At 38.1% G+C, this 72,089-nt stretch overlaps 2 protein-coding genes and 1 pseudogene across 5 annotated transcripts in view; 1 reads left to right on the top strand and 2 right to left on the bottom strand.

Moving 5' to 3' along the window:
• Nucleotides 1-7,118, bottom strand: part of LOC149835146 (cold-regulated 413 plasma membrane protein 2-like) — a 9,930-nt gene extending 2,812 nt beyond the window's left edge. Inside the window, exons 1-3 of the mRNA XM_090011729.1 lie at nucleotides 6,820-7,118; nucleotides 5,893-6,000; nucleotides 5,742-5,812 (exon numbers count right to left, since the gene is read on the bottom strand). Coding sequence (XP_089867855.1) covers nucleotides 5,742-5,812; nucleotides 5,893-6,000; nucleotides 6,820-6,986 — 346 coding nt within the window. The 5' untranslated portion in view covers nucleotides 6,987-7,118. The remainder of the gene's footprint in view (nucleotides 1-5,741; nucleotides 5,813-5,892; nucleotides 6,001-6,819) is intronic.
• Nucleotides 7,119-22,070: 14,952 nt separating this feature from the next.
• LOC149835145 (octanoyltransferase LIP2p, chloroplastic-like) lies at nucleotides 22,071-41,916 on the top strand. 3 transcript variants are annotated; one of them, XM_090011727.1, is made up of 7 exons: nucleotides 22,071-22,613; nucleotides 24,264-24,327; nucleotides 24,425-24,494; nucleotides 38,888-39,059; nucleotides 40,614-40,878; nucleotides 41,376-41,523; nucleotides 41,615-41,916. In XM_090011727.1, exons 4-7 carry the CDS (start codon nucleotides 38,899-38,901, stop codon nucleotides 41,896-41,898), a joined length of 858 nt encoding a protein of 285 aa, XP_089867853.1. In that variant the 5' UTR covers nucleotides 22,071-22,613; nucleotides 24,264-24,327; nucleotides 24,425-24,494; nucleotides 38,888-38,898; the 3' UTR covers nucleotides 41,899-41,916. The 3 variants fall into 3 exon arrangements, with proteins under 3 accessions (XP_089867853.1, XP_089867854.1, XP_089867852.1); XM_090011728.1 differs by having other exon boundaries at nucleotides 24,264-24,494; nucleotides 41,376-41,519; nucleotides 41,615-41,751; XM_090011726.1 differs by lacking the exons at nucleotides 24,264-24,327; nucleotides 24,425-24,494.
• A 24,864-nt stretch (nucleotides 41,917-66,780) lies between these two features.
• On the bottom strand, nucleotides 66,781-70,085 carry LOC149835144 (BTB/POZ domain-containing protein At5g66560-like; annotated as a pseudogene). The gene is made up of 4 exons (XR_016432600.1): nucleotides 69,918-70,085; nucleotides 69,737-69,806; nucleotides 68,395-69,646; nucleotides 66,781-67,520 (listed from the first exon to the last, which is right to left on the bottom strand). The product of XR_016432600.1 is annotated as a BTB/POZ domain-containing protein At5g66560-like (transcript).
• Nucleotides 70,086-72,089: the final 2,004 nt, after the last annotated feature.

Genomic DNA, 72,089 nt, shown 5'->3' with positions numbered 1-72,089 from the left:
ATTACATATGAGATATTATATGAGATTACATATTTTAACACTCCTCCTCAAACTTACGATTGGATAACTGAAAGTTTGCCTAAGAGAAAGTGAAACCTAGGAGCAGCGAGAGGCTTGGTGAAAAAATCGGCCAGCTGATATTCTGAAGCAACATAGGGAAGATTGATGGTGCCACGCAAAAATTCCTCTCGAACATAATGGCAATCCATTTCTATATGCTTGGTGCGTTCATGAAATGTCCGATTGCTTGCAATATAGATAGCTCTTGTTGTCACAACACAGATTTGATGTTTTTGGACTTTCAACTCCCATATCGGAAAGTAGACGTCGAAGCCAGACTAATTCCATAGTAGTTGCAGCCATTGCCTTATATTCAGCTTCAGTTGATGAGAGAGAGACCTTTTGTTGTTTCTTACATCGCCAAGACACCAAGGATTCTCCCAAAAAGACACAAAAACCTGTAGTTGAGTGGCGGTCATTTGGATCACCACCCCAATCTGCATCAGTATAAGCAAGCAATTTTAAGTTAGAGAAAGCGGATAAAAATAATCCTCGAGAAATAGAATTTTTGATATATCTAATAATACGCAAAACTGCTCCCATATGAACAGAAGTTGGAGCATGTTGAAATTGACTGGTTGTATGGACCGCATGTGTAATGTCAGGTCTTGTGATAGATAGATACGATAGAGCCCCAACAAGTTGCCTATACGGAGTCGGATTCTCGAGTGGCTCTCCATCATCAATCTTCATTTTGACATTCACAATCTCAGGAGTATCAACATGTCTTTCATCTGAAATACCTGACCGGGCAACAATATCTAATACAAACTTAGATTGAGTTAGCAAGTAACCTCTAGGTGAGTAGGCAACTTCTATACCAAGAAAATATTTCAAAAAACCCAAATCACTCATTTCAAAATGTGTTTTGAGAAATTTTTTAATATCATAAACTCCCTGTTTATCACTTCCAGTGATGATCATGTCGTCAACATAGAGTAGAAGGATGATAATACCTGCATCAGAATTCTTAACAAACAAAGTTGTGTCAGTAAGACAAAATCAAAAACCAAAATCAAGCATAATCTTACTAAACTTATCATACCAAGCTTTTGGAGCTTGTTTGAGACCATATAAAGCCTTGTTTAGGCGAAGTGTTTTCCCTTTAGGTATATTCATTCCTGGTGGTGGGTCCATGTATACTTCTTCAGCTAAAGTTCCATTTAGAAAAGCATTTTTAACATTCATTTGAAAGATATGCCATCTTTTTATTGATGCAAGAGCTATTAGGATTCTAACAGTGGTCATTCTAGCTACTGGGGCAAAGGTCTCTTCATAGTCTATTCCATATTCTTGGGAATAGCCTTTTGCCACCAACCGGACCTTGAATCTTTCAAGAGTGCCATCACTCTTGGTTTTCACCTTGTACACCCAGCGACAACCAATAGGTTTCTTGTTGTTTGGAGGATGGTCTTGAATGGTCCAAGTATTTGCTTTTTCTAAGGCTTCTAATTTGACTTCCATAGCCTTGACCCATTCTGGTTGATCCTTGGCTATATCATAACTGGCAGGTTCTTCATAGGAATAAATTAGAGCAATAAAGGCTTGATGTTTTGGTGAAAAAGACTGATATGACACAAACTTTGCAGGAACCCTCGAGATCCTAGTGGATTTTCTAAATGAAGAGGCAAATTCATGTTCCCTTGTGTATTTATCCAGAGCACACTGTCTTTCTAAATTTCCTCGTCTAGAGTATTGAATACAATCTTGACTATTTCTATGAGGATCAGAATCAATCACATCCATCTGATTATCTAGATCAATTTCTCTTTCACTATCCTTTGGAACTAGATCCAACAAGAAGGAATACTCATCTATTTCAGTAGAATTTTTGTTTTCAAAAAAACTTTCATTTTCTAAAAAGGATACATTTCTTGAAACGTATAACTTGTTGTTTTTAGGGTCAAAACATTTGTATCCTTTTTTATTATTTGCATATCCTAAAAAAGTACAGAGTATAGCACGGGGAGAGAATTTATCATTCTTATCTGTAAAAACAAAGCACTTGCACCCAAACACCCTCAGTCTAGAATAATCAGGTTTTTGTTTATAAAGCTTTTCAGTAGGAGAAATATTCTTTATTGAGGATGAGGGCATCCTATTAATAAGATACACAGCAGTTAAAATAGCTTCGGCCCAAAAAACTTTAGGAACTTGATGTGTGATAAGTAGTGTTCTAGTTGTTTCTATAATGTGTCTATGTTTTCTCTCAGCTAACCCATTTTGTTGAGGGGTATAAGGACAAGATTTTTGGTGTGAAATTCCATGTGAGTTCAAATATTCTTTAAATTCAGTTGATAAAAATTCTCCTCCTGAATCAGTGCGAAATATTAAAATATCATTCTTAAATTGATTTTTGACCATATTATGAAATATTTGAAAAAAAGAGAACACTTCAAATTTGTGTTTGAGAAAGTAAATCCAGGTATATTGTGTAAAGTCATCCACGAAAATTACATAGTATAAAAACCCACCTTTTGACGTAACTGGTGCAGGACCCCAAACATCAGAGTGAATTAATTCAAGTGGTCGAGTGGAGACAAAAGTTCTTTCTTGAAATGCTAGTCGTTTCATTTTTCCAAGAATACATTTTTCACAAGTGAAAGTTTCAAAATTACAATTTTTTTCCATGTTTGGAAAGTACTGAAGCTTGGATATACAAGGGTGACCAAATTTTTGGTGTAAAAGATTTAAGCCTACTTTTTGAACATTGCAGCATAATGTTTTCTTGGGTAATTCCAAAAAATCCATGTAATATAAGCCTCCTTCTCTATGGCCTTCCCCAATCAGCTTCCCTGACTGGTGATCCTGTACTTGACAATCATGAGAAGAGAAGGAAACATTACACCCATGATCAGTTAATTGAGAAACAGATAAGAGATTTAGATTAAGTTTGGGGATATATCTAATCTTTGGAACACAAAATCCTTTTGAGTTTTGAGAGTTATTTTCGAAATTTCCTATTCCTTTTATCTCAAGGGATGTTCCATCCGCAGTAAAAACACTCGATCCACTTGAGTCATAACAATGCGACAATAATTTTAAATTTGGTGTCATGTGAAAAGAAGCACCAGAGTCAAGAAGCCATAGGGGTTAAACTGGATCGGAGGTGCCAACAGAAGAGATCGCAACTCCAACTGAGGGAGAAGTTCCTTTAAGAAGAGGTTGTAGAGCCTCCACCAGCTGAGACAGGGACATGTTTCCAATGGATGTCTCATTTGATTCTTTTGATTCAACAACAGCTACCTTCTTCTCATAAGATTTTTTCAACTTTGGACAGTAAGTTTTAACATGTCCGGGTTCATGACAGTAATAACAAATAACTTTTCTCCTTTCAAAATCGCCTCCTTGCCTTTCATTGTTTATTCTCCCAATATGTGGAGGTTTGTATGTTAGAATGTGATTACCTGGTCTAGATACAGCTAAAACTGTATCATCATCGCTTTTGTCGACTCGTTTCTTAAGTCTATTTTCTTCCATACTTAGCTCTTCAATGGTATCTTCAATAGAGGGAACATTTCCCCGATGTAGAAGAGCGGACTTGGTTGATTCAAATTCGGGTCTCAACCCATTTATAAATTGAAAAAAATGTTCCGCATTTACTTGATTTTGGCGAAGCTCAATGTCTTGTGGACAATGCCACTTTGGTTCAAGAAGAGCCAACTCTTCCCATAGTTCGGATAAGCTATTGTAGTATTCTCTAATACTTCTCTCTCCTTGAACCATATTCCGAACCTTTTCTTGTAAGTTACATATATGAGCATTATCTTTAAGAGAATACATTCTCTTAAGATATTCCCACGCATCATTAGCATGTTCAAATTTTGCGAGACTTGAACACTTCTTTATGTCTACACTAGAAATTAGCCAAGACATGATCTTGGCGTGATCCATTCTCCATTCTTTCCATTCCTTTTCATATGTGGAGATGGCCTTAGTTTTTTCCACCTCCGAAAGAGGTACTTCTCTTCCACCTTCTTCTTTAGTGAGCGTTAGTTTAGGTTCCTTATTGGTTCCATCAACTAAGCCACATAGACCCTTTCCCCAAATAAGATGTTTCATGATTGAAGCCCATGTTACATAGTTTGAATCGTTGAGTTTTATGGACTTAATGGTGACATTATCATTGTCATCCATTTTACAAGCTTGGGAATGAGAGGGGAAGAAGAAAAGCAAGTGGGAAGAGGAATATTTTAACCACAAAGATCGAAAATAAGTAGCCTTCCACGCCCTTCAAGGCTACACACGAGCACTCCTTCAAAGAGACTTCACTTTCTTGAAGAGTAGTTGCATGACACGCTTCCCAATACATGTCCACCGACCTTGCTCTGATACCATGTAAGAAAGTGAAAAATACGCTACAACAAATGTCTCTCAACAAGTTCTCACAAATATACCATAAGAACCACAAAGGTTCACAAAGAGAACTTAAGAATACACACAACCCGAAACGGGTATAAAAATGAAAAATAAACAATTTTATTGATTTGAGATAAAAACCCAAAACAAGAGTAAGTCTTTACAAGGGGAATAGCCCCATATTTATAGAGAGGTAGAAAGAAGCCTTAAGAGAGCTGTTGGACTCTCCAACGGCTCTAATAGAGCTGTTGGGGAGTCCAACAGCTCTTTTTGGATTTACCTTTTTGACTTGGTCAAAAAGGTACCTTTTTGACTTGGTCAAAAAGGTACCTTTTTTACTAGTCAAAAAGGTAAAGGCCAAATCAGTCCAATGATGGACTGGTTTGGCTAATTCTAGTTGTATTTTAACTAGAATTAATTAAACGAAAAATCCTAACTAGAAAGGAGATAAAACATTAGATGTCTATGAGATTACATATGAGATATTATATGAGATTACATATTTTAACAGCTATAACATTTGACTATTGCATGTTGCAAAAATGTTGTCTATGTCATGGTACTATCCAAATGTAGAATCGGAGAAACATATCTCCACATTATTCTTGGAACCCAATGATGAATCAGCTAAATATGCTGATAAAGAATGAAAGAACTGAATGAATCAAAACTGTCAAATTTAGGAATACAACCTGCACATAAAGCATGAATGAAAAGGGAAAAGGGAAAGGATTAATAATGAAAATTGCCATAAGAGATTCTACAAAAACCATAAGAAACTTCACAGGTTTGTATTGTACGAATGAGGAGAATCATAATGGACCCTTTCATAAGGGTTCCTCCTTAGATCTGAAAACTAAAAACGGATGCTTTCTTCTTTTCCTTGGTAATGCATTAAACAAGGAGAAACAAGTCAAAACATTTTCTACAGTAAGAAAATATCCATTACGCCAAAGTCAAAGAAGCTCAGTGTCTAAATTCCCATTTTCCCAATTGCCATAATGGATAAAGACAAAACTAGGCGGACGGAAACAATGAAAATACTAACAATAGAAATTTTAAACCTCTCTACAGATGAAGATGGCAGTCTGACAGAACTTAAATAAAACAAACATATGAAGATCAACCACCATAACCTCTCTACAGATGAGGATGGCAGAACTTAAATAAAACAAACATATGAAGATCAACTACCATATCTGCTGACTGGATGGTCCATCTACATTTTCCGATAAAAGATTGCTGATTTTCTTCAAGACACATTGTGATGAAATTTATGCATTCAATTATTAACCGCATCAGATAAGCAAAGCAATCGTCACCTGGGAAATGTCGTGGAAAGAATAGACGCAGTATAACAGCAATGAAGGCTACCCATCTTCCAAACTGTCCTCTGTACCAATAAATACATGCATTATGATGGTAAAGTGGCAATTCAAAGAACCAAAGATCACAGAGAAGAACAGTCGCCACCTAAGAATGGAGAACAAGACTGATGGAAGCGAAAAGAAGATATATGGAACCAAAAGCGACGTGAGCATATTAGTCCTCCAATTTGTCCGATCCAATATCAGCAAATATCTGAAAAAAAATCAAAATAAGTTCAAATTCATCGCTTCATTTAAACTAATTAAGCAGCTCGAGAAAGCCAATTTTTCATGTAGCATTATTTCATGATTCATGCAACACTAAACTAGGACGAAGAACTTCATAGCAACAGCTTTACGTCTACAAATAAGATTTTACCAAAACGTACAACTTAGTATGCATAAGATTGAAATCACATCATGTGACTATAAATTTTAATAAGAATTAAGATACCTTATAACAAAAAAAGAAAAAAATAACGAACTATCAACATGATTTTTCAAGTTTTAACATTCACTCAACTCTCAAGTAATTGGTTATTTGTAAAAGGAAAGTGGAGGAGGGGAGAACCAACAGTAATCTCTGCCAAGAATCTCAGAAAAAAAAGAGAAAATAGCCAATTCAACTATTAAAACGCATGATTTAATCTTGAACGAAAACTTCAAAAGAAAAGCTCTTTCACCACTAATTCTGCCCCAACTAAACCAAAATCTGCATGCAATATCCACCCATTTAATCGGTTTCAAATTCTAACAGAAAATTAATCAGTTCTAACAAAAAGCATTCGAATTTGCCACTTCAAATAACATCCCTAATCTTCAAAAACCACAAATTACCAACCAAATCATCGATACCATTTAAAAACGCAAGATGGAAGAAATTATTTCCCAAAAGAGAAAAAAGAAATTCGCCTAGGAAACCAGAACACCCACTGTCAGAAGATCACAAACACCCCAATTGGAACCTACTTCAAATAGCGCCTCCTGTATACGACATAGACACCCAAGAATAGCTTTAGAGGAAACAACTCACATTGCGGCGATGGTAGCGATCCATTTGAGGATAGCCGTTCCGATTCCGAGGCTCCCGAGAGAAACTGCGTCGCCCGCCAGCTTCCGAGCTGCCATCATCAACTCTCTCAGATCAGAGTCGATCAGCTCGCCGTCCACCCGATCCGTTTTCATCTTCAGGAACTCCATCCTCCCCGTCTTCCCTCCACCCAAGAAAAACGACTCCCCACCAAAACAATCAAAGTGGAAAAGAACGAAGAGAGAGAGAGATCGGTTGTGTAGCCAGCTGCGTAGAAAAAACCAGAGAAGATGCGACGCAGTAAGACGTGGGTGGCGGATGATCTCTCCGATTATTTTATAAGCTGTTTGACCGACACATGTCAACTAGTGTGGATTCAGCTTTTTCTGGGTACTGGGTAGGTGTTAGAGTAATAAATTATTTTTTTTAAATACAAGGAGAAACAGATGCCGTCCAACTTTAGCTGATAGTCTGCCAGTTGCGGAGCCCAAAAGCATCTAGAAGACAGCCATGTGCCATGTGATAACCCCTGATCTTGGCTCCAGCCGCACTGATTCTGCCTGCCGATCGATCACTGTCCTAACAACATAAAATTCTGTAAGCTTTGAACTAAATTACTGTGTTTCAGTAGTGAAAAGATCAGGTGCAATATAATTGCACAAATATTTGTGCATTATGTCAGGTGTGAAACCCAAGACCTAATGGAGGGCATCGTGTGCTTAATGCACAAATTTTTGTGCAATCATATTGCACTCGATAGGCAGTCGTTTCAGTATTGGTTGCAAACATGAGAAGCAGGTTTTCAGACGTGTATGTTGTTTGACTTCAACCTGGCGAGTTCTTGAGTGCAAACCTGCATAGTGTTCTCTGTTTTCTAGGGTGCATCTGACTCAGCTCAGTGGTTTTTAAAACATGCAGTAGTCCCAGTAATTCTCATGGAGTTCGCAATTGTTATGAGCAGCACTTTTTCTATTTCCTGATATAAATCCTTGTCTCAAAAGGACGGGTTTGCCAGCATTTTGAAAAAACAAGAGTTTTCTTGTTTTAGTTTTCAAAAAATTTATTTGAAACAGAGTTTTTGCTAGCTGTGGCTTACCCTTACTAAGTTGCTTAATAGTTATCATTTTACAAAGCAAAGCATAATAACTTCGAAATTTAAGAGTTCTGTGCACTTGTACCCATCCTTTTTTTGTAGTGGTATTGAATGAGGGATATTGCATCACCTCATGTCAGAAGCAACTTTTTGTATATAATTGAATCAATTTTAGAAAGCAGTTATAATACCATTTGGGTAGGGGCAAGGCTTGGCTGCGGTGCGTGTACGACTAATCTTTTAAAATTAATGAAAGGATAAAACAAATTTAGAATTCTTGAAACGTGTCAGAATTTTTTTTTTAGTTTTTTATCAGTAAGCTAGGCAAGACCCCTTCCAGATTACATCATATTCATTACAATTATAACGAAGAAACTGAAGGAAACCAACATGGGAATAACACGAATGGCCCCATTTGAAGTCTCTAATGTTATAGGGAATAACACCACCTCTGCTTTCTTCCCACTTAAGACTCTTTGACAACGTTTGTGGATCCCAAATTTTTAAAAATAAAAAAGGGTTTTTACAAGAAAAATTTTAGGAAAGGAGTTCAAAAATTGGATTCCAATTTGAGAATTCTTGAGTTCATTCTGCAAGGTTGCATCGCACCAAGAGCTTAAAATCTTCATTTGTGGGTCTTCAGCTTGCGAATGCACATGTCTTGTACATGGATTCTAAAAAAAAGCGAGTTTGGTAGTGTGGGCTACCAAAACTTGTAAAAAAGTAAAAACAAATACAATATTTGAAGGTTAAAAAATTTGGTACTTATAAAATAAATGAAATAAATCAAATCTCACATTTGGCATAGGCCCTTGAAAGGCTGATTGAAGTTGTTTATAATGAGAGTGATGGCATATGACTATTTGATTGGGTCCTTCATGATCTTCACCTATTTATGAAATCTTGATGATCCTCATCCTTTTTCTGCTTAAGATTGTAGAGTTGACTGATCATCAGCAGGACATTCATCTTGAATCAAAATTGTTCAATGAACAAGTTTATAAGGGTCTCGAACTGTCATATATGATGAACATTCAAGATAGAAAATCAATACAAAGCTTCACCCTCAAGGCTCCTCAAGAACCATCAAATTAGTTCTTGGTCATTCTTTAGACAATCAAAACATGCTTTCAAGAACAAGGTAATGTGAGACTAAGGATTCTTGGTTTCATTGAACTTAACAAACTTACAGGAGGTGAGACCCAAAGGCTTGGTATCTTGACTCAAAACAAAGTCTTGGATCTTGTAATGTATCATTTCTCTCTTAGTTTCTTTCATTTATCGGGTTACATTTCTCAACTCTTTCTCTAGATTTCAGACTCGCTCCTCATACTTGTTAGAGTAGGATAACACAATTTTGATCGTCGAGACCACTATCTCTGAAATATTGATGGATTGGACCTTTCTAACAGGCACACTCTGACTCTTCTGTATATGAGCATCTTTATAGCTCCTTAACTTGGCTTCATTTTCTAAGAATTTCTGTTGTATTCTCTGCATTAATATCCTTAGAGCAATATTGAAATTTTTTACTTCTTCCAAAATAGACCCTCCTCAGAGTTCTTTGGCTACCCCTTTGCCCTTATCTGGTTCCTCATATTGGACATCATCTTTTTCTTCTTTGCCATCTAATTCCTTCAAATAGGACTGGTTGAAGGAATCTCATCCAGACAAAAGGATTGCTACCACTTTCTAAAGTGAGCTTCACAACTCTCGGATGCCTCTAAGTTTCTTTTCAGTATTTCTAGCTAGATTTTGGGTCATAGACTCAGGTCAATCATGCAGGTCAAAGTTCTAAGGATCTTATCTTGACTAAGACGTGATCAGGTTTTTAAGAGGATTCATAGAATTCTTTTTTTAAACTATGGTTTAGGATCTATTAACAAACAATAGTCCACACCAATCACACAACACATAAATTAAGTTTTTGAAAATCAGGCTTCCTAGGTCTTCTCGAGTGTTTCATGAATACGTGAGGTTACTTCAAATGAGATCTAATAGGTGAAGGTTTCTTCTTACTTGACTTTTCGCTATATACCTGAGCTATGTCTTGTGGTACATGAGAACGAGTTTCTGGTCTCCTTGGTCCACCACTGATATACTGAAGTTGATGGCTTTTGGTACTAGTGAGGGGATCAGAAGATCCAAATATAGGATAAGATGAGAGAGTTTGAAAAACCAAGCAAAAAAATAATGGCTCTATAATCAAAGTCCTAAGAAAATAAGGATAAAACAAAAGAGAGAAAAGGCAAAGCAAAGAAGGTCTCACACAAAATGCAATCCTAACTTGTTGAAGGTTAATAATTTTGTCTAAAAAACTATGTCATGAAATTTCTCCAACAAGGGTTTTTAAGTTTATATTTTCTAATGCTAAAATAGCTAAATAAACAATTATTCTACCCAGGGTATCACTACAACAAAACAGCGGATTAGCGATGACCTAAATCCACCGCTAATTCGATGTTAATCTATCACTAACCAGGTTAGTGACAGATTAGCTTCGGATTAGCGACGGATATCTTTCATCACAATTTTTTCGACGCTAATAAGCGACGGCATATATCTGTCGCCCATTCCGTCGCTAAGTAGCGGCAGACTGTATCTGTCGCCCATTCCGTCGCTAAATTTTGACGGAATAACGAATGACAAAATTTATCGCTAGTCCGTCTTCAATAAACGGCGGCTTCGATTTGGCGTCGGGTTTATAGCCGTTGCTTACTAATTAGCGACGTATATATCCATCGCAAAAAAAAAGAAAAAAAAATTTAAAAAAATATTTGAAAAGTAAATATCGAGAAAAAATTTATCGTGATACAATTTATATCTCCTCTACAATTTATATTTTATGTGAATAAAAAATGAAGTACACAACAAAATACATATAAAAGGAAACTAAAACAATTAATTGATTCACTTTAAAATTCACAAGTTCTAATTATTTACAATTCAACATTTACATTTTTGAAACAAAAAGAAGGTAGAACAAATTCAACACATAAATCTAATCATCGCCAAGATTTTTTGCATCCTCTTGTTCAGTGTCTCGATCTGTCCCTTCAGCTCCACTACGCTGATTATCGCCATCAACCTACACGAGAAAAGAAATGTCAGTATTGATAAACAAAATATACTGAAATATAGCTTACTCTATATGTGATTCTATCATGCGTATATGTGTTCTAAGGCAGTAAAAAAACTTTATACAAGATTCTATCATGCTCATATGTGTTCTAAAGCAGTAAAAAAAGTTCATATGTGATTCTATCATGCTCATATGTGTTATAAGGCAGTAAAAAAACTGTATATGTGATTCTACCATGCTTATATGTGCACTAAGGCAGTCAAAAAGTTGTATATATGATTCTACCATGCTCATATGTGTTCTAAGGCAAACAAAAAACTGTATATGTGATTTTATCATGCTCATGTGTACTCTAATGCAGTAAAAAAACTTTATATGTGATTCTACTATGCTCGTATGTGCTTTAAGGCAGTAAAAAAATTATATATGTGATTCTACCATGCTCATATGTGTTCTAAGGCAGGCAAAAAACTTTATATGTGATTTTATCATGCTCATATGTACTCTAAGGTAGTAAAAAAACTGTATATGTGATTCTACTATGCTCATATGTGCTCTAAGACAGTAAAAAAACTGTATATGTGATTCTACCATGCTCATATGTGTTCTAAGGCAAGCAAAAAACTATATATGTGATTTTATCATGCTCATATGTACTCTATGGCAGTAAAAAAACTGTATATGTGATTCTACTATGCTCATATGTGCTGTAAGGCAGTAAAAAAACTGTATATGTGATTCTATCATGGTTATATGTGTTATAAGGCAGTAAAAAACTTTATATGTGATTCTATCATGCTCATATGTGCTCTAAGGCAGTAAAAAAATTGTATATGTGATTCTATCATGCTAATATGTGTTCTAAGGCAGTAAAATAATTGTATACATGATTATATCATGCTCATATGTGTTATAAAGTAGTAAAAAAACTTTATATGTGATTCTATCATGCTCATATGTGTTCTAAGATAGTAAAAAAATTGTATATGTGATTCTATCATGCTTATATGTGTTATAAGGTAGTAAAAAAACTTTATATGTGATTCTATCATGCTCATGTGTGCTCTAAAGCAGTAAAATAACTATATATGTGATTCTATCATGCTAATATGTGTTCTAAGATAGTAAAATAACTTTATACATGATTCTATCATGCTCATATGTGTTATAAAGTAGTAAAAAAACTTCATATGTGATTCTATCATGCTCATATGTATTCTAAGGCACTAAAAAAATTGTATACCTGTCGGGCACCGGAGCTCATGTTGAATGCAGACGAAGTTCTTCTGTCCTGAAAAAAGTTGCACAACTCATTACGGACAATGTTGGGAATAGCTTCATCTAAAAAGTACTGTATTTTATCCTCAAGACGCTGACAGACACCATCCCAAGACATAGTAGGGTTATTTGGACGTTGAGAGTTGATGCTGGCGGGAGAACTTTGTGGGCCCGGGCTGCAAGAGGCAACGACTAGTGTGGTGTTCATGTGACTCCCAAACCCGAACACACGACCCTTTTTGGGTTCACCGGTTGCAGTCACCCATGTTGTAGGATCAAAAGGCGGATGCTGAGTGTAACATGTTGGAATGTGAGGTTTAAAGTACATAAATAAAAAATTTGAAATCTCTTCTAAAGTGTACGCCTCACAAATAGAGTCTTTTACTCTTGCTTTATTACGAACCTTTTTTTTTGAGGTCAAACATGCATCTGTAAAAAATATACATTTCAAATTTGAAATATCTGTCATTGAAGAGACAAATATAAGAAAACATATACCTTTCAAATGGGTACATCCACCGATATTGCACAAGACCACCAACCCTTAGTTCATATGGCAAATGTATAATCAAATGTTCCATAACATCGAAAAATGTTGGCGGAAAAATCTTTTCTAGCAGACAAACAATAGTGATGACAGAGTCCTCGAGATTCTTTACATCAGATACTGCGACTTCCGATGGGCACAATGTTCTAAAAAATCTGCTCAACTCAGACAATACCCCCCATATAGGTTTGTCTAACATATCATGGAATGCTAGGGGTATCAATCATTGCATAAAGATATGACAATCATGGCTCTTCAACCCATATAACTGTCTATCGTCAATCTTCACAGCACGAGCAATGTTAGAGACATATCCATCTGGAAATCTCAACTGCCTCAACCATTGACATACCTGCTTTATTTGATCAGGTCCAAGCACGTACCTTTCCTTTGGTTTCAGTACTTTGCCATTATACTCTTTGAGTTCCAATTCTGGTCTTTTACATATTACTTTTAAATCTATACGGGCCTTCGGATTATCCTTTGTTTTCCCTTTAACATTCATTATTGTATTGAACACATTATCAAACATATTTTTCTCCACATGCATTACATCCAAATTATGTCTTATCAATAGGGTTGGCCAATATGGTAGTTCCCAAAAAATAGATTTCTTTGTCCAATTGTGATTCTTCCCAAATCCAAGGAAGGGCGTCGAACTACGGGCATCTGTTAATATATCTGGAAAGTATCGCAATCTTCTTAAAATCTCTATGCCAGACAATCTTGTGGCTGGACCTTCCATTTCAGTTGTGTCTGCTCGAAACGCATTCCTTTGTCATCGTAACGAATGGTCGCTGGGTAGAAATCAACGATGACACTCAAACCAGCAAGGCTTCCTTCCATGTGTCAATCTAAAAGTTTTTGTATCCTCCATGCAGTACGGACATGCCAACCTCCCATATGTGCTCTAACCAGATAACATACCATATGCAGGGAAGTCACTCATTGTCCATAGAACAACGGCCTTCATATTGAAATTTTATTTTTTTTGAGCATCATACGTGGTAACACCGTCATCCCACAGTACTTTTAGTTCATCAATCAATTGCCTTAAATATACATCAAGATTTTGGTCAGGTGAGGTCGGACCAGGGATCAACAGAGACAAGAAAAGATTTGGATGTTTCATACACAAGCTTGGTGGAAGGTTGTATGGATTTACAAATACTGGCCAGCATGAGCATGGAGTTGATCTACCACCAAATGGATTAAATTCATCTATACATAGACCAAGTCTAACATTTCTCACCTGCATTGTGAAGTTCTGATGAGTACGATCAAAGTGCTTCCAAGCTTCGGCGTCAATAGGATGTGTGATCTTGTCTTCATCATGTCAAACTTTATTTGCATGCCATATCATGTGTTTAGCTGTTCTTAAAGACATATACAATCGTTGCAATCTAGGAGTGATAGGAAAGTAGCGGAGCGACTTGTATGCAACTTCTTTTGATCTCGTGTTACCATTGCCTCTTGTCTTTGGCTTGAACCGAGGATGCCCACATGATGGGCATGATATGTTGTTTTTCTGATCCTTGAAATACAACATGCAGTGATTTGGACAAGCATCTATCTTTTTATACCCCATACCTAGAGCGTTGACTATAACCTTCACACGATAGAAATTTTATGGCAATTTCTCATCTTTGGGCAACATACTCTTCACAATCATGCACAAACGGTCAAAACATGATTGACTCAAATTCTACTCGGACTTCAAATTCATTAGTTGAAGAACTTCAGACAAGATAGTGTGACTCTCACAACCGTTCCAAAGTGGTTCATCAACATCTCTAAGTAAATCATAAAATCTACTAGCTGCATCGTTTGGTGATTCTTCATCTATTGCAGTTCTTACATCACTAGGACCCATAGCAGAACCAAGTTCTGTTCCTGCGGCATCAAATATCAAATCCATATATGGATTATCGTGCACCACATTCACCCGTGCATCAAAATTGTTTCTAAATTCTTTTCCATGAAACGTCCAATTCTGATAATCACTCACAAAACCCTTCTTATATAAGTGATGTCTAACGCCATGAGGTTCTACAAATCAATTATTCTTACAAATCTTGCAGGGACACCTAATCCGACCTGTGGGATCCACTGTACTGACACTTGCAGTTGCAAATTCAATAAAACTTTCAACACCATCCATATATTCGTGCGATAACTCATTGTCAACTACCCTACGGTACATCCATTCACGGTTTGCAGTCATTTTGTCGTATGATGTTACAAAATGTATCCTAACCAATTAAAAGAGAACCATTCAGAATGCTATGATGAAGAAAATATCAAATTTATCATGCAATATATGATGTCATACAATCACAAGAATTATGATGCATGCATTGATAACTTAATATTTTCATGTGCAAAACTATTCATAACAGGATGCATTAATTTGAAGCATACTTTCATTATACAATTTCACATGGAAGTCATAATTAAATTGAAATTAACTACATGTAAGCATGGATATAATCACATCAAATATTGCAATACATGGAAATCATGCATATAAAAAAAATGTCAAACATGTACCTGCAGCAAACACACTTCAATATCTCGCTAACTACTACCATGCCTAGCATGAAATCCGTACTCCAAAAATAAGAACACTTCTATTCTCGTATATTAAAATCATGATCAGCATGATCTCCAAACTCCAACAAAGCAGTCCTAGATATCAACAACTAAGTGAGTGTGTGAACAGTAAAGTTTTGCATCCAATAAATTAAATAACATGTGAAGTGCTTGCATCACTTACTCACCATGGGTATTTACCCGATTTGCATTGTTTTTGTCAATTACTTACCACGGGTGGCAGAGCACAAGCGAGATACGTTGAGAAATCTGCAAGAGAAATTGTGTTAAAATGAAATCACACTGTGTTAAACTGAAGACACTCCAGAGGCAGTGATCGTCTCCCGAAGCGGCAGGCAGAGCATGATGACGTGGTTTAGGAACCCGACGAGCGTCGGGTTCCTGAACCATGACCTGTTGCCCCCTGTCGGAAAAAAAAAGAGGCTAGAAGGGCTACCACCTGCCGCAAAAAAAAAGAGAGGCAAGGTTGCCCCCCTCCCCCCCTACCAGAGGATCACGGGGGCGACCCCCTGCCCAAATAAAAAAATGAGGTAGGAGGCGACCTCCTGGCGGAGAAAACAAACGAGGCAGGGGTCGCCCCACTGCCGAAAAAAAAAGAGGCACGGGGGCGACCCCTTGCCCGAATAAAAAAATGAGGCAAAGGGCGACCCCCTGTCCGAAAAAAAAAGAGGCAGGGGGTCGCCCCCCAGCCAGAAAAAAAGGGGCAGGGGGCGACCCCTTGTCGAAAAAAAAAAGGCAGGGGTCGCCCCACATGCCGGAAAAAAAGGGGTAGGGGGCGACCCCCTGCCAAAAAAAAAAATAAACGGCAAAAAAAGTGGCAGGGGTGCGACCCCTGCCAGAATTAAACAACGAGGCAAGGGGGTCGCCCCCCTGCCGGAAAACAGAAAATGCGGCAGGGGGTCGCCCCCCTGCCTCGGTTATTTTTTTTGGTAGGGGGGCGCCCCCCCTGCCGGAAAACAAAAAATGCGGCAGGGGGGCACCCCCCCTACTGGAAAACAAAAAATGCGGCAGGGGGTCGCCCCCCTACCGAAAAACACAACACGTGGCAGGGGGTCGACCCCCCTGCCAGAAAACACAACACGCGACAGGAGGTCGCCCCCCTGCTGGAAAATACTAACGAGGCAGGGGGCGACTCCCTGCCGAAAAACAAAAAACGCGGCAGGGGGTTACCCCCCTGTTGGAATACACAACACGCGGCAGGGGGTCGCCCCCCTGCTGGAAAACACAACATGCGGCAGGGGGTCGCCCCCCCTGCCGGAAAATACTAACAAGGCACGGGGGCCGACCCCCTGCCAGAAAAACTAAAAGGGGCATCCGCCCCTTTTATCAGAAAAAATGTCTTTTATCGAAAAAACCTGGGAGACGTCGGTCGGGGGGCAGCGTACCGAGGGCAACGAGCAGGCAGGTCGGGGAGCGACGGGCGGCGGGTGGTGGGGGTCGGGGAGAAGTCGACAGGCGAGATATGGGGCGACAGAAGAGATAGGGCGGCCGGCGGGAACAGCGAAACAGAAAAGATAAAGGGGGCTCTGATTAGGGATTTACGTGACATTTAGCGACGACCTAAATCCGTCGCAAAGCCGTTGTAAATTAATATGAATACGTAGCAACGAAACTATTCTGTCTCTAAATTCGTTGCTCGATAGCGATGACACACTTTCCCTCGCCCAATCCGTCGCTAAAATACGCGATTATTATGACCAAACATTTTGTCGCTAAGTTGCGGTGGATTGTGCGACAGAAGCTATTTCGGCGATATTTTCGTCAATATTACGGCTCTTAGCGACGGATTTATTTCTCTCGTTAATCCGTCGATAATTAGCGACGGAAAAATTCCATCTCTAATATCCGTCGCTAATCCCCTGTTTTCTTGTAGTGTATCTACCTATGAAGCAAGAGAAATAAACATTCAAAATGATATATTATTTTTTAAAAAAATTGATTTTCATTGAAAACTAAACCCTAATTGGATCGGATATTGGATCCAAAAGAAACCTTCACCCAAAAAACTTCTTTGAATCCACATGAAACACAAGCAAACAAGAACTGAAAATAGACGATGGGTAATGGAATCGCAGAATTTTGGGACCCAAAAACACAAATATGATCCGAAATTAGTGTTCTTGCTAGAATTTCTCAAAATCCAATATCTATGTTAGACTTTGGCACTAATTTTGGATCCCGAAAATGGCAGATTTTAGACAAACTAAAAAAATAGAAAAACTAGATGAAAATATCTTTTCACAATACGTAATTCATTAGAAAGTGATAAACAGGTGTTGTGATACAACCCTGACAGCATTCATAAAGCAATAGATTAGCAATCGCGACAACACACATTATGACTGTTCTAAGCTATTTTCTGACCACCTGCACCAGAAATACAAAAAAATAACAAAAAAAGTAGAAGAAGATCGAGAAGTTAGATTTCTAATTCCACCAAGATCACCCCGATCTGATGAGAGGTTAGAGAAAAATGACCTCTGAAAGAAGTTTTATTTGGTTGTTACAGTCTATAGGACAATTTTATGTTTTGATTTTGGAATGCAGAAACAAAGACCCTGGAGGGGGTTTCAATTCTGACCCAAAATAAAAAACTTCTAGATTTGTGCCTTATATTTCCAACAAATGTTAGAATAACGATTTTCAAGGTTGGAGCATTGAGATACAGACTTAGAAACAAAATCTGTTTTGCATAAATCAATCAGAAAAGTGATTGTTTCCTTTATTTACATGCATTTTTAAAGACCTTAGATTTGAAATCAGAACTCACATCAAAGATGAGAATGGTAGAGCCGAACATTTGGTGCAACTATCATAAAACACCATTATAACTTGGTCAAAGATGCATAATAGTTGCTTCCATAGACACCCAACACAATGAAAATCCCATGTGGAGAATCCATCACCACCATCATAACTTGGTCAGAGATGAATACCACCTCCACATTAGAGAGACTCTTTTTCCACAAACATATAATTCTATATACAGGAGAAGCTTCAAAACTACCAACAAAATTATAGTGGTTAAAACTCTTCATGACTCCATTAAAGGCCTCCAAAGAAGTCTTTACTTCCTGATGTAGTGGTCAAGAGGATCGCTTCTAGACCCCTCATAAATCGGTACCCTAGTGCACCTATGAAACTAAAAAACTAAGAAAACAAGAAAAAAATATAAAATTCAAGAAAATAACTAAAAATCGTGAATAATTCATTCATTAAGCTTCCTATTGTTTTTTCTATAATAAATATTTGTAGCGACAAAAGATGAACCCTGAAAACTCTAATTCTACTACGACTATGACATAGATCTGATATCAAATATGATCCAAAACATCACCCTAAACTAAGATCCAAACTAGATAATAAAAAAACATAAATTATTAAGATGGATCCGAATAGACCCTATGAACCTGGTAGTGACTCCTACTTCTGCATCATTTTCCTTGGGTTGCAGATTACTCACCCTTGAGTCTAATTCATGCACTTGTGCTTCTTCCAATTTCTCTCCACAAACATGAACCATCGATCCAGTACAACTATCCATAGTTGATGCAGATATGTCACTTGTGGATCTGACGAAGATAGTATCTAGCCCGCTAAAGGACTGATCATGAGGACTATGTGGATCTTGCTTCTGGATGATTGGTATAGAAAGATAGCAAATGAGTCTACAAGTAATATTTGGGTCAAGTCAAAGAGATCCAAATAAAATTCCGCTAGAATCAAAATAGGATTAATTGGATCCAAGTTAACCTTTATTGGACCTAAATGGGCTTGAGTTGGTTCTGTTTCGGCTAGAAGAACATTATCCATCACCATGAGCATGCCCATACCCCAGAACAGTCGGATGAGTGGATTGAATGATGCCTGCCTCTAGGGTTTCCATTTTTGTCCTTAGGCCCTCATCAAGTGGTTTTGATCTAACCATGCTCCTTTCATTCTCTGGGTTGCACAATGACAATCCTATATCTGAAACAACGATCATACTACGGAGATTAAGGAGAAGAAGCAAACCGTGATTCGCCTCCAATGGAGGGGTTGATAAGAGAAAATGGTTGATCCAACTACATCCATGCGGCCCCGACGAAGAGGAAGAGGTTGCCGATGATGAAAGTGTTTGAAGCTTGAAGAAAAAGAGGAAGAAGAAGAAGAAGAGGAGGAGAGTAAGAGAGAAAGAAATCGTCAAAAGAGAGAAAGAGAACAAGGGAGAGAGAAGAGAGAGGCAAGAAGAAGGGGGCAAGAGGGATGCTAGAAAAACTTGTTTCCAGCCCTCAATAATTCTATTTATAGTTCCTATTAGGTTAAAAATCAGCTTTTCAAAAGAGATATGATAAATTTTCAATAATTCCAAAAAGGTCTCTTCTTGAAAAATAAGTTTTTCAAAAGGGTTTTTTCCTAAAACTAATTAGAGACAATTAATGAAGTCCTAATCTAATCTAAATTATAAATTAGAAAAATACTATCTAATAAAAATACCAAAAACGCAGGGCCGAATCAAAAAATGTGTTTTTTCTCAAAAATTTAATTTCAAAACGGATATGAAATAATGGTTTGTCAACTAAGATATTAATACATTAAATATGCAGCATTATTAAGAATAAATTTTCAATTTTGCAATAGCTTACATTCTTCATTAGTGATAATGAACCTTTTATCATGAATAAGACAAATGTCTACATTCATTATTGATAATTTCTCATGGCTCGTTTGTTAATAAAACCAAGAGTTTTTTATCGTAAATAAAAAAGTAATGTTAATAAAACCAAGAGTTTTTTATCGTAAATAAAAAAGTAATGTTAATAAACAAGAACTCTATATATTAGTGAACACAAAATATGAATGAAAATTTTAGTAATTTTTTCTTGGACCAAAATGACATGTAATGTGTCAAAGATATAGTTACAGTAATAGTTGCAAAAAATGAGAATGGGTGGTACGAGTGGGTGGTACTGGTACGGTCGGGTACGGGAATGGGTGTGTGAGAACTTAAAAGGTTTTGAACATGTTTTTATTTGAAATGCATATAGTTAATGCTTTGAAAAATATTATATAGTTTATAAAAAATTGATGTGAAGTAAATATTTTTTATTAACATGCTCATAAATTAAACTGGCTAAATCAATAATTATTGTGTAACTTTTTTTTTTACAAATTATGACATTTTAAACTCTTAACTAAAATAGTATCTTTATAAAATGAAATTGTTGTTTGTATGCATAAATGCTAATAAAAATGAACTTGATACTCATTTATAGAGTACGGTGTATCATCATACACTTAAAGTGTCTGATGATTTTTGAACACTTGTGCGCCATTGATCGCACACACAATCAATGCCATACATAATTTTTGTGTTTTTTATTCTTTATTGGTGTCCTTTTATTTAAAAAAGCGGACGTGCGGCATGCAACCGTGCATCTGAGTATCGTCGAACTATCACTACAAGGATGAGGGTCAATAGGCGACGACTCTTTTTCAGCAAAAAAAAATCTCATTGCTATTGATAAAGCAATAACAATGAGATTGTTGTCCCTATTAATTGATAGGTAATAGCATAGACATAAATATCTCATTGTTATTACTCTACTACAACCATGAATCTCACCACTATTAACTTCATCAATAACGATGAGCTGGATATCTCCTAGAATGCCTTGCCCCTGCACACATCTCGCCTTTAAAGACATGTATAATGGCGAGATTCTCTTAATCGTTAGATATTATTGTTAAAACATTGTAACAACTATATTTAACAACCATAAGATCTCACTGTTATAAATCAATAATGGTGAGATCTGTCTCTCACTATTATAGGGTTTTACTCTATAACATTGAGTTATGTCGTCGTTATAGAGTGACGTCTATAAAAAGGGCTCAACATGCCATTTTTATATTTCTCTTCTTCTCTGTGTGATCTCACTCTCTCTACGATCTCTCTCTCTCTCTCTCTCTAAGAGCTCAAAAACGTCACACAAATCTTCGAACATTCTTCCAGTGAGCCCCCGAGAATTCTCACTCCCTCTGTTTTCTTTGAAGGTTCTACTTCTCACATCCTCTCATGGACGCAACTTCAGTGAGTTTCCTTGTCGGCTAGTGTGAACACCCCAAATTTTCCAAAAAAAATTCAAAAATTCTTTCTTTGCCCCTGACCTCCGTCTTCTGAGTAATCAGGTCAAATTTTAACCAAAAATTCCCTTCGTTCCTTGAATTCGTTAGAATTCAAACTCAAAGTCTTATCTCTGACCCACTTTTGATCCAAATCGGATCCAAACCCCTTTTTGAGAAAAATTTCAAAAAAAAAAAACCTGAATTCTCAGAAAACTCTTCTTTTTGTAAATATTTCTCAAAATTCCAAAAAAAAACTGTTTCTAATCTCTCATTTTCCCTAATTCTAGAGTTTTACTCTCAAAAATACAAAAAATGTAAAAAATACCGAGAAAAAAATATATATATATAGTTTCCGAAAACTTCCTTTTTGAAAATATCTTCTAAAAAACATCTCTTTGAAAGAACTTTTAAAAAGGGGCACCCTTTAGAAAAAGCTTTAAAAAAAAAATGACTCGCCCTTTTTGCTAAAAAAATTTTAACGAAGGTTTATTACGGTTTACAGGGACTCTCATTCTCTTTCGGGGGCCCTTCACGAAGCTTCCTCTCCCCCATCGAGCCCCTCCTGCTCAGCCGCCTCTTCTCCCCCCTATTCTTTCGTTCACCCTGGCCGAAACCCTCTTCCTCAAAACCCTCCATGGCAAAAATCCCATCGCGGCCTCTTCCTCTCTCCATCGCCCTCCATCTTCGAACCACCCTCATCCGCTGCCATCGATTTCCAACAACCCGGATCCTCCCGAAGCTTCCTCTTCCTCTTTAAAAGAGGCACGAAGGGGAAGGGTTCGGACATCCATCTTCTGCCTCTCCACCTTCTTCTCCTTCACGATCCATCTTCACCCTTCCCCCCTTCTGGCATCCATTACGAACCGTCTTCACCCCTCCACAGCTTCCCTTTCCCTCTTTCTCTGATTTTCTTCTGCCTCAACCGAAGGAATTCAATCAGCTCCAGCCCTCCTAAGTTGAATCTCAGCAAAGAAGGCACGATCCGATCCCCATTGGCCTTCTATCTCTTCAAGCTTTGAAGTTCCACGACAACAGACAAAGATCTATTAAGAGAAGTCTACCCCATCAGGACTACGGTAAGTGCCTTTCCCTTTTCTCTTTTCATTTTTTTTTTATTTTTGATCTTTCTTATTTTATTCCCCATTAACGCACCGATCCCTCTCTTGTGCAACAACAAACGGAATTATATCAGATTCCTACACCTTTTTTTTGTTGTTTTCGTTCATTTATTCTGCTATTTTAAGTTTCATTCTGATGCATTCGATTATTTCATCTTCATCTCCTTTTGTTTACATTCTTACATCGTTTTCAGTTTGCTTATCCACTGTAGGTGAGTTTTCATTTTTGTTATCGGCTTCATAGGTCTTGGTCTTCAAATTGTTTTAATCACCTGTTTCCCCTTTGATTTCTGATATGATGTCATTATTTAACATCCATCTAACCACCGTCGATCCCTGTATTTTTGTCACCTCATTCTCTCGTATAAGTGCGTCTGAGCTAGAGATATGTTTCATGTTCTGCAGTTATATCGCAGTTTTATCACCAGCTTGATTATCTCCTTTTGTTTACACCAAATGACATGGTAATTGAAGGCTCTGGTTCAATATATTTCATTTGCATATTTGATTCTCCCCTTTATTTCATTACACATTCTGCTTATCCTCCATGTTTGATATGGTATGTCAACCCAGCGTGAGAATCGCTAATGGTCTAAATAGATCAGGCAACACAATGAGCCGTATCACTCCTCTGCCATTAGCCTTTCCCAATAACATCAATCCATGCCGATTGATCTGTACCTCGCCAACCTATAGTTTGAACTCCTTCAATTTGCGGCAGCTGTCATCGTGAATTTGATTTGGAGCCACCAGTAAATGATGCAGAGGATAGGGTGGTTGACAATTGAGGTCATCCATGAGTGTTGGTAAAAGCCTTGGCTAAAGCCCCTTTTGAACAGATAAGCGACATTGCAGAACATATGCCTCATTCTTAAAACACCCTCGTGCAATCCTGAAGATTCTACATCTGTGATGAAATGTTTTCAAGAGATGGGCCTCCCCATCTGCAATTAGCCTTATGAAAACCTTTTGAACTGTGCTAGAGACGGATGTGATTCTCGAGAGGGCTGTTGCTCCATCAGTTTCATATGCCCATCATTTTATGTCCATTCATTTCATTCTTCTCATCTTTCACTGATAAACAACATCAATTATATACTGTGTTTGAATTGTTCATGAATTTTCATTCCAGTTTCATGCATCATTCATTTTCAGTTCCAGTTTTATTTTACTTATTCATTTGTTTACTTATTATCATTTTCATCTTTGTTTTTATTTTCTTTCAAAACATGTGTAAATATGAGCCGTTTGAAGTTCATGAAATCAAAATCATATCGCAGTAGATAATTGAAGGACTGAGGGTCTTATGGTGGCATCATTTTTTTTTCTCTTTTTTTTCTCCTTACTTAGTAATGTCTCTTCCATTAGACCCAATGGAAGATCTCTTGATGATCATGATGGTAATTATATCACTGCGCCATAGAAACACGAGCTTGATGGCATTGGTGCATCCGAAGTTGGTTATTTTATATCTTGAAAAGCATGCATTACTTCTACAGCTCTTTAAGCTGAGAACAACTCTATGCTCTTACGGTGGATTTCATAAAGGAGATGGGTCACAGACACTAATGATGGACACTCTGTTTGTTGTTTCTTTTTTTATAAAAGGGCGAAAGATAAGAGATAGATGTAAGGCAGTTAATCTCCCGTAGTACAAGAGGAGCTAATTCTGGTATTCTCAGTTACAATCTTCAGAGGCAACCCATTTACTTTCAGCATCATTTATACTATGAGGAAATTTCTGAATCTTCTCTGGATGAGACTCACAGGTTTGATTGCCTTGATGGTCAAATGAGCATAGCGTCCCTGCACACATCTACGTTTCTTCACTGCACTGTGGTAACACTCTGCTACATCTCTATGCTTCATACACCTCACTAAAAGCACGCTACACTTCCATCATAATAGCAAATTCCTATTGATTCCCTGCAACAATGCACTTCCTTCATAGCCTTCCCCATCACCACTCATAGCATTTCCTGTTTCACTGCTATTTGCACCCACTTTCTGCATATATGCTTATACTCTCACTCTCCCGTAGAATACACCAAACACCTGTTCATCCCCATTCCTGTTTTCTTTCCCGTTTTATTTTGATTACGGTTTCTATTTTGTTATGATTTCTGTTTTATTTTTGTTTTGATTCCTGCTTTTATTTCTTTGTTTTGTTTTGATTCATGCTCTTTTCTTGTTTTGATTTGTTTCAAATTTTGATGCATGTTTTGATTCCCAATGCGATGCCTATTTTTCCTGCTTTCAAATTATTACGTTTCTTGTTTCATTTTTATTTTTTTGTTGTTGTTTTGATTTCTGTTCCTGATTAGTCTTGAATTTTGATTCTTGTTTTCTTTTGTTTTTGAAGCGTATTGACTCCTGGTGTGCGATTGAGTAACTATTTGATTGCTGAATTCCAGCAATCAAATAGTTATTGGTTGTTAATTATTGATTTCCACCGCAATTTTCATTATTAGTTAAATGCTAGTTTTCAATACTTTCTACCATTGTTAATTGTTTCGTTAATATAATTACCTGTGTAGTTTCCCTACCACTGATTTGTTTCATTTAATAACACCCGCACCGCTGATGTGGGTAATCTTGTTCATACCTAAAAACCATCTCATTTCCATCCACTACACTTTGGCCTCATCGGCACCAGCTTCTATGCTCGTTGATTCAAACCACCGTAGTTAGCCTTCATTCTGTTTTAAGTTATCGCCCTCTGCGGCTTGTGTATCTCTCTTTTGAACTCATAGTAATTCATCATGGCAATTTCATCATATTTCCCCATGGTTGTTTCCTATTGATCCCCTGAGCCACAGTGAAGTCTGCTGTAAAGACCTGCCGTTATAAGGAAACCTTTGAAATGTATGTGTTCATGCCTCTTGTGCACAATCCCTGCTGAATTCAATTAGCAGAAGCTAGTTTGCTGCGATTAATTAGATATAAATGATCGATAATCCTATCTGATAGACCCTTCCCCTGTGCATCTCAAGGGTCTTTGGGTTCGGTGATCCCAGAAAATTACATTCATAAGTTTCGATGATGATGCTGGCTGAAGTACCAAGAGTGCAGAATTCTGCCAACAATAAAAGCGAGTTAAATCCATTTGGTAAAATTTGTGGGGACTTTGACATAAAACTCAACATGGATTGCCTTATCAAAGAAACAGGTTCCATTGTAAATAATCCCCATTGGATGTAAATAGGTTCCGTTGTTCTCATTTATTCTGTTTCTGACTGTCATGTTCTCTGTAGCCTCCATTTATTTCAAAATAGTTTGTGAATTTTGTGTTATCCCAATATGTATATGCTTTGAATAGAGAACTGCAGTGATTCATGGGCTTATTCCAGTTCAGATTGTTTGTTTCAAGGACCGGAAAGCTGGAAAAGGGAAGCACAATTTTGTGGGCTTATCAACTTTTTATTTGGTTTTATGGTGAAATTTGATGGTATATTTTGACTTGAATATCAGGAGAATCCTGGGTTCATAACTTTGAATGCATTATTTTGTTAATTTTCGGCTGCTTGGTAGTTTATGAATGCATTTGTGGCAAGTGTACTGGATCCTTGCATTATAACCTTCTGTCATCTGATTATTTATGATGCACTTGTCATAAGCGTGTCGAATTGTTGTGTGTTGGGCTAACATATGCCGATATATGTATGCTATGCATTACCTGTCAATATTCTAGTTGTTTGGATTGTCCTATTAATATCTTTGGAGTGGATGTCTGAATGATTGCATATATATACTTTTTTTTATGTCATTACATTTTTATGTTTTGCATTGGATGTCATTGCTTGAAATTCACTTTAGACCTTCTCGGATTGTAGATAACGCAGTAATGGGCATCAGGAAATTTAAAATCCGGACTGAGCTATGGCCATTGGCTAATATAACTAAATGTTCATATTGAATGATTCATCTAGTAAGATGGAGTAGATATGTATGTAACTAGTTCAGTACATTGAGATAAAGGTGAAAATCTCGTAAGTTCTAAAGTGGGTCACAAGTGAAGTTGAAAATCAACAGGAGTGGAGTGCTAGTGATGACTGTATCTTCTAATCCAACTACAAAATATCAAGCCAAGTCATATGAGCTCTTCACATTTGCCATTACACAGGAACAACAGAAAGGGATTTCAATAATGTCATTTTCTGCGTAGAACTTTATGAAGATTTGTATATGTTACCAATATCATCTTGATTATCTTGTCAGCATGATCCATGTAGTCCACATCTGTGTGTGTTTTTATGTTCATTGGTCTGACCTCATTATCACTTTTTTTTTTCTTCTTCTTTCTTCTTTTCTAATAAAGGCATTGACAACACATCCACAGCCCTATGCACCACAATACACCCTTGCATTTTGTTTTCCTGTATTTGCAGCACATGTACCATCACCTACTTGTTGTACAACCCTCACCAAAGCCACAACATGTTCATTTGTTAATTTGTAGCAACCACTCACTGTGAGACTATGTCTTCCCTAGCATACCAACCCTTTGTGCACATGAATGATACTATCTCACAAACATCATTTCCCGTAAGCTGCCTTTATTTACACATAGCAGCCCACCTGGTCACTCACCTGCAACTTGTCATCATCTACACTCCACCTACTGTAGCTTTTCCACCTGTATAATATCGCCTTCAGCCCTTGTGATTTGTACTTACACTCAACCTACCTTAACACCCTCTTCATAGTTATTCCCCACCCTTCATTAGCATCATGACCTCTTGCAACTGCCTCCTTCCTGTGCATCATGTAGGTATGTTTAAACTCTCACATTGAGATTTTGGTCATAAAAGTACATGTACAACCTCACACCCATTCTCGTATATATGTATTTTTATGTAAACATGCATCTCCATACACATTTTTGATATATGTCTCCTCACATATTGGTTGGGTTTTGATATGACATTCTTCATCTTCTTGTGTGCTTTCCTTTGCATTTCGTTTTATACTGACCATGTTTTGCAGGAAATCTGTGAAAGGTATTATTTTCTTTCTTAGATTAGGAATTTTACCTTTTCAAAGGTTGTAATAATTAGACATTAATAAGAAATTTACTTTTCCTGTTCTAGATAGAATGAATGAGCATTGTAAATATCATAAATTGTTTATTTTCATGCTTTTGCCTTTATTTCTCAAAATATCACAAATGGGCCCACGAATGACACATGCACCATTTCGTAAGAGGTAATTAATCCTAAGTTGACGATTTACATCAATGGCCATAGTCAGGATATAAACAAAACTTAGTATTTTTATCTTTTATAAAATAACACTGGATCTACATTGGATCCTTTTTAAAATTCATCATATTTTTTTCAATATTTTTCCCTTTTATCAGAGTTTAGTCTAAAATTGATTCAATACATATATCAATGGCCATAGTCAGGATATATTGAGAATTAATTTCATTTTAAACTCTATAAAAACACCAAAAAATGTATTTTATTCTTCACTTGAATTTAGATTAGGTTATTATATAATACATTCAATGACCATAGTCAGGGATGTATTATATCTACAATCTCATTTTTAATTCATTTAAAGAATAGAATAGCTTTTCAAAAGTCAAATTTTAAAATTCTTTAAATTCATTCATCATTTAGGATAGAACTGCATCATATTTTCAAAATTCTTTTTTTTTTTTTAAAAAAAACCAAGTAATCTCGAATATCTTTTTTCAATCTCTATTTTAAATTCATTCTTCTATCTTATTTCAAAGATTTAAATTTCAATTTCAAAGTCCAATTTGACTTTGAAATTTCAAAATTCAATCTTTATATTCTTGATTCATTCCAAATTCAAGCTCCAAGTTCAAAGTCCAATTTGACTTTGAAATTCATTTGTGTTCAAAATTCAAATTCTCAAATCAATTTTGAGATTCCAAATCCAAAAGCTAGAACCCAATCTCATCTTGGATTCCAGATCTTGGATTCAGTTCCACCTTTAGGATCCAGAACCCAATTCTACTTTGGATCTCAGACTTCAGATTCAAATCCATTCTAGAATCCAGAATTCAATTCCACCTTGGATCTCAGACTTCAGATCCAAAATCCGTTTTAAGATTCAGAACCCAATTCCACCTTGGATCTCAGATTTCAGATCCCAATCCATTTTAAGACCAAAATCCATTTTAGGATCCAGAATTCAACTTCATTTTGGATCTCAGACTTCAGATCCAAAATCCATTTTAGGATCCAGATATCAGATCCAACTCCATCTTGGATCTCAAACTTCAGATCCAAATTAGCCACCAAATGGTAAATCTACCCAGGGGCGTGCTCCGGAGAAGCCGCCGGAAGACGGTCTGCCGGATCAGAGAAAAGTTTCGAGAGAGAGAGAGGACCTAACCCAGGGGCGTGCAACGGACGCGGCCGGCGGCCGGCCGGAAGCAAAGAGAGTTTTTAGAGAGAGAGTCAGGGTGGGTCGGGGCTATCGCTTTTACGATGGATCGTGTCCGGCATAGTTGGTGCTCACACTGACGCAAGCCTCCTTGTTGGGGTTTTTCGGGTCAGGGTGGGCCCTTACTTGGATCAGCCTATGCTGCGAAGACAATTTTAGGTCCTTAGATAAGTGAAGCAATCAATTATGCCATATCATTATATAAAAATTAAATGCAACGAAAGTTTTTAATAAATCATATCTAGTTTTAACTTTATTTTTTGTTTGCATATTAATATTTTAAGGTGTAGTTCGAATTGTATAATGGATCTAGCCAACAAATTCACAAACAGAATCTTAAAAGCAAATAAAATTCGGACTACACCTTAAAATATTAATATGCAAACAAAAAATAAAGTTAAAACTAGATATGATTTATTAAAAACTTTCGTTGCATTTAATTTTTATATAATGATATGGCATAATTGATTGCTCCACTTATCTAAGGACCTAAAATTGTCTTCGCAGCATAGGCTGATCCAAGTAAGGGTCCACCCTGACCCGGAAAACCCCAACAAGGAGGCTCGCGTCAGTGTGAGCACCACCTGTGCCAGACACGATCCATCGTAAAAGCAATAGCTCCGACCCACCCTGACTCTCTCTCTAAAAACTCTCTCTGCTTCCGGCCGGCCGCCGTCCACGTTCGTTGCACGCCCCTGGGTTAGGTCCTCTCTCTCTCTCTCGAAACTTTTCTCTGATCCGGCCGACCGTCTTCCAGCGGCTTCTCCGGAGCACGCCCCTGGGTAGCTGGGTCTTCCTCTTATTCTTTTCATTTTTTTTCAAATTAGTCAGTTCAATGAATAAATGCTTGATAGGGGTTTTGTTTGTTTGTTTTTCAATTAGCTTAGCATAATGTATGATGTTTGTTAGGGTTTATGGTTTTGATTTATTTTTTTCTTATATAGTGTGAATGTTTAATTAGGGTTTTTATGTGTGTGTGTTAATTAGCAGTAGGCATGACTCCATGAATAATGAATGTTTGATTTTGGTTAGAATATTAGGGTTTATTTTTCAATTAGCATAAATCTTTGATTTTTGTTAGGATTTAATTGTTTATTTTGTTTTTTCAAATGAAACGAATATTTAATTAGGCTTTCTAGGTACTTTTGTGTGTGTTTTATCTCAATCAACATTAAACTTGATTCCATGAATGGATTTTCGAAAAACTCAATGAGGTTGGTCTCAATCTCTTTTGAGTTAATTGGTTACACATCGATGTAAGCACTTCTTTGTCTTGAAGATAGGTGTGATTGATTCAATTATAATCATTAGGAGTTTTTTTTTTTGTCAGAGATAGGAAAAACCTTTAGTTTTCTGCCAAGAATCCATGTGAAGAAAATGATGATTCTTTCCATTTGTCACATAAAGACTATGGTGATAATCCCTCAAACGTACATCAAGAGGTTCTCACAATTCCTTCCTTGCACTGCTAGTACTTCAACTGAGAATGCTTAACTGGGTGGTTGTAGATAGCCCCCAAAGGCTTATCCCAGTTTTGCACCTATGATGATTCTCAATTATTTCAGAATAGATTTAGTTTTGTTATAGCTGCCTTCAATCGTTGAAGGGATATCATGCAAAGAGCCCGTTTTATGAAATATATGAGAGATCAAATCATCAAAAGAGGAACATATGGTTTCTATATCACCCTTTAGAGATTTATACATTTTGGTGGCAGCAGGAAATTCTTGGCGTTGAATCGAGATCAAAAGGAAGAAGAAGTTGGCTCAATACCATCAAGAATGATTGACTATTGCATGGGAACAAATGCCGCTTTGAAACATTTCTCCCGTATAACTACTTCACTATGTTCGATTCCCTCATTTCATGGCGTTGTCATGTTGTCATAAATTGGGTGTTATGTGGTCACCTGTAGGATCACAAAAGTGGTAACCAAGTTGGTGAAAGAGCATATCCTGTTTAAGCTTCTTATGTTTTTACAAGAAACACCGTTGCAAAATGCTTACCAGAAAACTCGATGGCCTCCCATAAAGTAATAACCCTCCTTGCTTCCCTGGATGCTGGAATACAATCAAGCCTTTGGAGCCTCAAATTGCCCAAGTTTCATTTCCATGACGACATCCAAGTCTAGTTTACAGTCTTTGAGGAAGTTATCCAAAAAGATTCTTCAATCATGTTTGTTTGAGCCATGGACATTACGTGTTATAAGATTCATGCATGGGGTGTTTATTGGTCAGTTGTAACAATATCAGCATGGCAGAGTTGGTGAGGCAGAGTGAATATGGCTTTGAGTTCTGTTTTATGCTCATTTTAGGACATCATTATTGAATGTCTGCCTGAATTCATCATTTGATTGGGAATTTTTGTCTTCAAAGAATTAACCTTTTTTACAGTGTCCAGCTTATTCAACAATGGCATGGTTGTTCTACGCAGGAAACCCATTGAATCACTATTATTTAGATAAGTTATATAAACCACTGCACAAATGCCTTTCAGTAATTCTAAAAACTGTTAGTTTGGCTGTTTTGGCATGTTCACCAATTACTTCATTGTACTTTGTCACCCCAACATATTATAGAATTTTCTTTTTTAGTCTTGTCTAAAATACCCGATAGGGGTATTTTAGTCTTTTCACATAGTTGTTTTTAGAAACAACTATTTTATTAGGTTAGATACTTTTTGTTTTTTATTTTGTTTTTTTTTTCTTTTTCAATGGTATTGGGGTCCCACCATAGAGTCGTTGGGACCTCCAACGGTTATAAATATGACCGTTATGACCGTTGAGAGTCCCAACGACTCTGTGGGAGCCCCCAATGGTCTCTCACTCTCTCTTTTTGTGTATAAATAGGGGACTTATCCCCTTGTATTTTTTATGAGTTCTCAAGCTCTCTTTAATAAAGATTTTATTTTTTACTTGTTGTGTTGCTTTTTTAAGGTTTTTTGTATTGTCCCATTGTGGACTTCTTACTTATATTTCTCTTGTGCCTTCGTGCTTGTCCATTATTGGAGTTTGTAAATGCTTTTGTATTCTTAGGTTATACTTCTGCATACTTCATTACATGGTATCAAAGCAAGGTTTTGCTCTTGATTTTGTTTAAACTATCTATTGATAGTTTGTGATTTGGGAATCTCTTCCATACTTTTTACTCATCATCTCTCTAAGTCACTATAAAGAATGTGCATAAGATTGATCTCTCGTTCAAGTTAAATGGCACCAACTATATGATGTGGGCATCCGCCATAGAGAACAACCTTAAGGGCAAAAAGCTTTGGGGATACGTGATGGGCCCCATTCCGGAACCACAACTCAAACTTACCAAAATGGAAGGAAGACAAGAAAAATCTCTAGAGAGAAATGCTTGCACCAAAGCCATTGAAGATCACCAATCCAAGATAAAGGATTGGGAAAGTAAACATGCAAAAATACTTGTATGGTTTATGAACAACGTGGAGCTAAAGATATGCGCCAACATAGCCAAATTCTGTAAAGCAATCAAGGCATGATTTTTTATGAAAGGTATGTATACCCAAAAAATACCTTGTGGGATAAATTTTTCTTCAAGAAAAAAATTGTACAATTAAGCAAGGATACATGAGTGTTCGTGATTATTTTAGCACACTTAGTCCTTTGTGGGATGAATTATCTCTTCTTGAACCCAAATGAGTTGCTAGTGAAGATATTGAACTTAAAAGAGAGCAAATGAAAAAAGAACACTTTTTTCAATTTTTACACAGGCTTAAAGCCCAAATATGAACAAGTTAGATCTTCCCTTCTTCATAGATCTAAGCCTCTTTTCTTAAAGGATGTCGTGGCCGAAATATGCCAAGAAGAAACTCATCTTGGCAAGATAAAGAGAAGAGATAAAGTTTTAGCCATATCCAAGCTCAGGAATCATGTTAAAACTTATAAGCCTCCACACTTTGGGAGGCAAAATAGCTATAATAGAAACTATAGAAAAACCATTTGCCATCATTGCCATGAACCGGGACATATAAAGCCTAATTGTCCAAGTTATATGAAGCTCATAAGAACAAAGTTGCTTCTGTCGTAGAAACTACACAAAGGAAGAACCAACCAAAGGAAATGATTTTTTTTTACTAGCTCAATTATCGGAGGCACTTCAAATTTTACTCAAATCTTCATCTGCTGCCACCATTGCCTCTTCCTCTCCTCCAGGTATGTCTTCTTGGATCCTTGATTCTGGGGCTTATTTTCATGTGACACATTTTGAGAGTGGTTTATGCGAATTATGCACTAATTCAAAAACCTCTTATGTTTCAACTATCGATGAAACATCTTTACAAATTAAAAGTGTTAAAACTTTAAATTCTTCTAAAACCTTTTTTGTGTCAATTGTTAGAGTTGTTCCACAACTAAATCTAAATCTTCTTTTCGTTTCTCAAATATCTGATCATGGATATAGAATCTCCTTCTCTAGTTCGGGAAGCTGATTGGGCAAGGCCATAGGAAGGGAGATCTCTACTACATAAACTATTTAAATCTTTCTACCAACTCATTTTGTAATTATGTCCAAGTTAAAAATATTGAAACTTGTCATAAAAGACTTGGACATCCAAGTTTCTCTAAGATGTACCTTTTTTCCTTTGGAAAAAAAAATTGTTTGTAAGGATTATATTTTTGAAAAAATAAAATTTACTTCCTTTCCAAATAAAACTTTCATTTTTAAGAGACATTTTTGAATTAGTTTATTCGGATGTTTGGGAACCTTCTCTCGTCATGTCAAAAGGCGAATACTCATTATGTGACGTTTATTGATGATTTCACTAAATATATATGGATATACTTTCTTAATTTCAAATCCGATGTCATCTCATTCTTTAAAAAATTTCATATGATTGTCAAAAATCACTTTTCAAGCAACATCTCTATCCTTAGATTCGATTCGGGTGGTGAATAGTTGTCAAATGAGTTTCAAAATTATTTAGAAACAAATGAAATTTATCATCAAAGATCATGTCTTAGAACTCCCCAACAAAATGGATTAGCTGAAAGGAAACATAGACACATCTTAAAAACCACCAGGACACTACTTATTTCTAAAGAAATTCCAAAAAGTTTTTGGGCTAAAGCCGCTCTAACATCAACTTATTTAATAAATAGAATGATCTTTTCATCTTTACAAAACATATCCTCCTATGAAAAATTATTTGAAAGAACACTTGACTTCAATAGATTAAGAAATTTTTGTTGTAAGTGCTTTGTGCTTTTTCATAAAAGAGATAAATTGTCTCCAAAAGCTATTGAATGTGTATTCTTAGGTTATGGAGAAATCCAAAAAAAAATATAAATGTTTTGATCCCAAAAACAACAAACTATATGTTTCTAAAGATGTAACATTTTTATAAAATGAAAATGGTTTTGAGAAGACCAAAGACAACAATGAAGTTGAATATACTTTTCTATTTGATCTTTTACCACAAGAAGAGTTGATCTCCTGTGATAATTCTTTGAATGACAAAGGGGATATTCTCCTAAATATCAATGAAAATGATAATGAAAATATTGAAGAAACAATATAAGTGATGATAGTGTTGATAGACCTATGCAAACTTATACCCAAAGTGAACAAAGAAATCCTCTAAATGATTTAGAAAAATATTCCCAAGGTTCAAACTTAAAGGAAACCTCTCTTAGGAGATACAATCATATTTTCAATCCACCAAATAGATTTGTATCCTACGACACATTAGCACCAAAATATAGGCTATGTTTAATTGCATTACATTCATTTCATGAACCATCTCATTATAATGAAACAAAAAATCTTCCTCAATGGGTTGAAGTTATGATTTTAGAACTTAGTGCTATTGAAAAAGCTAAAACTTGGGAGATAACTTCGTTACCCATAGGAAAGAAAGTTATAGGATACAAATGAGTTTTCAAAGTTAAGACCAAGAGTGATGGGTCTTTGGAATGTTACAAAGCTAGACTAGTGGCTAAGGGATATTCTCAAGAATATGGTATTGACTACAACAACAACAATAACAACAACAACAACAACTATGCCTTCATCCCAAAAAAATAGGGTCGGCGATATGAAAAAAAAAAATCATTTCGGGTCTTCCACATGAATCCTTCTCCTCCAATCATTTCTATCCAATGCCATGTCCTCGGTGAGGTTCAAAGCATTCATATCCTTTCTTATCATCTCCATCCAAGTCTTCTTAGGCCTACCCCGACCTCTTTTAACTAATATATTATCCCATTTCTCCATCCTTCTAACTGGAGCATCATTAGTCCTTCGTCGAATATGTCCAAACCATCGTAAACGATTCTCTCTCATCTTGTTTTCAATGGATGCAACGCCTACCTTCTTACGTATCACCCTGTTTCGAATCTTATCTTTTATTGTATTTCCACACATCCATCTAAGCATACGCATCTCAGCTACACTTATTTTTTGAATATGATGTCTCTTGGCAGCCCAACATTCCGTACCATATAGTAAAGCGGGCCTAATTGTCGTCCTATAAAACTTTCTCTTCAACTGCAATGGCATTCTACGATCGCACAACACTCCAGTTGCACTTTTTCATTTCATCCACTCAACCTTTATCCTATGGTATTGACTACGAAGAAACATTTACCCCCGTTGCCAGGATGACTAGTGTTAGGACCCTCATAGCTATTGCGTCTATTAAACAATGACCCATTTATCAATTAGATGTGAAAAATGTTTTTTTAAATGGTGAATTAAGTGAAGAAGTTTACATAGATCCTCTGTCGGGGGGTTTGCATTGGAAAAGAAAAATTCTTAAACTTAAAAAAGTCATATATGGTCTAAAACAAGCCTCAAAAGCTTGGCATGATAAATTTAGTAATGTGATGACTCATCTAAGTTTTCATATATGGTGGTTCTAGTCAAGGTTTTAAAACCCGTGACTCGGAACTCTACTCGTTCTTTATTGACTCGTGACTCGGCGGGTCACCTCGGTGACTCGGACCGGGTTTTATTAACTTTTGATTTTAAAAGAAAAACAATATATAATTTGTCTCAAACCATGTTTTTCAGTAAACATAGTCTCCAAATGTCTGTAAGTGCAAAGAGCTATAGAGGTTTGCTTGAATTTGATATCTATACAAGCACTTTGACTAATTCATGACTTGAATTAGAGGATGTGGTCACCATGAGTTCAGTCTGCTACTACCTACGGTTCCTAAAATGGCCAATCATATATGCTAGCTTGTTTTAAAAGTTTCAATTCCCCCTCTAACAAATCCATAAATGTAAAATAGGGATATATGTGCATATTGAAAGTTTACAGAATGCCCAATATCAACATAAATAAGCAATTTTCTCATGTATGAAAACTATGCAGGAAATATATTAATGGCACAACTATAAAAAGACTACTAATATTTTAATCTATACAATGCTTGTTCACATAACAAATGGATGATGAAACCTAAATGTGACTTCCTATAGGCACATTTGACCCTCCATATATAGTGAGAATCATTTCTTTAAAATATTTTGCTAGAATAAGTTGATAGCACAGGGTGAACAGTAGTTCGAACAACATGGCGATTTTATTCTATGGATTTAAATGATTTTTTATCTTTAAATGATTTTTATTTTCTTTTTTATACAAAATTTGGGGATAACCCTTGTTAAAATATATGTACTTATATATTTCGAAACTGTAATTTGAAACTCAAAAATCAAATTTCAAACATCCCAGAACTCGGCCGAGCCAGGCCGAGTCAAGCCCGAGTCTTGGCAAACCGAGTTTGCCTTGCCGGGTTGACTCGCTGGAGGGCCGAGCCGAGTCAATGAGTTGACTCAGCGAGTTTTAAAACCATGGTTCTAGTAATATACTGACACTACTCTTTTTGTGAAAAATACAGGTTCTATGGTGGTTATTCTTGTACTTTATGTAGATGATATGATTATCACTGGAAATGATAAGCAAGGAATCAATGACATTAAGAATATTTTAAAAGAAAGTTTTGACATGTCTAATTTAGGATTTTTAAGATACTTCTTAGGTATTGAAGTTGTGTACTCTCCCGTCTTTCTCAAATGAAACTTGTTGCTGACATTTGTATTAAGTCTGGTATTTCAGATGATAAGAAGATATAAACTCTCAAAGTCATTAATGTCAAATTGAGGCTGGAAGATGGGACTCTACTCGAAGATCCTACTTCTTACTGCCAACTTATTGGATCTCTTACATACTTGTCCATCACTCGGCCAAACATAGCTCACGCAGTTCAGTTAGTTAGTTTTCAACATGCTCCTACCACTGTGCACACGAGTGTTGTCTTACGAATTATCAGATATATCAAGAATACCATAACCAAGGGTTTTTTTCTTTCCTCATCCTCTTCATTTGATTTATATCTAATGATAGAGTCTCAATTACAAGTTTCTGTGTTTTTAAGTGACCCGATAATCTCATGGAGATGCAAGAACTAGCACAAAGTATCGTTATCCTCAACTGAAGCCGAATATCTTATAATGGCCACTACGACCATAGAGCTTGTGTGGCTTCTAAGTCTTCTCAGTGATATGGGCATATTTATCTTCACGCCTTCGAAGATATGCTGTGATAATAAAAGTGCAATTTACATCGCAAGCAACCATACCTTCCACGAGCGTACTAAGCATATTGAGATGGACTACCACTATGTATGTGACGAATACCTAAGAGGAATTATTACATTGTCATATGTCACATCAGAGTACTAGTTGTCATATTGTGTTCCTAAAATACCTTTTATTAGTCTTTTTGTATTTTGTGTTAATAAGGGCGTTTTAGTAAAGATGTATTTTAGTGTAAAGTGAATATAAATAGTCACAATGAGGTACAATTTTTTCATATATTGGGAATCATAAAAGTTTATCCTAAACCTTTCTCTTGTCTTTTTTCTCTCTGCAAGAACCTCAAAAAAACCTAAATCTAACAATGTCAGTCTCTCCAACTGTTGCCTTGTGCTTATGTACATTATGGTTTGCTTTCCACTTAATTTCATTACAACTAGAAGTAAGAAATCAAGAAAGTTTCAGCAAAGAAAACACAAATAGAAATATGTGAGTGGACCAAGAGGATGTTTGCAGCAGTGGAGACATCAACCCTATTTTCCTTTTTTTTTTGCAACCAGATCTGATCACATCCTCTCTTTTTTTTTTACTTCACCTTTATTTTAGAAGAACAATAGGGTTGCCCTTTTTTTAAAAAAAGGGGTAGAGGAACGACTTGATAGGTAACAAAAATGGATTACTTTGATGAGAAACTAAAAACAATACAGAATAGAAGAAGGAATAAGGACGAACAACGATAAATAGATAAAGAAGAAGGCTATGAAGAATAAAGAAACGAAGAAAGAAAATCGACTTGTCTTGAAGAGGAAGAAAGGATGTTCATCAGCAACCTTTAGAGATTTGAGGTCTTATACTTGCCCTCTATGATTCCATCACAAGATGCCTTGGAAGCTCATGCTGGTTGTGTTGTTGATGAGAGAGGGAGAGGTGGATTGGCAGCCAAGGAAGAGAGGTCGCTCCTTCAGATTAGGGATTTCGTCCTTATATATTAAAACATCTTTTAGTGTACAAAAATACCCTCAACATTACATAACTTGTACAGACATATCTCGATATAAATTGAATGACTGAAATACCTTTACATTAAAACACACCTATTCTTAAAGTGGTCTCCAGTGGTTACTGTTGTTCTTGCTCGCACTTTTTCATCCTATGTTATTCATCTCTAATCAAAATTAGTCCTCATACACTTGGCTGGCCCATTGGTCTTTGACAGTTGCTATTATTTTTTTGTTCTCACTGCAGAGTAATGAGTTATGCTAACTTTGGGAAGTCTTGAATTTACTCCACTACATTTTAGTTGTGGCCATAAAAAATGCTCAAAGAGACAATTTCATCTAGCAGCATCAGATGCAGCTCTCGGTCATATGGAAAAGGCTGATAAGCCTATGTCAAGAAGTTATCATGTAAGGAGGAGGTAAGATATGATTAGACTGATAGTGGTCATTTGATTGTGCTGATCATGTTATCATAATTGTTGTTTCTTTTATTTTGGAAGTTTTTTCTTAATGAAATAGATTTGCAAATTGGGGATAAAATTTGATCCTTTAGTTTGTTCTTCCCCTTTATCTAAGTCACACGAACTCGCCAAAGAGACCGCTGCACCCGCATCGATGCGACACGATGCAGGTGCGGCAAAAATTACGTTTTTCCACAATGGTGTGATCAACCCACACCTAGGGTTATCTTTGTCCAAAATATACTCGGTCAACTTTGATTGAGTCCATTTTGGTTCATTTAAAAAAAAAATTGGAGGCGGGGCGGGGGGAGTGGGGGAGTTAGAGCATAACTCCTCCTCCCCGTCTTCTTTTGACAGTGACAACAACAAGACTCCTCTTCTGACGGTGGTGATGGTACGTCTCTCTCTCTCTCTCTTTCTTCTTCCTTTTCCTCGTCCTTCTGTCTTTCTTCCTTTTTTGCCGCCTCCTTTCTTTCTTCTTCTTCTTCTTCGTGCTCCTCCTCCTCCTCTTGTCTTTCTTCTTCTTCTTCTTCCTTCTCCTTCTCCTCCTTCCTCCGCCTCGCCTCGTTGGCACCAGGGCTGAACCTAGGCCAACTGGGTTCGGCTCTGGTGAACTCAGGCCCAAGTTCACCATAACCGAACCCAAGTTTGGGTTCTGATAATTGTTTTTATTTTATTAAAACCGTTAATATATATATATACCCTCCCCGCTCCCCTGCACCCAAGTTATTTTAAAGTGTTGCATCGTCGCATCCACACCCGCATCCACACCTATGTCACATAGCCATTGATGTATCAATTTTCATATAGTCCCCAATCCTTCCCCACTCTCTCCCTCCCACCGTTAAAGAAACTCTTATATCTCTTGAATGTTAAGATGCTTGATTCTTTGGTTTATTTAATTGAAAACACCATTACTTTCAATTTATTTCAATTTGCAAAAGGTACCTAAAAACTCAGAAAATCCTGGAAAATATTGCAGCTTGTAAATATGAATGTTATTTTTTATTTATTGGATTACAATATCTTCCATTCTATTGCTGCCATTTTTATATATCAATTTTAAAATTTGGAAATAAAGTTTCATGTTTTTCTCTTTAAATACCAAGGTTTTCCAATAAAAACATTTATCCTTAAAATCTTTAGAGAAATTGACTCAGTGGGATATTGCTAATTTTGCTGGTAAAATATTTCATGGATGATCTTAATTTTTTAGATATACTCTTTAGCTTAATTAATAGGGTAAGTATTATTTGATTAACAGTCAATATAGTCAAAGGCATAGGAGGATTCATCATTCTGTTGTCATATTTTGATATGCCATAATCTGATGCAAATGACAAAAGACATGCTTTGTTTGATAGCAAACACAAAAGGAACATGTGAGGCACATTTTTGCAATTACTATAGCAACTGAACTACCATTTGCTAGCTAACAAATGTATGCTGTTATTTGATCTTATGCTTCATGCCTTAAACCATACTCCTGATCATTTTGTTGTTGGTATGTAGGTGTGAATGCTATGACTTGCACAAGGAACTTGTTCCTTATCAACATGCATGGTTATGGCAAAAATCAATAGTGGAAAAGAAGTGTGCTTTGATCGAAAGTCGTGAAGACGATTCAGACTCCGTCATTATTCTGCAGCATCCACCAGTTTATACCTTGGGTACTCGTGGTTCAGAGAAATTCTTGAATTTCAACCTAGAAAATCCTCCATATGATGTATACAGGACAGATCGTGGTGGAGAAGTTACATTTCATGGACCAGGACAGGTATCAGTCCAGTTATCATGACCATTTAGCTTAGCTTTTGACACAGAATTTGTTAACAAACAGTTCAGTATCACGACTATTTAGCTCAGCTTTTGACAGAGAATTTGTCAAACAAAATCAAGGTGTACTGTCATCTATGATCACAAGTAATGTTCCAGTAACCAGATTTTTTAGAAATAGAAATGGTTGAGATAACAATGTATCATTGAGATCATCTTAATCATTAAACCTCAAGGAAAGAGAGTGAAAGTTACATTACAATCAGCCCACTCTTCTAGAAAACGTTGTATTTTTCTGCCATTTGCAGTTGCTTTATAATCTTTTGAGTTTGTTGTGTTGTTTTCAATAAGGCTCTGTCATGAGTTTTATCATTTCCCTGGCTCCATAAATTGCAGCAGTTTGTTGTTGTCACCAGAAATGTACAAAAGAGAATTGTTAATGCAGAAGAATGTATCCTTGTGTGCAGACACTGATCTGGTTTTCTAAATGATTTGTAGCTTGTTATGTACCCCATCATCAATCTGAGGTATCAGAAGATGGATCTCCATTGGTATCTGAGATCATTGGAAGAGGTGATTATCAAAGCCCTTTCATCATTTTCAGTCAAAGCTTCAAGGGTTGATGGCTTAACTGGAGTTTGGGTCGGTATGTCTCTCTCTCTCTCTCTCAATAAGAGAGTGACCATCATGTATGAGTTCATTAATCTATGCATATTGATCCATCTTTGATGTGACAGGCAATCAGAAGGTGGCTGCCATTGGCATTCATGTCTCTAAGTGGATAGCATATCATGGCCTGGCATTGAATGTTACCACTGATCTCACTGCCTTCAGGCACATTGTTCCCTGTGGTATAAGTGACCGTGAAGTTGGCAGCCTCCTAGGTATTTTAGGAGGATCTGCTCACTGTGACCCACATGAGCTAATAGATATTACTCATGAATGTTTACTTAGGGAATTCTCTGAACTTTTTGAGCTTAACTTACTGTCAAATACTTTTGTGGCTTCATCTGGTAGTTAATTAGGGAATCTCCTGCCATCAGTATAAGGTGAAGTTCTACGGTCTTCTGAATGAGGGTGCTATATCTCCTAAAGATCATGATTGTGTGCACACACATGATGCATCGCATATTTGGCAATAAATGAAGAAGATTGAGCTTCTTCATATACCTTTTGCTTTTCATAACCAAAGATAATTGGACAAGCTAATGTCAAAGAATATGTATGATCCTTGTTCTAGTAAAAGGCCTTCTGTCACTGTTCATGTTTCTTTGTAGCATTCTTATCTTCATGAGAAGAAATGTGGATGCTGCTGGGTATGGGGATTGCTTGTCTGATCAATCTGTTTACTCGATTCTTAGAACTAGTTAATTTTTATGACAAACAATGGAGGCGGCAGAAATTTGTAGTAATTATTTGGCCACGTGAAAAGAGAACCAAGTCAGCACATAGTTTTCCCCATATGTTCTACCTGAAATATTGTTGAAAGTAGTGGATGAGCAATGATCTTTAAAATTTACCAGTTAGCATTATCCAGTCATGGGTGCTGCTTCAAAAAGAGCAAGTAATGTGATTGATTAATAAGATCCCATCAAGCTCATTGGTATTTTTCACTCCTGGTGAGCGCAGAGATTATTAGTTTACATCACTCTCTTAATATGATTTAATCTCAGATTGAAGGCTGAATATTCATGATGCTAAATGGAATGGCTCCTTTGGAAGCTTGTGGGTTTGATGAATGTGCAACTGCAGGAGCCAAAGGAAATGCAAGGCAGCGTAGCAGCTGGTGGATGCCATAATTGTTTTGTTACGAATCAAGTTCATTTCAATTGGCTTATTCTGTATTTCAGATTTAGTAGTCATGAATCATGCCCATGCTGTTGGTCTGTGTTCTCCGCAATGTGCACCTTCCTTTAAGTTGGCTTGCAGTATCATGAAGATGGCTGCATCAAGCATACTCTTGTTCACTTTGATTTTGTATATGTTTTTTTATATGTTATGCGGCCATTTTTAAGTTTTCTTCAAAAATTCCCATTGCGTTCCTAAAAATGATAAAATCAATTTTGATTTGGCCTTTTTTTTTTAACCAACGGGAGCTCTGCTTGTCTGGCAGGAGCAGTCAGTGCACGTCACCTTGTGTTGTGACGTTGCAAGTTCGAACCCCCAATAGTATGGTTATATAACTGGTTGGGAGAAAAAAATTGATTTGACCTTTTTAAATTAAAAAGAAGGAAAAAATCGCAGAATTGAAAAGAAATTCTTGTGTGACTGAAGCGGGAAATTGAAGTTTTAACACAAAAGTACACTGATGAGAAATTTCAAAGCAATGCTTTAAGAGGCATGGTTAGGTGATCGGTTCCAAGTACTTGACGCTGTTCATGCACAGCCATTTTCGGTGGGCAGAGCAATGTTGTCATTTATCGGTGCCTGTATCTGCCGATACTTTTCGTATAGACAAAAAAATCGATGTTTCACCCCTGAATCGGTTATTTTTTAATAAAAATATAAAAAATAGTTAATTTGTTTTTTAATATTATTTTAATTGCTTTTATGTCACATGGACGCACCATTTTGGCCACACGTCCTTAGCGACTTAACACATTGATTCGGACACAGATTTATACAACCATTATTTTAATAATCTTCAATAAATTTTTACTAGTTTTTATTAATACTTCAAATATTAAATTATCAAAAAAGTTTTATTAATAAAAAAATAGAAAATCGTGTCCGACCTTGATCTCTACATTCTAGTAAGGTCATCCTGTAACTGCACAATTTAGTTGTAGGAAATTTCCTGATATGGGCAAATGCGCCCTTGATCCTGAGGATGTAGAAAATCTTCGTTTATTCTACTCCTACATATGTAAATCTAGACTACCAAGAAAATACTGAAAAGTATGAAATAAATTAATGATTTTTTTTAAAAAAATATCAAGGGTTTATCCATCAACTCTTCCATAATAATCTCTATAATGAGTATTTATAGGGTAGAGATAAAATCCTAATTCTAAATTGGATATGAAATAGACCCATTACATAAGAGATCCAATTTTAAATAAAACTTAAAAAAAAAAAAAAAACTTGATTATAACAGGATCAACGTGCTTGGTTTACCTGGACCCAAACCAAACCAAACCCTATAGGGTCTGGGTCTGGTGATAAATAAGAAGACCCGATTAAGACTTCGTCCAGATCTGAATCTCTTGGACTAGGATTGTCTCACTCTACTCTTGCATCATTCTCCTCGTGTTGGAGAAGGCTCGCCTTGGAGCTTGAATCCGCTTGTGTTTCTTCCAGTTTTTCTTGACCACATGAAGGTTCAATGTGGGCAGATTAGAAGGTTTTGGCAATGGCGGGGATCTAATAGTTATACTTTGTGGGTCCTAGGGTTTCTTGATGAATTCAAATGGGTTTCAAATAGATCCTCAAATAGGACAAGCATGACAGGATTTAAGAATAGTGTCAAATTTTGGGTCTGGAATCTAACCCCGCTGGATTTGAGATGAAAAACAGGTTAAACTGGGTTGGATTTATCCGTGGTTGGGGTTTACTCGGGTCCAGAACCTAGATCCAATGGTTTTGGACCCGAAAACTGGATTGATTTTGGTTCAAAGGACTAAGAATCAGGTTCAAATGTCCTGACCCAGTATGAAAGTGTGCCATCGAGTCGGATCGGTTCATCCTGCCATCGCACCAGGGTGGTTTCTTGAATTACGAGACATTGCCAACAAACAATCAAGGTGTGGCTCTAGTACCACTTAGATGCACCCTCGATCTTGTGTATGCATTCTAAATCATGGCTAACAAGAAAATAATGAAAAGCATTAAATAAAATAATACAAAAATTAAAGAAAATAGCAAGGATTCATCCATCAACTCTTTCATAACAATCTCTATAACAAGTATTTATAAGGTAAAGAAAAAACCATGAATCTAAATTGGATTTGAGACAATGCTGTCACTATCGAAATCAGACCTGTACCGTTTGGCCAACGATTCAAGTGGATCGGCTGATACCGATACTCAAAATCAGCCAAAAAAAATATATTACATGTCAATTAGAATGTGACACGTGTTAAAATAATTAAAATAATATTGAAAATAATTTAAAGCTATTTTTTACATGTATGAAAAAATAACCAATTCTATAGTATGGATTTCCTGGAGATATGATACGTGTAGGCCGATACCCAGATACTGACAACATTGACTTGAGAAAAATCCATTAAATAAGAGAGATTCAGTTATAAATATAACTCGAATAAAAAAAAACCTTAAACATGATCCAGATGGATCGATCCCTTATACTCGGATTGACTTGCTCCGCTGATGCACCCACCTTTCACCTGATATTTATATGTCTAGTACCATCTTTCCTGATATTCTCAATACAGACCCAACTTTCTCTGAAATGTTCGGAGAGAAACGTGTTGTACTCAGTGACTTAACTTGATTTAATATCGTAAAATGTCAAAAATAACCTTTGTTGCTTTCCCTTCTCTAGTAGGGAATAGAGGTTAAAAATCAAAACCCATGTGGATATAGAGGCGAAGATGGACTTAGGCTTTTTCCCACCCTGTTGCTGTCATCGATCCCCACCTTGCCCCACTCCGCCCAATCCCTTATCCTTTAGAGATGGCAGTGGACTGAGGGGAAACCAGGCCCTACCCCACCTCACCCTGTTTGGATAAGGGATGGAAGACATGAAATGAAGATGGAGGCGGGGATGTAGGTTAAAATCAAAACATGTGCAGAAATGTGATGCAGAGCATTCACATGATCACAGCATTAAAGATGAGTTGGATGTGAATTCAACTCTTCAACCCAGATCCGAGATATGGTACTCTACAAGATTCAATTTCTTTATGACTCATTCGGGTCCAAATGGATCTTCGAAGTAATTCTTTTATTTTAGCACATCTCAATTTCTAAGAATTTTGTTTTTACCTTCCCAGAATTTCCCTTATGTTGTGATTCCATTTTTGAGAATATTGAAATTAATTCTGTATTTTTTTAAATGACAGATCTTATGGATTTGGATAGTTCTAGTATCCGGTGAAATTATTTTAAGGTACTAGAGGGTCTATAGGATATCAGGGTAGATTTTTTTTGTTATTTTAGCAATTTTATTTTGCTCTAAAATAGTTTGAGATCTATTTGCATGAATTGGATCTTAGACCAGATCCAATTCATCTTAAATAGATCCATATTGGCTCTCTCATTTTTTGACCAATATGAACCCCATTTGAACTTGTTTGACCAAAGTCAAGATGAGTGTATCTCAACTCCCTATTGGTGCAAATGGAGGTGAACTTAAAATTTCTCTAAGCTCAAGTCACCTCCAGGAGGACACCTCCTTTGACCAACCCAAGCAACGCATTTTAAATTTGGCATTTTCATTAGCCACTAAGGAGGTGGCCTCCAAGATGGCTAATGAGAGGTTATGCTACCTTTCTTCCCTCTTTAAATGAGCCCAGAAAATATTTAGGTGGGTCATCTCTCTTTGCTGAAAATTTTTGTTGAAGAAAAATCATGATGGATATTCCCTAGTCGTCTCCTACATTGAGACGTTATGATAAAGCATGTTGCAGACCGTGGTGCAGACTATAGCTTCATCTGGGTGTGAACCAAAAGTAGGCATGTGATTGTTCGTGTTGTTTGTGTTTGAGTGACTCTTGGTATTATTGCTGAAACTTTATCTTATGATTTTTAAAATGAGTTTGATTAAACGTGCCTCAGTTTGAACTAGTTATATATCTTGTTTGATCTAAGAGATTACCTTCTAAGCATTGGATCTTGAATATAATTTTTTTGCTAGTTTATTTGGTATTTGTGATTTATTTATAATTCTTATTTAATCTAATCAGAGTTGGGGGTAAGGTGGAAGGGATTTAGCATCAAAGAATATACATTTAGAAGTGTTGTATATGCAGGTTGAACAATAAACATCTAATATTAAAATTTAGATTAAACTAAATGTATTGTTGAATCGTATAACACAATTCGGTTTTATGATTATATGTTAAATATAGTTGAACTAATTGAGTCATAACTCTTAATCTACTTTATAAAAATTAGCATATAATAGCTTATTAGAAAGCTAACATCTGTGGCTACAATTTATATGCTTAGCCAATTTTCTGGTTAACTCGTTTTGGCTATCAAAAATGATCAAGTACAGAAAAAATAATCATTCGGGTGACTGTCAGGATTGTAACAGTTAGACCCTCTGTTTGGTTCATAGCGGAGTCATTCGGACTCCAATTAAAGTGATTTTTGTTGCTTTGGTTCAATAATTACTTTTTTTACAACTTTTATGTTAAACAAATTTACTCAAACAATCATCTATATGGTCAAAAGTATCTTGAAATGGACGAAACAGTCCTATAAGTGACTGTCCAGGACTATACTAGTCTGTCAACTTGCTTGGGTCGTATCGGAATCATACGGCGTACGATTTGAGTGATTTAGGTGTTCTTCGTTTTAAAACTAAATTTCTTATAACTTTTGTTTTGGGACCATTGATTGAATCCATATAAAATTGTCATATAGCAGTCACAGACGATCTACTTGTAAACATCAACCCATTGGTCTGTATCTAGATTTAGGAGTTTTTTTTTTTATTTGTTGGAAAGATAATCTATTATCTCTATTTTGATGTTATCTTTCTATTTAGAGCACAAAAGAGTCTAAACACTCTCGTATTGAAACTGATCAGTTTTCAAGATATCCAGTTTAGCTTCCACATATTAAGATTCATTTGAATCTTTAAGTGTAGATCAGCCCCTTACTAGATCTACCATCTGTAGGATTTTGAGACGAGGCAGTGGTGAAGACCTCCCCGCCCTCAGCCGGTTCACTGCCATCCCTTTTCTCCACTATCCATATCATTTCTCTTTTCCTGTTGCTCTACCATGTCATTTTTATTATCTTTAATTGTTTCAAAAGGCAAGAAATCAATAAAATGTTAAAAATGCTCCTCTTTTTCTTTCGCCGCTGTCCACATCATTCTTCCCTATCGTGTGAGATCATGTGTGACGTTTTCATCGAAGCTTAACTCAGAGCCTCTTTAACTCATGGTCTATGTTTGACCATTGTCGGGAAAAGTTTGTTCGGCATCAGAAATTTCAGGAAACGTGATGCCAAATATTGAATATCAGGCAAAGGGTGGGTCTTAGTTTTTCATCCTTTGACTGTATCGCTTTTCCAATCATTCATCTGTGATCCCTCCACAGATGTCTAAGTACCCGGCAGTGGCATATACCAAGTTATTCATCTTGTTTGATTGGACTGCATTTTATCTTTAAGTTAACTACTTTGTCCTATTTGCAGTTTAGGATTTCGTAGGGTCACTGCCTACACAAGCTACTTTCTGAGTAACAGGATGCCCTACACAGGTGATAGTTCCAAGGTCAAAGGTGGCCCATTCCAAATAATTGTTTGGTGCAGGGATATCTCCAGAAAATATGCTGCATTGGCCTTTTTCATGATTTCATCTTTGGGAAACGTTTGTTCAAATCCGTGAACCATTCTCAATGAAAAAGAACATTCTCCGAGCAAACTTGAGAAAATGGAGTGTGAGAAAACGACTCGCATTTGCAGTTTGTCATTTTCTAATTTACGTGAGAAACAGACATCAAGGGATACCTTGTCATTCTGAATCACATGTGATTTGGAATCATTTTTAGTGGGGCAAAGCAAATGAGGTAGGGGAAGTTTGTTTCGATCACACGAGAATCACTCTCTCATTCAAATGAGAGTGATTCTCATTCACGTGGTGAAATTTCAATTCCCTTCCTGAATCTGGGCATTTCCTCTGAGACGCTCAGTGTCTCAAAGCTATCTCACCCGTCTCCCTATCTCTCTCTCTCTCCCTGTCTTTGAGCTTCCTTCTCTCTCTCCCATCTTTCTGAGCTCTCTTTCTGTGATCCTGAGAGTCTTTTTTTTACTTGAATCCTTCCATCTAGGGATGGCAGTGGACCGGGGCGGGGGTGGGACACCCCCACCCCATTTCAAAATCCGAACCTTCATCCCCGCCTCCATCCCCACGGGGATGGATTTCAACCTCCACCCCCGCCTCCATCCCTGTTTCACGTCCTCCATCCCCGGTCCAAACGGGTGCGAGGCGGGGCGAGGACCCATTTCCCCTTAGTCTATAGTCATCCCTTAAAGGATTGGAGATGGAGACCACTACAAGAAAAACTCTAATTAGCGACAGAAATTTGTGATGGATTTTTTCCGTCGCCAATTTGCGATGGATTGGCTAGAGAAAATTATCCGCCGCTAACATTTGAATTATTTATTGACTTAGCAATGAAAAAAAAATCGTCGAAAATCCGTCGCGAATTCGCGACAGATTAGCGACGGCAAAATTCTGTCTCAAATTCGGTCACAACTTCACGATAGCTTAGCATCAGAATTTTTTTGTCGCTACTCCGTTGCACATTTACGACGGCATTTGAGATAAAATTTTGCCGTCGCTAATCCATCGCTAAATTTTCTGTAAATCCCTAATGTGAGCCTCTTTTTCCTTTCAGTTTCGTCAATCGCCTGCCCGTCGCCCGCCCGACCGGCACCCGTCGACCTCTCTTTCCCCTCCCCTTCTCTCTCTCGTTGCTCTCCCTCTGGATTTTCCGACGAACCCCGTTCGCAGGTAATCATTCTCCTTTCCCCTATGGTGTAGCCGCCTCTTTCCCCCTACGGTTGCTGGAGGGCCAGGGCCCTCCCCACCACTGTGTAGTCGGCGGGGGCTGGCAGAGGCTCTGATCGCCTCTGCCAGGCCCTCCCCTTGCCCTTGATCTCTTCGGCAGGACACAGGCTCCACCCCTATCCTCTTTTTCTCCGACATGACAGTGAGCTTCGCCCCTGTCCTTTCGAATGCCGACAGGGCCCCCCTTGTCCTCTTGACTTTGCTGACAGGGCCCTTTTGTCCGCTGTCGGAGAATGATCAGCATGGGGAGAAGCCCTCTGCCCTTTTGTTTTCTCTGGCAGGGGGTGGCTTCTCCCCCCTCTCCTCGATAATTTCGACAGGGGCCGAAGCGCCCTGCCTCTTGTCTTTTTTGCCCAGTAAGGGGTGAATCCCTCTGCCAGAAAATTTTGCCTGGCAGGGAGCGGATCTCCCTGCCGGGAAATTTTGCCTCAGTAGGGAGTGAGACCCCCTGCCTCATGATTGATACGGGAGGGGGCGATACCTTACTGCCGGTAGAGGCAACTAGGGATGGCAGTAGGACGGGGCGGGGGACAAGGTCTCCACCCCCGCCCCGCCTCAAGATTAGAACCTCCATCCCTGGCGAGGATGGATTTTAACTTCCACCCCCGCTTTCATCCCCGTTTCATGTCCTACATCCCCGGTTCAAACGGGGATGAGGCAGGGCGGGGCGGGGATGAGGCGGGGAAAAGTGGCAGGGACGGGGCAGGGATGAGGTGGGGATCAGGGCGGGGGCGGGGAAAAGGGTACGTCCATCCCTTCCTCCATCCCCGAACGGGGATGGATTCTAACCTTCGTCCCCGCCTCCATCCCTGTTTCATACCCTTCATTCTCGGTCCAAACGGGGCGAGGCGGGGCATCTGAATTCTTTATGTCAGCCTTAGAACACATCTGAATTCTGTTAATATCCTTCACTTTATTGCTAGCTAGATTATGTGTAATTCACTCATGTTACTTTGATTGGCTTAACTTAGGTATATTGCATATAATTTATTTCATTATATTTTGTTTATCAATATTAACCTTTCTTTTCTCTTGTAGGATGCTAGAGATAATCAACGTAGAGGAGCTGAAGGGGCAGATCGAGACAATGAAGAAGATGACGCACCGAATCTTGGCGATGATTAGATTCATGTGTTGAATTTATTGTACCTTCTTGTTGTTTAAAAAAAAACTCTTTGTAAATATTCACTTGTAAATAATTAGAACTTGGCGAGGATTATAGTGGATTGATAAATTGTTTTAGTTGCTTTTTATGTGTACTTTGTTTTTTATATACAGGAAATATAAATCGTACAAGAAATATAAATTATATCACGAGAATTTTTTTCTCGATATTTATGTTTTAAACAAATTTTTTTAATTTTTTTTATTGTTTGCGATGGATTAGTGACGGATATTATCCATCGTTATTTACTATCGATGTCCAATTTAGCGACAGTTTAGGGACGAATATTAATCCATCGTAAAAGTGAATTGGTCAATGCTTTTACGATGGATTTTAATTCGTCGCTAAGTTCGTCGTTATAATAGCAACGGATTTTAATCCATCGCCAAACCAAAATCTTCGTATATTAACGACAACCTTGCGATGAATCATGTCATTCGCTAATTCGTTGCAAATTAGCGACGAAACTTGCGACAAATAGTTTCTGTCTCTAATTAGTGTATATAATTTTGCGATGGAAGTTATCCGTTGCTAAGCCGACGTTAATTCATCGCTAAACTGTTTAGCAATGGATTAGCGACAGATTGAGGTCGTCGCTAATCCACAGATTTCTTGTAGTGTGGGTGGGGCGGGGCTCGACAAGGATTGGGACGGGGCGACGAAAAGCTTAAGTTCATCCCTGCCTCCATCCCCACACGGGGATAGATTTTAACCTTCATCCCCGCTTCCATCCATGTTTCATGCCCTTCATCCCCGGTCCAAATGAGGCAAGGCGGGGTAGAGCCCCGTTGTCCCCCAGTCCACTGCCATCCCTACTTCCATTTAAAGCCCCATAACCTTTAGATTGCTAAGTTTAAAGGTAAATTTAATGGTTGGAGAAGCATTCGTTGGGGATGAAAGTCCATAGGTGTCTATTTTGAGTGGGTTGTCAGAGAAAGAGGCACAATTCTTTTCGAGACTGAAACATGGGAGAAAGGTATTGTTATGCACTTGGTTAGTGGGGAGCAGTTTGGCTGCATAGTGAACTCTCTTGGGGCCATTTTGCAAAAGATGCTGCTGAATTTGGTGGAGAATCTTGATGTCTTATAAATGACTATATTCGTTGGAAGGACCCAAAAATTCAAGCATCTCATAAAAAACCATTTAGAATGAGGTTAAGCAGAAAGGACCAATTCAGAAGTAGAGGGCATTCATATGAAGTAATATCTGACCTAGAGCAACATGGGTCATCTTCCTCGCCACCAACAGGATCACCCTTCTGCGAAGCTTAACGAATCGAGTCGAGCTCAACACTAGCTGAGCTTGAATACCAGTGGTTCAGGCTTGGGTCGAGCCTAAGCACCATATTAAGTAGGCGATTCAAGCTTGAACATGCAAGCTTAGCTCAAGCTTGGCTTGTGTGCATCCTTATGCTCGCCTATGAACACCCTCGGGAGGTTGAGCTGCTTCCTGAGTATTGACTCCAACTCCCTTAGGAATCCGACGTCCATGGAGATGTCCCGCTCCTTGATCGACATGTGAAACCCCTTGAAGATTGATCCGACGTTCCAAGAATCCTCGAAGTGTTCCTCACAACCATGAGGCTCATGAAGTAGATCATGTTATTCTTCTTTGCCGCCTTTGGGGGTCGAAGTAGAGTCCCAATCCCTCTATAGCGAGAGTTTCTCCATGGGAGTCGGCACCATATTCATTTCTTCATGTGCAAGAGGTCAAGATGGAGTTGCAGCGAGCGATGGAGGCCAAGATTCGAAGCAGAGAGGAGTCGATTCAGCGAACGATGAAGATCTTGCTCTGAGGGTTATTTTTGTAGAGGACTTGGTGTTGGATCATATTTCAGATCACACAGTTTCACAATCAACATCATGATATAAATCAGGATATACAACAACATGAAAACCATGATTAACAGTCGATCGAAACAGGAACAGGGAGCAAGCATATTGATTTCTGCATAATACCAAAATCCAAACAACAACACATAAACAAATAGATGCAGAGAACACAATAAAAATAATGAAAACATGTTAATATTGTATAACAGGCTAAGGCATACAAAAGTACTCTCCTTGGAGAAAATTCGCCCCCACATACACTGCAAACAGGGTCCAGCGTCCTTCCCCCAATATATAATAGCCTCGACGATCAGGATCGGTGCACTCTGACAGATCGTCCTTCGAAGACAACATCTCTGAACCGTTGTTGCATAAAGCCCCTTCAGGGAAAACACAAGGAGAGAAAGAGAGAGAGAGAGAGAGAGAGAGAGAGAGAGAGAGAGAGAGAGAGCAACAGGGAGAGAGAAAACGCAAAGCCTTTCTTCCTCAGAATTTTGTGTGTCTAGCATATGCGTAACCCCAGCCTTAACCACGTTTTTATAACACATGAACGGTTATAAAAACGTGGAAGGGATCCGTTACATAATCCGAGGAGTCGAGACCCATTATCATTTCTCATAACCCATTAATAAATCCAAATAATCAAAGAAACTTTGGGCAAAAAGGTACTTTGGTCTTGATTGGATATGGCGTTAAAGGGTCAATTACCCTACCCTACCAGGCACGACGGGCAGGCGCGCGTGTGTGTGACAGTCATCCCATCCGCTTGTTCTTAGGAACAAGTGTAAGAGTTTACATGTAGGTTATAAAGCCTACAACAAACCCAAACTTCTTCAATATGGGACTATTCCACATCATCAAGTCCAAACTTCATTTTTTTTCCAAAAAGGAAAACAGCCCACGTTTTCTTCATTTGAATTTTCTCACCTTTCCTTCCTACATCCAACACTTGGATGTCTTTGAAGGAGGATAAGGATAGGTCTGGTAAGAATTTTTTCCACGACGACTGAATTTTCCCCACAATAACCACATTGATGGATGCAGTCGATATGAACCCACTGGGAGAAAGAGGAGAGGTTTGGAATATTGGTTGTGGAATGAATGATTTGTTGCTTCAAGCAATCTCTATCTCTCTATGTGTGTGTTAAACCGAGGAAGGGAGGAGGGGAAGAAGGGAAGGGAGTTTAGGGTCAACTTACCAAACAAAAATAATAGAACTCATATAAATGAGGTTCATTCTCTCTAACCAACCAAACATGAGAAGTGAAATTTTATGAGATTTACTTTCACATAATTTTGATTCTCATGAGATTTACTTTCACATTTGTAAAGAGCAACCAAGCGTACCCTTAGTGATAATGTTGAAAGTGTTCACATTGTATGCAGTGACGTTGCATGATGCAGCATCGCTGACAGCCACCCATCTTGGCATTTTTCAAGATGGGCATGGTCTCCTTCTCGAGAAATGTTGAGATGGGTGGCTGTCAGTGCTGCTGCTGCACCATGCAGCACCTCTGCGTAAAAAATGCTCTTATGCTTAAAACGGCAAAAAACTTTGATGTTCTACTGACCAAGAAAAAGATTTATTTTCCTTGTGGCGTTTGATTGCAGAAAAAAAAAGAAGGAAAAGTTCTCTCAAAATGCATTAGTTGCACAAATTTTCTTCATGCACAACATGAAAAAAAGGTACAAAACCCATAGAGGGCGTCTCTTGCTGCAAGGTTGAAGTTTGTGTGTTTACTGGTAGGGGACTTCAAGAGTTTTACCAATTGGAGGCTTACAAATGTGATTGGGTAATTGGGTTTTTTATTTAGCCTAGAAAAAAAGAAACAAAAAAAAAAAGCATGCATGACGAATGTTTTCTCAAAAAAAAAAATCGTCATTTTAGTATTTTTAGTTAAGATTTATTTACTTTTTATGAAGAAAAAAATGTATGAAGTTAGGGCTCCGCTGGTTTATTAGTGGATTGAGCTCCTAGCTTTTTCTCGTGTTTAGCCAAGGCAAGCTCGAGTTCAGCTTGCCCTAAACAAGACGAACAGAACATGAGTTGGCTCGTAGAAAAACATTCTATCTTTCATAATACATATTTTTATATATTACACTTAAAATGTTTATTTTATATATTGTTTTTGATAAGCCAAATAACATGTTAGGTGAGTGGAGAGAGGGTGGTGTATGTTCTCTCCCGATGATTCACTGAATCCCACGTCTGTGTTCGAGGGGTTGAATGAGCGCCACGTATTTACGCACATGGGGCTCGTATTTCCGTGTATGTTGACATAACTTTGCATCGGACTCTAGTGTTGTTGCAAAAACTTAAGTACCCTTTCTTGCTATTCTTGCCATAAAATGATGGTTTGAGAAAATGACAAAAATATCCATTTAAAAAAAGGAAAACAAACGGTTCAAAAAAAGAACAAACATGTCCTCCATCCAGAAAGTCTTTGCACTGCAGGATTATCTGAGAAAGGAATCCCCCCTGAAGAAAGCCATGAACATCAACCCTCTCTCTCTCCCTTCTCTTTCTGCTTCTGTGCACATCCAGCAGATGATCCTACACTGCTCCAGCAAGCATCGACTGACCTGCATACTGACTGTAGCATGGTTCAACTTGATGAGTTGTGAAGCCAGATTCAGAGATTTTTTCCTTACAGGAAGGGGGTTTGGGGGCTCCCACCGGTGTGGGTAGCATCGTTCAACTTAATAAGTTGTGGAGCCAGATTCAGAGATTTTTTCCCTACAGGAGGGGGGTTTGGGGGCTTCCCCCGGTGCAATAAAGTGTTTTGTTTAATTGTGGTGCTCATGTTTCCTTTGGTTGTTTCTTGCTAAAGGTTTTCGTAACACCCTTTTCCATGATTTTTCTGTTCTTTTTTTCTGGTTTGAAGATGGTGACTTCTGAAAGTTACTGTTCAATTTTAGAAAATGAACCTGTTATAGAGATCGGATTTGAAATCCGTAAAAAATGGTGTCTTACTTATTGAGTCTAGTTTATTTCTGACAATTTTCAACAATTTTTATGATCATTTCATTCCCCATTTTGATTAATAACCAGACCCCTATTATTCTGCATTATTTGAGTTGCACAGGTTTTTTAGTTCATTTTGCAAGAGTCATATCTCTCCAACAGGAGATCATTTTCAAATCTGCAAAAAAGGTTTTCTTTTTTTATTTGTCTAGTTTATATCTAAATTTTTTTATAACTTTTTATACATATTTGATATTTTAAATTTGTTAAAATTCGGTACTGGTTAGAGATTAATCTTACTTCACCATGATTAAACAAACCAGTTCCAGTTTTTTAAAAATTGGTAATATCAAATAAATATATAAAGTTATAAAAATTTTCAGATATAAACTAGACAAATAAAAAAAAACCCTTTTTATAGATTTGGAAAATGATCTCCCGTTGGGGAGATATGACTTGCAAAATGAACAAAAAACTTGAGTATCTAAAACGATATAGAGTGTGACAGGGTCTTGGTTTTCGACCAAAAATATGTATGAAATTACCATAAAAATTGCTGAAAATTGGCAAAAATAAACTAAACTCAATAACGAAGATGCCGCTTTTTACGAATCGGAAATTCGATCTCCGATTAGGGAGATACGCCCCCGACAAGTTGGTATTGATTCAAATAGCGATTTACGCATGACGGCTTACTGAATAGTGATTTATAGTGTTATTCAGTAAGTTGTCACGCGTAAATCGCTATTTGTATCAAGACCAACTTGTCGGGGGCGTATCTCTCTAACCGAAGATCAAATTTCCGATCCGTAAAAATCGGCATCTTCGTTATTGAGTCTAGTTTATTTTTGTCAATTTTCAGCAATTTTTATGGTAATTTCATACCTATTTTTGGTCGAAAACCAAGACTCTGTCAAACTCTATATCGTTTGAGTTACTCATGTTTTTAGTTCATTTTGCAAGAGTCATATCTCTCCAACGAGAGATCATTTTTCAAAACTCTAAAAAGGGTTTTTTTGCTTTATTTGTCTAGTTTATATCTGGAAATTTTTATAACTTTATATATTTATTTGATATTTCAAATATATAAAAAACCGAAACTATTTTGTTTAATCATTGTTAAATAAGATTAATTTGTAACCAGTTCTGAATTTTAACAAATTTAAAATATCAAATATGTATAAACAATTACAAAAATTTCCAAATATAAACTAGACACGTAAAGAAAGAAAACCCTTTTTACAGATTTGGAAAATGATATTTCATTGGGGAGATATGACTCTCGCAAAATAAACTAAAAATATGTGCAACTTAAATAATGCAAAATAATAGGGGTCTGGTTTTTAATCAAAATGGGAAAACAAATGACCATAGAAATTGCTGAAAATTGACAGAAATAAACTAGACTCAATAAGAAAGATACTGCTTTTTACGGATTTGAAATCCGATCTTCGGTTAGGGAGATACGCCCCCGACAAGTTGGTCTTGATTCAAATAGCGATTTATGCGTGACGGCTTACTGAATAGCAATTTGTAGTGTTATTTAGTAAGCCGTCACGCGTAAATCGCTATTTGAATCAAGACCAACTTGTCTAGGGCGTATCTCCCTAACTGGAGATCGGATTTCAAATCCGTAAAAAGCAGTGTCTTTCTTATTGAGTCTAGTTTATTTCTGTCAATTTTCAGCAATTTTTATGGTAATTTCATACCTATTTTTGGTCGAAAACCAAGACCTTATTTGAGTTACTCATGTTTTTAGTTCATTTTGCAAGAGTCATATGTCCCTAACAGAAGATCATTTTTCGAATCTGTAAAAAAGGTCTTTTTGCTTTTTTTTTATAGTTTATATCTGAAATTTTTTATAACTTTATATATTTATTTGATATTTCAAATATATAAAAAACCAGAACTATTTTGTTTAATCATGGTTAAATAAGATTAATATGTAACCAATTCTGAATTCTAACAAATTTAAAATATCAAATATGTATGAACAATTATAAAAAAAATTAGATATAAACTAGACACATAAAGAAAAAAAAACCCTTTTTACAGATTTGGAAAATGATATTTCATTTGGGAGATATGACTCTCGCAAAATGAACTAAAAATATGTGCAACTTAAATAATGCAAAATATAGGGGTCTGGTTTTAATCAAAATGGAAAAACAAATGACCATAAAAATTGCTGAAAATTAACAGGAATAAACTAGACTCAATAAAAAAGACATCGCTTTTTACGGATTTGAAATTCAATCTTCGGTTAGGGAGATACGCCCCCGACAAGTTGGTATTGATTCAAATAGCGATTTACGCGTGACGGCTTACTGAATAACGATTTGTAGTGTTATTTAGTAAGTCGTCACGCGTAAATCGCTATTTGAATCAAGACCAATTTATTGAGGGCGTATCTCCCTAACCGGAGATCGGATTTCAAATCCATAAAAAGTGGTGTCTTTCTTATTGAGTCTAGTATATTTCTGTCAATTTTCAGCAATTTTTATGGTAATTTCATACCTATTTTTGGTCAAAAACTAAGACCCTGTCAAACTTTATATCGTTTGAGTTACTCATGTTTTTAGTTCATTTTGCAAAAGTCATATCTCTTCAACGAGAGATCATTTTTTAAATATATAAAAAGGGTTTTTTGTGTTATTTGTCTAGTTTATATCTGAAAATTTATATAACTTTATATATTTATTTGATATTTCAAATATATAAAAAACCGGAACTATTTTGTTTAATCATGGTTAAATAAGATTAATTTGTAACCAGTTCTAAATTTTAATAAATTTAAAATATCAAATATGTATAAACAATTTTAAAATTTTCCAAATATAAACTAGACACATAAAGAAAGAAAACTCTTTTTACAGATTTGGAACATGATATTTCATTGGGGAGATATGACTCTTGCAAAATGAACTAAAAATATGTGCAACTTAAATAATGCAAAATAATAGAGGTCTGGTTTTTAATCAAAATGGGAAAACAAATTACCATAAAAATTGCTGAAAATTGTCAAGAATAAACTAGACTCAATAAGAAAGACACCGCTTTTTACGGATTTGAAATCCGATCTCTGGTTAAAAAGTTACGCCCCCGACAAGTTGGTCTTGATTCAAATGGCGATTTACGCGTGACGGCTTACTCAATAGCGATTTGTAGTGTTATTTAGTAAGCCGTCACGCATAAATCGCTATTTGAATCAAGACCAACTTGTCGAGGGCGTATCTTTCTAATCGGAGATCGGATTTCAAATCCGTAAAAAGCGGTGTCTTTCTTATTGAGTCTAATTTATTTCTGTCAATTTTTAGCAATTTTAATGGTAATTTCATACCTATTTTTGGTTAAAAACAAAGACCCTATCAAACTCTATATCGTTTGAGTTACTCATGTTTTTAGTGCATTTTGCAAGAGTCATATCTCCTCAACAGGAGATCATTTTTCAAATCTGTAAAAAGGGTTTTCTTTCTTTACTTGGCTAGTTTATATTTGAAAATTTTTATAACTTTATAAACTCATTTGATATTTCAAATCTGTTAAAAACCGAAACTGATTACAGAATTTCTGGTTCTGTAACAGGTTCATTTCCTGAAATTGAATGATAACTTTCAGAAGTCACCATCTTCAAACCAGAAAAAAAAAACAGAAAAATCGTAAAAAAGGTTGTTACAAAAACCTTTAGCAAGAAACAATCGAAGGAAACATGAGCACCATGATTAAACAAAACACTTTATTGCGTCGGGGAAGCCCCCAAACCACCCTTCTGTAAAAGCAAAATCTCTGAATCAGGCTCCACAACTCATCAAGTTGAACCATGCTACAGTCATTTTGCAGGTCAGTCGATGCTTGATGGAGCAGTGTAGGATTGTCTGCTAGATGTGCACAGAAGTAGAAAGAGAAGGGAGAGAGAGAGGGGGGATTCCTTTCTCGGATAATCCTGCAGTGCATCAAGTTGAATGATGCTACCCACGTTGGGAAGAGCCCCCAAACCCCCTTCTGTAAGGGGAAAAACTCTGAATTAGGCTCCACAACTCATCAAGTTGAATGATGTTACCCACGCTGGGAGGAGCCCTCAGACCCCTCTTTTGTAAGGGTAAAAACTCTGAATCAGGCTCCACAACTCTTCAAGTTAAATGATGCTAACCACACTGAGAGGAGCCCCCAGACCCCTCTTCTGTAAGGGTAAAAACTCTGAATCAGGATCCACAACTCATTTAGTTGAATGATGCTACCCACGCTGGGAGGAGCCCCCAAACCCTCATCCTGTAAGGGTAAAAACTCTGAATCAGGCTCCACAACAGTCAATGTGCAGGTCAGTCGGTGCTTGATGGAGCAATGTAGGATCTTCTGCTGGATGTGCACAGAAGCAGAAAGAGAAAGGAGAGAGTGAGAGGGTTGATGTTCATGGCCTCCTGCAGGAGAGATTTTTTTCTCGGATAATCCTGCAGTGCAGAGACTGGGTCTTAAATAATCATCTTCGAGGCACTTAAGTCTTTACAATCACTCCTTTTCTACAATCATTATTTTTTTGGCACCAATGGAGGAGAGGGTAATTAAGTCTTTGCAATCGCATCAAACTCTAATGCTAATTAATGCTGACAAACATGGGGATACGAGATGCACAAGCTTAAATACGTGGTGCTTTTTGGGACCCCCGAGCATGAGATGCCCTGTTCGGGGGGGGGGACATATAACCTGCTTTGGTGAGTGAAGGTGTTGTTTCACGGTTGAATGGAGCATCTTTTTCCTTTTCCAGGATGAGGGGAGAGTAGGTCATGCTTATACATGCGTGCTCTATCTGAAGAGAGTATAGTTCAATGAACAAAAGAGAGTTGGTTCTTCTTCGAGATGGGAAATAAGTAAAAAAAACAGCCCCCAAGAAGTTGCGCATCATTGGCCGGATCTTGGGGATGAACCCTACCTTTCTTTTCTTCTACTTAATGATGATTTTGATGGAGGGTCGATCTTATATTTTTCTCTCATGGCTCCACTACCTCTAAACCCTCGAACATAAGTACCAACAAGACATTTGACTACCACGATGCCAACTTACCTCACCTTTAGGGGGGTATTTGCATGTCACTGAAAATGAGAATTTTTCGTAGAACACATTGATGGGCATGCGTTTTCATGGTGCCCAAAATTTTGAAACAAACGGGGGAGTATGTATTTATATCGATGGGCATGCCAAAATGCATGCAGGACCCCCTTTTTCGTAGAAACGGTTTCCATGAAAGGGAAGTCCGATTTTATTTCTGGGGCAGTGGAATCCATGAAAGGGGGTGCTGTGGTACCCCATTCCTTGACATGCAAACACACTCTTAGCCCAGTTCTACTGCTATTACTTTGTCCACGTATCGACAAAGAATATTTATTTATTACTTAAGCAACAGAATAAGCCGAGCTAACTCGGCTTGTGTGCTCTTCCTTTTTCTTTTGACTAGTCTTGACTTTGCTCTCGGCTGCTATTAAGCCGGTCTGACTTCATGAGACTAAATGCTCATCCAATGTTAACTATCAAACCCTTAATTCATATTTTATGTACATATTTTTTCATGCATCTTATATATATAATGCATTATTTATTACACTTAAAATTTACATGTATTTTATCTATATACGCTCACCTAAGCCGAACACCCTATGTTTGGGCTCATCTCGATTAAGCTAAATGTGCTGCATGTGGCATGGCTCGCCAACTATATATACTAACCGATCACAAACAAGTTTGTGATGAGCCGAATCAAGCTGGATTACGAGCTGCTTGGTTCGTTTACCAGCCCTATATGCAGTGGCGATTTTCAAATCTTTTCTTTGTAGGGACCTAGGCCCACTTTATTTCTGTAAAATATAATAATAATAAAAGGATGTACTCTCAAAAATCAAAATGCATGGGTCTGACATTTTTCTGGCTCATAACATAACATTTCATAAGCTTATTGAGTGGAGGTCAGATTTATGTCAGTCAATCGGATCAAATGGTCCATGTGAAAAGTTGAACAATGGTCGAGAAACCTCTCATGATACTGTTTGATGGCAATATGACATGAATTCCGATCCCTCTTGGCTTTAGAGCTCAACCGATTCCTTCAGACTTTTGGTTTTCCCATTGAAGGGAGGCATTATTCATATGAAGGGAAGGTAAAGATAGCCACATATTTTGCAAAGTGGTCCCTACATTTATGAGATATGGAATGCATGTGACTCATTTATGATAGAATAGTGATTTCTTGGAAGGGAGATAGTTAATCATCTTTGGTAATCCTTCACATAAAATCCAGGGAAATATATGTTTTAGATTGTGTTTTCCTGTGATGTCTGATAGTGTCTGTTTTCCTTGGTTCACGAGCATTCACTGCAAGAGATACACTAGAAAATAATGATCATTTGAAATTTTTGGTGGGTCAAAAACAGTCATACTCGGCCCCTGTCCCATCCTACTGGACCAATTTGGCTTATTACCACACAACCCAAGCTGGATTGAAGATTTTGGTTGTGCGCCCCTTCAAAATCCGGTCTGCACAAAGGACAAGGCCCTGTGATTTTTGAAGTTGGTTCTCAACACCTCAGGCTACAAAGTTCATGGATTCCAAATACATGTCTCTAAATAGTGGTGATTTTGACTCAAAATAGAACCCAAAAATCTATTATCGGATCTAGATCCGTAATCCAGCATATGGTTGCCACCCTGGTCGATCTCTCAGGGATAAAGACATTAGCAATATCTGCCAAAAGAGTTAGAAAAGATAAAAGAAAAGTTAAGATTCATATATCTTATCGTACGAGGAACCTCCAAACTATGTAAAAATGTTGAGAAAAAGAAATGAAGTATTATCAGTCGTCCCGTGGATGGCACAGTTGTCGAATCACGTATATCCCTTTGTGTTTGTCTCTCTATCTCCTTTCAATTCTTGTGTCAGTAATTTATTTCTATCATTAAGTATAAAATCAAGTGTCCATCACGTAATGCTGCCGATTATATAAATATATGGGTGTAGGAGGGTGCAGCTGCCTACACTGCACCCAGAACCATCCAACCAAAATGGACACATAAGCGATTCAAAACATTTTGTCCTAAAATGACCTTTAACAGCAGTTGTGACCATCGCTAAAAGTCGTTCTAGCACAAAGTTATGCATGTCTGTTGCGTTGCACCGATAAACTTGTCCGATGCTACTCCATTTTCTCTGAGTCTTTTCAGTTTACCAGAAAATGTTGGAGATAAGACTTTTTTATAACTTTGAATAATAACAGGCAACTCTCTCTGGGCTTTTTTTGTTTTTTAACTTAATGAAGGAAAACTCTGGTTTAGGTGGTGGGGCGTGCAAGAAAATGATTCTTACCGTACGAGAGTTTTTGGGCAAAGGGATCCGATTTGTCCATACCAGAATAATCCTTCTGGCTGCTGCAAGTCGATGGCTCCGTACTCATCAAAGCTTTCAACGAGACTACACATTTCTTTTTTGCGGACGGCGCCTTATTCACTATAGATCGGAATCCCGAAAAAAAGAATATAAGTAGTAGATAAAGAAAAAAAGGGCCAAGCCTCTGGTCTCTTGATTAGCAAAGACAAGTCGAAGGTGTTCACTTTTAGACCAGTCTCAAGCAGTTGATGAAACCCTTCAGTCACCTGGTCCATCAAGAAGCCTGCTGCTATGTCCTCGCAGCAAAAAAAAAAAACCAGCAATGGGTTTCCGCTTATCTGGTAAGAGCAGTTGTATTGGGATGTTGCAAGTTTAGAACCCCAAATGGTATGATTGTATAACTGGTAGAGGTCTGCCTAACCCCAGCTTTCTCTGTCAAAAAAATAAATAAAAATAAACGCAGATCATAGGTATCGAACTCTCGGCATCCTTCAGCTTGAACGCCTTACCCACCTAACCTGGTTAGGTAACTAACCGCTGGGACTTATTTTGGGAAAACAATAATGGGTTAACATATCACTTTTTCTTTGGATACGAGACTAAAAATCAAATATGTTCTTCACTCTGCACTAATCAGACATTTCCCTCCTCTTACTTGGATCTGCCTCACTCTTGCATTGCATCGCATCATTGGTAGTGCATTCACTTCAAAGCAGATCCAGTATTCGGGACCCAACACCAAACCAAGTGTTCGGCCCAACTGACTGGCACGTAATGGCTGACCCTTATTAAAAGGGAGGGTCCTACGCTTACCTTTATTAAAAATGGACAAACACACCAACGGGGGCTCTGCTTGTCTGGTAGGAGTAGCTAGTGCTCGTCACCTTTTGTTTGGACGTTTTAAGTTCAAATCTCAGTGGTACTATTGTATCACTGGTAGGGGTTGGCCTAACCCCAGCTTGCCTATGAAAAAAAAATAGATAAAAACCTTTTTTTTTATATTTATATCAAGATACCGACTTTAAAATCAGAGACCTAATCGCACTGGCTGTGCCTGCCGGTCGCTGTTCTAACAGCATAAAGTGGTCGACCCGATCATGCCTCCATTGACTCAGCCAGATGGAGACTTTGTAGGGGCTATCTCATCCAAGACACACAATACATACAATGGGGGATTACATTCAATGGGATCTAAGTATGTCTGTTGAACTCACACGGCCCATTCATAATTGTGCATCAGTGACCACAGTAAGAGAAAGTTACAGTGAAGCTCACTGACTGAGTAAAGAGCCTTTATCCATAGCTACCCCTACTAAAAATGGGCAGATACTGGAGTTTGGTATGAGTTCGAAGTGAAGCTTGGCATCAGAGTGAAATCTGCAGGAATTTATGAACTTGGCTCCATTTGTGCCTTTGTGTGGGTCTTGGACTTGAAAGCAATGATACGTTTGAACCGTCAAAAATAATCACAAGATGAGTGGCCCACTTAGTGACTCAACAGAGAGTACGTGAATCTGTCGGCATGGAGGCTGATTGTCAAGAATTAATAATTGTACTGTGCTTGTTCACATGAGCTAACCGTCTGATGTCCACCAAAAAACCTCGAATTTCAATGGGGGAATTTCTTTTTCTATTGCACCCTGTTGCCTTTTAAGTTTGGTTTCCCTTTTTTGTTCGTTTGCTTGCCCAGACCAGCTATCCTTCTCTTTATCCAAAGCTCTCTCTCTCTCTCGATAAAATGTTTCTTGTATTAAATTGAAAAAGCGGTAGCTTTTTTGTTAGTGATTTCTTGTCGCTTCCTTCTGCAAACTTGAATTTTCTTTGTTACTTCCTACCTTTTTCATCTGTACCACAAGCATTGCTATAATATTCATCTCCTTTATCAAGCATATTTTCTTACTAATGTGCCGTGCAGTTTTTAACATTTTGGAGGGTTTTTGTTTGGGAAAGTTTTTAACTGCTTAGATCATGAATCGGTTATATGGGCGTATAAGTCGCCAATAAGTGTGTAGTCCGACCATTGTAGCTTTTCAAAAGCATCAATAGATGGTCCTATCCTCGCTCTTGAGCAGCCTCGCTCTTGATCAGCATTCCAACAGTATACTCTGATCATCACCTAGCATAAAAAGGAAAGCTCTTTGTTAGTTGGCAGCCTTCTGCCAATTTATGCAAATTTGGCATCAGAGTCGGCATGCTCCACGAACCACAAAAACTTTCTCGACTTCTGGAATGTTAAAGCTGCGACAATCCCTCTGATGGAAAACTGCTAAAGCTTTCTTTCTTTTTGACAGTGGGGAAATAAACTAATGCCATTTTCAGTAAAAATTTCGAAATTTGAGATTATATTGAAGATCGGCGTAGTCATCATCATCCAAACCTTTTGGCATGGAGTTCCTTGTGCACAGCATCACGAAACTGGTGAACATGTCCCTGACCTTTATTGTTACCTTCAACGTCAAGCACATTTTTGTTTTGAAAGGCAAGCTGGGGTTAGGCGGACCACTACCAGAACAACAGCCGCCCCATGTGGCAGAGGGATTCGATCCTGGGGCTTCAGCTTGACACAGGACCCCGCTTACCACGTCAAGCAGCACGGAAACATGGAAACTTGACTTTTGAATTTTTATTCTGAACACCATTACAAAACATACACAATGGAATTGTTTATAAAACTATTAAGTGATACACAACAGTTAAACTGTGATCAGTACAGATGATTTGGTGATCAACAGAAATCTTTTGTCCCTTAACATGCAGTTTACTGGATTCTCAAACCGTGATGGTGATGTATCATCGATGATAGGCCATCAATGTGGCAGCTTTGCCCTGCACTTTAATGCTTTATAGGTGGTAGCATATTCTTTTGGTAATTGCTGATTCTAAACCTTTGGCTTCGGTACGCTATTCATTTTGGTTACTCAAACTGTCTCGAGGAAGATATCAATTCCATATCAGCACACCTTCATACCTTACCGGCGTCCAGTCACATATACATAAATCATTCTACTGAGTTTGCTAACTCGAGACACCAATCAATCAAGTTTGCAAGGCCTATACTGTCTTGGAAAACTTGGAGTACAACTTTTTTTTTCTTGGTACTTTTTTTTTTTCAGATTTGACCTGTGAAAACCCCCACCGGCGTGGAGACATAGTAGTACCCCCAACCCCAGGACCTATGCTAGCTTTGGCTTGCGCGATGGGTAGCGCCCACAGAATTCGAACCCCTACTGCCGTTCTGACAGCCATAGGCTCTCACCAACTACGCTAACCCCTTTGGGTTTCTTGATACTTGAATCAAGCAATCTTGTCGAGTCCAACCTGAGATGGCTCCAACAAAGACGTCCTACTCATAAACATTTATGATTCCACTCAAGTCTTTGGCGTTTAAAATATTGCAATATGAAGAACAAGGGTAAAAACAGAAATATTGACAAAAACTAGATGGAGCTACATAGTATCTAGTAAGATCCTTTTAAACTGGTAATCGGCTAATCGCCACTTTGATGTGCTTGAGCGTGCACGATGTATTGATGTTTAGATAGCGAAAAATCATTTACAATGGGGACCCATCTCCCTTCCACAGCAAAAAAAAAAACGATGTTGTCAGTATCGGTATCGGGCCGATACCAATACTCAAGTGATCGTTCTGTATCAGCCAGAAAAAAAAATTTATGTGTCAATTATAACGTGACACGTATTAAAATTATTAAAATAATAATAAAAAATTATTTTTTAGTATTTTTGCATTTATTTAAAAAAATAACCGCGTATCGATTTTCTTCCGATAAGATGCCTATCGGCCGACGATACAGTCAGAAACTCACCGATACTGATAACATCATGATTGGAGCTCACACAAGTGACACGATTCATGAATGCTATCATTCTAAACTTCCCACCAGGAGAGGAGAGAGACTCCTCTAGCTTGAGGACAGATTGAGTATCAAAAAGATGTTAAAAAAACAAAACAAAGGTAATGGAAAAAATCTCAAGAGTTATAATTTTTCTAGCATGGAAATTCCTACGGTGGTGGCTCCCTTTCTTAGCTTCAAACTAAAAAGAATATGCTAACATGTTCTTTCATGTGAGTCGCACACTTGAGTCTTGAACTTGCACCCTAACTTCTTAGCAAATGAGCTCCATCCACCATTGCCACCAACTTCACCATCACCACCACCACCACCACCACCATTGCCACCCTTGCTGGTCTTATCGAACTTCCGGATAGCACGCCTCATGGTGGAGCACTCATGCTCGAGCTCGTGAACTCGAGTCCTCATACTGTCCATGTCGAGGGGGAGGACCTGATTGTCCCCGAGTTTAGTCTGCAATGGTTGCCCAGCTGGGGATTGAGCCGTAAACCCAATGTGGTCGTGGAGGCGCGAAGGTCCAGCTGAATCCGATGCATCAGTGGCTGCGAAGGAGCCAGCGATGGCATTACGAAGCTGGAGCTGCTCAAAGAAGAGAACTTGCACTACAACCCGGAGAGGAAGCCGCTCGTTTTGAGCAGCATGGGTGCACGCTTCGAGTGTGAGCTTTTGGCAATCCATCATGCTGCATATCTTTTCGCGCTCATCGTCTGAGATCCATGGATGTGCCTAAGGACATTTTCAGTGGCTCAAGATTTAGTTAAACCTTGCACACTAATAACGACCAATTTACAAGTACATTAAGAAGCATTAGGCGATAACTTTAAATCTTGGGTAAAAGTTGCCTATAGAGATTGCCATAAACATTCATCAGAAGAAGCAGAAGTGAAAAAAAAATGAAGATGGCTAACATCCAAAAACATTCTGAACTTCAACACAAGTTCAGCTTTGACAGGGGCATAAGCAAAGGCAACAAAAAGAAAAACATTGGGAGTCTGCAGGGACCAATACTGACCAACCAATCAGATTCGAAGTTTCGGACCACAAAGAACAAGATAGATGTTCATGTTTAGTAGTTTGCCTGCATCCTGATATCAGGAGATACTCAGAAATTACCCTTCGATAAAGACTTTCCTGAGTCAGAGATCAGGAGATATCCAGAAAATTACCCTTCGACAAAGACCCTCGCTTTATTAGGAGAGAATTTGAGATTTCAGTAGTGGCAGTTGGCTGATACCGACTGATGAATTTTGGCCTTTGTGCATTCATGCTTCGCCGAATTGAACCAGCGATTCAACACTCGAGCAACCACCAAGAACCAGTAAACCCATTTTGAGTCTAGTCGAAAAAATTTGACTCATGGCCTGAGGCCAACTAGTAGCGCTCTATACTCGAAGGGAGCAGGTTGAGTCACGCACTAAGCAAAGACCAAGTCCACGTAGAACCAACGCAGGAGGCTTGGCCAGTCTTTTTCTTTACTCACCAAAAGTCTTTGCTTAGCCCTTGAGAGTTGATACCATCGGACAGAATCAAGTGGGCTTACCAATTACCATGTCTGGTTAAAGTAAAAAAAAGGTGCAAACTGGATTCTTAAAACTCTTACCTTGAGGTAGACGTCGATGGCGCGATACAGGCCGTCGTCGTAAACCCTGGCATGGTCCGGAAGCGCCACAGCGAGGTCGTAGAACTTCTCCTGTTTCAGATTCCCGTCGGACGCGATCTCCGCGAGGTACCCATCCATCAATTTCGCGACGACCATCACCGGCTTCATCCCCGTCGAATTCCCGAACCTGCTGTCTGCTTCTTCGTCTTCCTCCCCTTCCCCTTCCGCGGAGCCCGAGCCGCCACATCCCTCGAGGAAGTACCCAAGAATCCTCTCCACGCAATCGATGTCGTAAAGGGTCTCGATGAGGTAGGAGTAGCTCGGCAGCAGCAGATCGTCCAGCGTCGCCTGGTCCAGCTGCGCGGCAATCTTCCTCTCCAGCTTCGCCCGGCAGACCTCCGATGCGCTCAGTATGTTCGCCGTCCGGAGCAGCCCGAACAGAAGCCTCGTCGTTGTCATCGGGTTGCTGCTCTTCCTCGCCGCCATGTGGCTCACCACCGTCTCCAAGAGCTCCCTCTGCTCGTCCTCTGTTGCGATGGAAACAGAGTGAGAGGACGGCGCCCGGTTTCGCCGCGAGAGGCCCGGGATGAACTTCTTGGCATAGCACACCAACGACCCCTCGATGCTCTCGGGGCACAACTCGCGGGCTATCATGGCGGAGATGACTCTTTTGAAGAGAGGAAGCCCCAGAACGGTGAGCTCGTCGTACCACCAAGCGGACCTCACCGGTCCCCGGCGCCGGAGGTCGGATTCGATCCCGTTCCAGGGGACATTGCCGCTGGGACTCGCCAGGTCGCCAGATGCCCCCTCCGCCACCGGCCATCCGAAGAGGGACGGGTCGGTGGCGGCCTTAATCGCTATGGCGTCGATGCACCGCCTGGTGATGCCGAGCTCCTCGGCCTCCGGCAGGAGCTGCTCGCACGAGCTCAGGGTCTTGACGGCGTCCTTGAGGCTCCGGAGCACCGTCTGGCTCAGGAACGCCTCCGTCTTGGCGACGAGATTGCCGTCGCTGTGCTCCTCCGTCATCTCGAGGTACTCCGCCGCGCACCGGAGCGGGAAGACGTTCGACGCCGTAGCAGAACTTCGCTGCGATCTCGAACGCCTCGGAGCCCCCCCGGAAGTCCGGGAGGCTCAGCACGCACACCTCTTCTTCCGCCTCCTCCTCCTCGTCTTCCTCTTCCCCTCGGTGCATCGAGAGCTCCTGCTCTGTAATCATCCTGTGTAGTTTCCCGCTCCTCGACATCAACGGAAACTAAACAAAAACCAAAGAAAGGTGAGAATTTTACGCACAAAAACTCAAAAAAAGTTCGGAAAACGGCGAAATTTTAGGGCGCAAGCGGACCTTGTGGAGATGAAAGGCCATGTCTTCCACCTCTATTATAATGTCGCTAGGCAGCCCTGTGGTACAGAACCTGCACAAAACAACGAAGAAAATAAAAGAAAAAAGCAATCTTTTTCATGAAATTCGCATCACTCTAGGTCTCAGAAAAACAGGGGAAGACAGAGATCACGAGTTCGCTCACCACGCCTGGCCCTTCGACCCGATCTTCTCCGACGCCATTTCCCTTCACCAAAACCTAATCTTCCCGAGCTCAGACGCCAATACAAAAAGCACTCGATCTCCTTCGCATCTTCTGCACGCAATCTACACAACCAGATCCTCAAGAAAAAGCCTCCTTCTTCACCCCCGAAAACCCTATAACTGAAGGACGAGCGATCGATCCTCCTGCGAGGAAGCAAAGCAGAAGGCTCGGGAAGGAGAAGAGCGACTCGGCGAGGAAGCGAAACTACAGTGGGCGACTCGTTCGACTACTTTACTGCGTCAGTTGCTTCGGAGAGCAGTTATCGGGAAGAAGACGACGGTGCGCGTGTTTTCCAGTCAAGGAACGCATTGAATGAAGGCAAAAGGAAGAGGAAAACGAGGAGCAGGAGCGGTGTGTGTGTGTGTGTACTGTGCCTCTCCTTCTCCCTTTGCGTGTGCGGTGAGCGTTGGGGCAGCGAGCGGAAACACAAACAGAAAACGAAGCCTCACTTGTGAGTTATGAGGGAGGGGATTCAATTATTTGCAGTGAAAGCTTCCAAACGGATGAATTGTTCTTTTTCTTTTTTATGGTAATTTACAAAAAGAAGCCTCACTTGTGAGTTATGTATAAAAAAGCCACCCGATATTTTATTTGTTACATTCTACCACCTGCCCTAATCAGAATCAGATTACGCGTAGGGGTGTCAATGACTCGGGTTTACCCGGACCCGACTCGGACCAAACGGGTTCGGGTATGGTGATAAATAAGAAGACTTTATTAAGACCTGGGTTTGAACCCGAAGGTTTGAATAATACATGGATCCGGGTATAGTTTGTGAAATTCTATACCAGGCATGGGCCCGACCTGAGTTCCAATTAAGACCCATACTCGGGTTTGGGTATAGTTTTAGGGCTTGGTAACAAAAGAAGGGGTTCGATTAATTACTCGGGTTTGATCCTTAAGATCTGGCTAGCATATGGAGTCAGGTTCTGAACTGAGTTTCAATTAAGATCCCCAATTTTTTCAATGTAAAATTGTGATCATCGCAAAAAATTTCCTCTTTGTTCTTTCTATTCATTTTCTCATCTTTTTCTTTCTAACTCCTATTTTCCTTTTTGAAGGGAAAAATAAAAGATAGAAAAAAATAGAGAAGAGAAAAGAAAGAAGAAAGAGAGAGAGAAACTCTTTTGCGAAGGTCTCACTTGACCTTGAAAAAGATTTTGAAAAATTTACTCGCCTCCGTTTTGAAATATTTGCAGAAAAATTAGGAGACAGGATTCGCTCGTCGGTACGAGGTTCGACCGTTCCTGACGCCTTTACCAGGGGTAATCGAACCAAGGATCGAATTTATGCATTTTTGCTTTGCCTAAATATTGTCTAAGAATTTATTCTAAGTCTAAGAATGCACAAAAAATCGTGCTTGTGAAATACAAATGCAGAAATGTATGCTTTTGAGAAAATAGTTTAGAAATTTTGGGATTTTCCAAGTGATTCTGGAATGAATTCGATAATGGAGTGAAGAAATGATCCAAAGGTTTGAAATTGGTTTGAAAAAGTTAGATTTTGAATCTAACTCGAAATTTGAAATAGATCTAGAAGAAGAGACTTGAAATTTTAAGTTTTGGAGTGATCAGAATTTGAAAAAATAAGCCTTTAGATGAAGAGAAAAGAGATTTTAGAATTAGAATTTTTGAAATAAGAATGAATTTTCAAAGTCAGAATGGACTTTGAATCTGGATCGATTTTTGAAAAAGGAAATTTTGAATTCGGAACCTAAAACAGGAATTGAATTTGAATTTAGACTTGAGAAATGGATTTGAAATTGGCTTTGGAAATGAGAATTGGAAATGGAACTGGATTTTAAATCTGGAATAGAATTTGATCCGAAATCTGGAGTTCTAGATGGAATTGGATTCAAAGTCTGAAATCCGGATGGAGTTGAATCCGAAATCTAGAATCCTGAATGGGATTGGATTTTAAAAATCTGAATCCAAGGTGGAATTGGATTCTAAATCTAGAATCCAAGATGAAATTTGGATTTAGAAAAGTTCAAATGGAATTTGAAGATAGAATTGGATTTTAGAAATCCAGATGAAACCTGAAGCTGGATCTGAGAGATCCTAAATTGAATTTTGAAATTGGAGGAAAGGGTAGAGAATGAAACTTGACTTT

The sequence above is a fragment of the Nuphar pumila genome, chromosome 6 (genome assembly GCF_984573655.1).
Source record: "Nuphar pumila chromosome 6, dmNupPumi1.hap1.1, whole genome shotgun sequence".
NCBI lineage: Eukaryota > Viridiplantae > Streptophyta > Magnoliopsida > Nymphaeales > Nymphaeaceae > Nuphar > Nuphar pumila.
The sequence above is the reverse complement of the archived record's forward strand: the minus strand, read 5'-3'. Positions and strand labels throughout refer to the sequence as shown.

Bases quoted from the DNA above. Each gene is read 5' to 3' on its own strand.
- LOC149835145 (XM_090011726.1), top strand. From the start codon at position 38,899: ATGCTAACTTTGGGAAGTCTTGAATTTACTCCACTACATTTTAGTTGT. The intron at 39,060-40,613 runs GTAAGATATGAT...GTTGGTATGTAG, and splicing joins AGTTATCATGTAAGGAGGAG to GTGTGAATGCTATGACTTGC. The intron at 40,879-41,375 runs GTATCAGTCCAG...AATGATTTGTAG, and splicing joins CATTTCATGGACCAGGACAG to CTTGTTATGTACCCCATCAT.